Source organism: Podarcis bocagei, assembly GCF_964188305.1.
Source record: "Podarcis bocagei genome assembly, chromosome: 9".
Taxonomy (NCBI): Eukaryota; Metazoa; Chordata; class Lepidosauria; order Squamata; family Lacertidae; genus Podarcis; species Podarcis bocagei.
Window position 1 is genome coordinate 4,545,128 of NC_138134.1, and position 72,089 is coordinate 4,617,216.

At 44.2% G+C, this 72,089-nt stretch overlaps 1 protein-coding gene across 1 annotated transcript; it reads right to left on the reverse strand.

The window, feature by feature from the left end:
* Positions 1 to 12,104: 12,104 nt before the first annotated feature.
* Positions 12,105 to 51,909, reverse strand: BOD1L1 (biorientation of chromosomes in cell division 1 like 1). Its single transcript, XM_081207545.1, has 25 exons — positions 51,569 to 51,909; positions 48,027 to 48,151; positions 46,498 to 46,688; positions 44,454 to 45,080; positions 43,983 to 44,132; positions 40,972 to 41,141; positions 40,016 to 40,130; positions 39,693 to 39,837; positions 39,197 to 39,272; positions 33,273 to 38,850; positions 31,803 to 31,870; positions 30,471 to 30,540; positions 26,401 to 26,474; positions 25,976 to 26,060; positions 25,719 to 25,798; positions 24,822 to 24,906; positions 22,503 to 22,570; positions 21,673 to 21,748; positions 21,560 to 21,594; positions 19,609 to 19,657; positions 17,216 to 17,244; positions 16,286 to 16,370; positions 15,666 to 15,864; positions 13,508 to 13,648; positions 12,105 to 13,412 (listed from the first exon to the last, which is right to left on the reverse strand). Exons 1-25 carry the CDS (start codon positions 51,827 to 51,829, stop codon positions 13,304 to 13,306), a joined length of 8,691 nt encoding a protein of 2,896 aa, XP_081063671.1. The 5' UTR covers positions 51,830 to 51,909; the 3' UTR covers positions 12,105 to 13,303.
* Positions 51,910 to 72,089: the final 20,180 nt, after the last annotated feature.

Sequence of the window (72,089 nt, forward strand, 5' to 3'; positions counted from 1 at the left end):
GATCGGGTCACCTTTGTTAGCCAAGTCGGGCGGGGGAAGGAAGATCAAGGCCCTCCCCAAGGTGGCACCCACGACAGTCCAGAATTTAGGCAACCCAGACTCGCCTAAAAAGACACGCGAGCCAAACACGTTTGGATCCCCATTGATTTCAGTGGGGGAAGACGCTCATCTGCACTCGAAAGAAAGCCATATAAGAAATGCAACAGGATGGAGTTCCTTCCTTTTTGTAAACCGCTTTAAGAGGTTTGTTTTTTTAAAAGCAATCAAGCGGGATATATATATAAACAAATTTCTAGCCCGCCCTTCCTTACACACGTGATCCCAGGGCTGGGTCCATCAAATAGAACATCTAGAACAGTCACCCCCAAACGCGGCCCTCCAGATGCTTTGGGACTACAACTCCCATCATCCCTGGCTAACAGGACCAGTGGTCAGGGATGATGGGAATTGTAGTCCCAAAGCATCTGGCGGGCCGAGTTTGGGGATGCCTGATCTAGAACAAATAGAACAAGGGCTATTCCTGATTCCCAATGTTTGGTGACCCAGACGCATCCTTCCTCCTTAGCAAGCGTTCATCGTTGCAACCTTAAATGCCTCCTCAGCTCTATCCTTGCAACCAACACCATCCGCAAGGCTTTAGTTTGGGCGTGTCAAAAATTTTGATGTCAAAATCACACTCGCTAAATGCAAGGAGAAATCACTTCCCGGGAACACGAGCAGGCGGTTCCAGCGATGCCTTTCTGCCACAGCTCAGCGATAGAGCAGGTCCTACCAAATCCAACCTCCAGCACCTTCAGGGTTGGGGAAGACTCCTCTGGAGCCGCTGCTAGTTCGTGTAGACTTGTGCGGGGAACCTTTGGCCGGTTATCTGTTGCCGGACTCCAACTCCCATCAGCCTCAGCAAGCATGGCCAATGGTCACAGATGATAGGAGTTGTAGTCCAGCAACGTCGGGCGGCCCAAAAGGTTCCCCACATCTGGTGCGTGTAGACAATACATGGACCAGTGGTCTGACTTCCCTTGAGACGCACAGAGGTGTATCCGTTTTTGACCCTGTGGATTTGGCTGCTCCAGCATGACTTCGGATTGGGCTATTATCAGGATGCTAATCCATAGCTAGAGGACGGAAGAGGAAGCTAGAGGCGACCTGCGTGTCCGCCTCCAACCCGCCCCCTCTCTTTCTTTGAGCCAGGGATGCTCACCTGGCAAGGGAGAAGGAGAGACTGTGGCCGTGAGCATCTAAGGCTGCACTCGTAGGCGCGCTTTTTTCATTGGAGACTCCCATTGACATCAGAGAGATTTACTCCTGCGTAAAGGTGCATAGGAAGGATCCAGCTGCACAGGGTAGACTTGAAGGGAGAGGGGAAATCTCCCATCAGATTCCCCCCTCTCCTTTTTTGTGAAGATCTAAAGCGGGAGGCTTCATCTGGCACAGTGACCTGGTGGTTTAGGTACGGTGCCGGCATGGATGAGGGCCGGGCTGAAAGGGATGAGACCGTGGGTTAAATAGTCCTTGCTATCTGAGTCGGCAGGTAGAGTGAAAAGGTAGCTCTGTCTCCCCACCTCCCGGTCACTGGTCGCTAACTGCAGGGCTGGCTGGCGGAAGCGCGCTTAAGCTAAGGGGAGACAGGGAGGGGAAGCTGCAACCCCCCCCCCCAGTCAATAAAAAACACATAGCTAACTGAAGTTCTGCCCACCCCCAACAAAAATGCTGGCTATGCTCATGCTGAGGTGGGATGTGAAGCGCATGAATTGCTTCCCACGCAAGTAAGGAAGCACTTGATCTATGTCCGTCCTCATATATTTCCATACCCTCCAACGTTTCCCCGATGAAAATAGGGACGTCCCATTCCAGAATGATAATTTTAGTATTTATACCCTATGCATCTTACTAGGTTGCACCAGCCACTCTGGGCAGCTTCCAACATATGAAAACACAACAAAACATTACACATTTTTTTAAAAACTTCGCTTTACAGGATTGCCTTCAGACGGCTCCAGGGTCGGATAACTCCATACCCTCCAACATTTCTCAAATGAAAATAGGGATGTCCTAAGGAAAAGCGGGACATTCCAGAACCAGATCAGAAACCGGGAAATCAGGGACGCCCCTGGAAAATAGGGACACTTGCAGGGTCTGTATTTCTCGGCCTCACGGGGGAATATCAACCGCGCATATAACTCAACTTGTTTCGGAAGATCAACCTTTTTAATCCGAGCAGACAGCCAAAACACTCAGTACCCAATGAGTTTGTATTTGGGGGAAAACAGCCCGACTCCAATACATAGACACAAATAGATATTGTGCGCCACCTAGAGGCATATGGCTATCACTGCCTTCTGAAGCGGAGTGGGGCGAAGGATAATAGAATCAGAGAACTGTAGAGTTTGAAAGGACCCCAAGGGTCATCTAGTCCAACCTTCTGCAATGCGGAAATCTCAACACACGCCCCCCCACACGCAATTTGACCCTACTTAGCTTTTACAAAACATGCTAGCAGTTCTATTGCTGCACCACTAAGATGGGATATTACCTTGCAGCTGATAATTTATATTTCAACAGAGTTTTAGCTATTAAATAAAGGACTGGGAAACTTAAATGTTCTTTTTCGTTCAACTGGCTGCTTAGTAGCAGAATCCTATCAGTGTCTGTCCCAGTGATGCTTACTCTCAATTAAGAGTCACAACTTCAGTCTCCTGAGGAAATAAATGTGATTTAGAAGTTCTTAAATTTAGCTGGATTGTGCGCTTATTAGTTGGATTTTTAAATAACTTATTGGACTGATTGGACAATGTCAGTTGCTTAATCATCTGCCCCGAAACAGGTTAATTTATCAATTAGATTTAAATACAGCTGCATATTCGTCAACACAACCTTCTTACACATTCTCTATTGCTGACCAGAGTAAGCTCAGTTCTTTGGTATTCCAGGGAGCTGGCAGCAATGAAGAAGTTGTGGGGACAATTGAATATCCAGCTTAGTGTAGATTGTGGTTGGTTGTGGGGAAGACCTCAATACAAGTCTGGCTGAACGTGGGCAAAAGCCCCTTGAAGGCAAGGCCAATCTGGCCATGATGACGACGATGGCAAAAAAGAATGCCAGTAAAGGCTTATGGTACCTCAAAGACTGCCAGATTTATTTATTTTTTTAAAATAACACATTTTGTTATGGCAGTTTATGTGGACAAGCATATACTTTATAAGATGCAAATAATGAAATTGGTATTTGAAGCGCCATGACATCTTTTGTTGTTTTTGCTGCAACAGACTAACGCAGCTACTGCTCTGGGAACTGTTAGCCAAAAAGAAGTACATTACCGCCACTCCTGTGTCTGCTCTGTGCTGCCAAGTGGAGCTTTCCTGGAGTGTAGTCTAGAACCCTTGGGAGCCTGCTGTGACTTGTTTGCTGAGCATTTTTCTAGAAATCACATCTGCTCTGACCTGGACTCTAGGTTAAATAGTAGCAATCCTTGTGGGTTGCCTGAAGGGAATGGGAGATGCTGTATAGCTCAGCGGTTCCACTCTAAACTGGCAGATTGCTTCCATGGTGCTGGAGATTTTCAACACTGTGCTATGATGTTCTGCAAGCTTCAGTTGTATCCATTATCCTTCATGCTTTTTAACATCTGTGTCAGAGGTCAGGAACCTTTGCTCTGCAGGCTCATCAATGGGTCCAATTTCATCCCAGTTCAAACCATGTTCACCTGCCCATCAGCTGATGTGAGGTTCAAATTTGTGTGGTGCACAAAATTGTGTGGCACTTCTTGCTTCCTAAAATGCTGAGCACAGGGCTGGTAATGCCCCCTGCACGGCAGCCCCCTTGCCATTGAAATGCTTTATAAATCCATCAAGGCTGCGTTCTGAGCAGGTACCTGGAGTCATTAACTGGATGGACAGGGACCAACAAATTTAAACTGGCTCCAGTGGAAGATGGAGGTACTGTTTGGTCCTCCATAAAGATTTGTTTTATTTTTAAGTATCAGGATGTTGACCTCTGGGCCTTACAATATGGAAGCTGAAGGGTAACTAATGTTTCCAAGTAGTGGCATATTTCAATGGAGGCATTTGAACATTGTTGTCCTCATTTATATAAAGAACACATCATTGGTACATATATGAAAATGAATATTTATTCATTATCATTGTTTCTCCCCAAAATGAATACCATCACCTATATTTTACAAGTAACAATAATAAATTACAAAAGGAAAAAAACCTGACATTCAAAGATGGAAAGTCAATTTTGAGGAATCCATATTGTTCATTCATATTCAGATAGTTGAGATGGCTTGTAGCTCAGGACGTCTAAATGTCCTTTGCTGGTGTGGGTAAGGGACGTGAAACATAAAAGTCCCGAAAGATTGCATAAAAATGTTCCACAGGTTCTTTTCCTTTATGACTCAGAGGTTGTGAGTTATTTTGTTGGCAATTGCTATGTACCAAACAAACATTTTTATACCACAATTCAATAAATATTTGTTTGTTCATCTTCTACTATACCTTAATTTTTCAGCAATCACTATGGATCCGATTTGACTGCACCATAAATCCTTATTTAACTCCTCTAAATATTTCATTTTTCTTAATAGAACCATCCTGGCAGCTAACAACAGAGATAGAATCAATTCTCTATCCAATCTGCTTCCATTTGGCCCATCTAATATCCCCAGTAACGCTAGTGAAGGGAACCGTATCAATGCTTGTTTTGTTGTTAAATTAATTTCTAGGAACACCATCTCCCAGAAAGCTGTAATTTAAATGATTTTTACCCTACTCTACAGGTGAAAAAGCAAGCAGAGTGGCTCAATTTAAAAAGTCTCTACTTTCAGGTTTACAGTCTGAAATATGCAAGACAAAAGGCAGAAGAGATGGAGGGAGAGAAAAAGCACCCATTTCATAGTTACAGCTACATTTCTTATAACAGTCCAGATGGAAGGGACTGAAATATTCAATAAAGGGTGGGTGGGTAGCCAGCCTACTAGAGTAGAATGACTGCTGGTGTGTAATATGACAGTCCAAAGAAGAACTGATGGAATATCTGCGTAAAACAGGACGAGGGTGGTTCCACTGTGGCTCAACTGATCTAAATACTGACCACCCATAAATCCCTTATTTTAAGAAAGACAGAGATGACTGAATCAGCCATGGATCTCAGCTGTCCAGAGTCAGAGCTCTTACCGTGCAGAAGCCGTAGAGAGAATCCTTCATTTTCTCCCACTGACACCAATGACACTTGAAAGTACTGGATTGTTCCCTGTCTTTGAATGGTTAGAATATCAGGATTTCAATCTTTCTCTTCTTATTTTCCTTATTTTTTTAGGGAAAAGATCCATGTTCATTTAAGAGCTGGGGACTCAAATACAAACATTCTTTATAGAGGTTTACAACCTCAGGGAAATAAATGTCTGAATTTTGCTGACGGTGCTGGATAAAACTGTTTTGTCATCTTTAAAAGCTTAAAGCCACAGCTGCTGGGAAGCAAAATAAAAGACATTTTTGTAACCTCATATCTGGAGCTAAAGATTGGGTTCTGGCACTTAGGATACTGAAATATATCCCAGCCAGCCAGCCAGCCCTGTAATTCCGCTTTAACACTCTTCTTTTTCTGCTCCCTCTCCCCTTCCATTCTCTTCAACCGTTCCTACTGAAATCTGATTAAAGGAAGTTGCCTATAGATGGCCATTTGGATAATAATAATAATAATAATAATAATAATAATAATAATAATAATATTTATTTATATCTCGCCCTCCCCAGCCGAAGCCGGGCTCAGGGCGGCTAACAACAATCAAATAATCAAACAATCAAATAATCCAACATTCTAAAGACATTTCATTATAAACATTAATTAAAATCAAATTAATGGCAACCGTTAAGCAAAATTCTGTGCAGGTTGCCAGAGGAGGGAGTCAGGCTGCGCCCTGACCAAAGGCCTGGCGGAACAACTCTGTCTTGCAGGCCCTGCGGAAAGATGTCAGATCCCGCAGGGCCCTAGTCTCTTGTGACAGAGCGTTCCACCAGATTGGAGCTGCAGCCGAGAAAGTCCTGGCTCTAGTTGAGGCCAGCCTAACCTCTCTGTGGCCTGGGACCTTCAGGATGTTTTTATTTGCAGACCATAGGTTCCTCCGTGGGGCATACCTGGAGAGTGGAGAGTAGGTTCCTCCGTGGGGCATACCAGGAGAGTGGAGAGTGGAGAGTAGGTTCCTCCGTGGGGCATACCAGGAGAGTGGAGAGTGGAGAGTAGGTTCCTCCGTGGGGCATACCAGGAGAGTGGAGAGTGGAGAGTAGGTTCCTCCGTGGGGCATACCAGGAGAGTGGAGCACACATCAGCATTGTCAGAAAGATGCATTTCCCAGAGGCAGTGGCGTAGCGTGGGGGGTGCAGGGGGGGCCGGCCGCACCGGGCACAACATCTGGGGGTTAGGGTTAGGGGGCGCAAATCCACGGGTTAGGGGGCGCAAATCCACGGGTTAGGGGGTGCAAATTACTTGCCTTGCCCCGGGTGCTGACAACCCACGCTACGCCACTGCCCAGAGGTGAATCATCAGCATCGTGGTGGTTTTCAACACCTTCATATTCTGAGTGTGTTTTCTATGTTTCATATGAAGCTACTATGCTTTGTGTCAGACAAGTCCATACAGTTTTGTCTCTTCTAGTTGGCAGTAGCCATTGGCCATGCTGCCAGGGCAGGGAATGCAGAAAGGCCTAGGTGAGGAGGGAGGAGAGAGCGAGCAGGTAAGGAATGGGGAGGAGAACTTAGCAGCAAGCTAAGAGAGGTTGTAGCCGGGCAGTGGAGGCTGCCAGGGAATGAAATATGGGACTCAGCAGAAGGGAGCTTTCCAGAGGGAAATGACAGACGGAGGGAAGAGTCCAAGAAGGGGAAAGGGGGGCAGGGAGGAGGAGGAGGGGGAGAGAGACTGGTCAGAGAGAAAAGCGACACGCTGCAGAGGAGAGGCATCACATTCTGATTTCAGAAAAGCAGCCCAAACTCGGTCTGTAGGGTTTCTTCGTAAAACATACTCCACTCAGTTTCCACACCCCGGCAGGGTGATAAAAGCAGGAAAACCTACTTTCCTTGCCTAGACTCATATTATATCACCCATGGGTGAGTGTGTGGGGCTCATGTCTCAGAATAATTTTTGTCACCAGCAAACAAGCCTTTCCCTTTTTCTTTTTTTAAAGATTCAGATAACCAATTTAGTCTCATTACTGGGAGAACTGAATTAAATAAGGATTCTGTCACTCAAGCATTCTGCACTTGTGTTTATATTTAAAGACATCATTGTCTCAAAAGAAAATCTTCCAGCTTTCTGCTTTCTTGGGGCATTGAGCCAGAATTATTTTTTTTAGACTTGAAAATGGTGACAGACTATTACGCATGTGATTGTTAACCATTACCCCTTTCCTGTATTTCTTCTTCCTCACTCACATTAACGAGCTTTGACATTTAGAGAGAAATTACTGCATCACATGTGTGACAAGTCACAATAAAACTCAAAACCTAATTGATCTGGCATTCCCCTGTAGTGTTCAATTGCTTCCTGGCACCTGGGACTGAAAAAAAGAAAGAAGGAAATGTAGATTGCCTGCACTGTTTAAGTGATGCGATACATATGTCTGAGCTTGGATAACCAGTCCTGTCAACTAATTTTCTCAACGGTGTTGAAAGGCAGGTTCTGGCTAAACTGCTTCCTCTCCAGGATAGGTGCATGGGGTATAGAGGACCCAAGTCAAGATACTTCAAAGTAAGTCTGGTGATCTCTTTTTAAGTTGATCCACCTTTTAACTGATTAGCTAATTAATTGGACTTCATGCAAAATGGTGGGCCATTAAAGTGATTTCCTAGTAGGCCTTGGTTGCTGCTTCTGTGGAATGTTCAAAACTGGAGGCGGAAGCTCATCCCTGTCAGTAACTGTCTGAAGGCCTGCTCAGTTGCGGCTGACCTGGGAGTCAGTTACTTCCCTGAGTGCTGAGTTTCACCTGGCTCCACTCCTGCTATCCATGGCTCCTGCCAGGAAGGCCCTCCTACCTCTTCTCCCAATTATTTGTCAGCGGTGGATTCCCCAAAATGAACTTTGCCTGTTTACATGTTACCAAAAATTCAACTCAAGTGCCTTTTTGAGATAAGTAAGCAACACAATAACAGCAGAAAACTACCCCCTCATTGTTGGGGGGGGGGAGTTGGGTATTGTTAATGCTTTATTTTTCATTCTCCTTCACTGTAACACACCAGAGCCACAAAGGTCTGTGTGCCTTTAAGTCACAGGTAAACCAGCATAATCCCTAATCAGTTCATATTCCCCAGCACCAGTTACAGACACGCTAGATGCCCACTCAAGTGGACAGAAAGCCCGGAGAGAGATGAATTTCCTACAGACTACAGCAACTCCCAACCCCTCCAACCCTCAAGGCTGCTCTGATGAAGGACTGAGTAACCTGAGGAGGCACAGCTGAGCAAGGCCAACCTTGTGGGAGATTGCAGTCAAACATAACTATGCAGGACTGCTAATTAGTGCATGAAGGGGTTAAGGACCACAGAGTTTATTGCTAGAAAGACTCAACTAAGTCATGTTCCCTCTCCTCCAGAGAGGGAGGAAGTGAAGCCTTTCTCATTCCTCTCTCACTTTCTGCATCATGTAATCCAAGCTTAGAGCATGTGTCTGGAGCTACCGTATTTTTCGCTCTATAACACGCACCAGACCATAACACGCACGTAGTTTTTAGGGGAGGAAAAAAAAATATTCTAAACAAAACAGTGGATGTATGATTTTTGTGGTTCATGCTGTGGCCACAGACATGTGATCTGACGGTGAGTTTGGCGTAGCCCAATGCAAAAATCCTGAGGATCCATGTGGATCCATGCTAAAGTCGCCCTAAAGTCGCAGGGGCGCTGGGGGAGTGAACAGGAAGCAGGAGGAGGAGAACAATCCCTCTCACACAGACACACAGAGTATCAATCCTAAAGTCGCAGGAGAGGCAGGGGCACTGGGAGTGGGAAGCAAGAGAAGGAGAACGATCCCCCCCCCTCTCTCTCACACACAGTATCAATCCTAAAGTTGCAGGAGAGCGCAGGGGCACTGGGAGAGTGAACAGGAAGGAGGAAAAGGAGAACGATAGCTCAAGCACACACACACACACAGCCCCTACAGTGGCTGATCCAAAATCGGACAGCAAAAAACTGCAGGCAGGGACATAGAGCACGGGGTTGTTTTAAAGCAACCAACCCCGATCTGCTTCTCTCCCTCCTCCCGGCTAGGCTGGCTGAAAAGCTTTGCTGCTACTTAGCAGCTCACTGGAGAAGAGAAAGGGACATAGAGCACGGGGTTGTTTTAAAGCAACCAACCCCGATCTGCTTCTCTCCCTCCTCCCCGGCTCGGCTCGCTGACAGGAGCCGCTTACACCCGCTTTGCAGTTTCAAAGAGAGCCACGGACTGCTCACAACTGCAGCGGATTCCCCTGCCATCTGCAGGCATTCGCTCCATAACACGCACAGACATTTCCCCTTACTTTCCAGGAGGAAAAAACTGTGTGTTATAGAGCGAAAAATACGGTATATACTGTATTTTTCTACCCAATAGAACTTTGCCTGTGTTTCTCCTTGCTACTGCATGACTGAGACTTTGAATCTGTAAGTAAAGCATTTTAAATTTACTTAACAGTGTGTGGGCTGCTCATTGCAAGAAGGGTGGAAAGAGGTTGGCTGCTGTGTGCAGCTGAATGGGATAGAAAGGTTTAACAACCTGCATTCTTAACACTTCACTGTACTGCTTATTTTTGTGTGTTTAATACTCTGCTACTGGGGCTCCCTGTGTGCAGGGACCCAGACATTTTTTTGTTCTCCCACACATGTGGGTCCACAGGGATTCGTGTATTTAATTCCCCACAAACCCCACCCTGCTTACCCACCCAGGTCTCAGTAACACATACCAGGTCAGTCTCCTTAACCGCAATCAAATCATGAATGTCAGAGCTCTTATTTAAAACCAACCTGGCATTCAAAAGAAGTATCGTCAGGCCTGAGGGCTGGCTAATACATCAATCACAACTCCTCTGGCTAGCGGCCACATATGGCACAACCCCCAACTGTGCAGTGTGCTCCTTGTCCGGTTTGCCCCTCTCATACCATACAGCCTTTTACCCAGGACCACTGCATTTGCCCACCCCCAGCCCCCGCTTTCTCTGGCTAATCCCATCCCAGAGGCAGAAAGCACTGCAGATGTAGGATAGGCAGCTGAGAAGGTGGAGGCTGAGGCTGCAACAGATTCACAGGAGCCTGCGGGTCATACTGTATTCAGATTCCCTCCTCCCTTGTCTCCAAGAAAACACAGGTCAGTGCATGTAGCAGAGCAAAGACCACAGGGCCTTCCTTCCCAATGGAGCTCAAGACTGCTGGGGAAACAGCCGGCCGGGGAGGAGACTTAGGGGGAAGTGAGAGGCACAGGTCGTCAGTTCTGGCAACTGCTTTACTGGGCTCAGTCTTGCCCGTAGGTTTCTCTGTTTGTATTTCCTTGAATAAAGAATCAACTTTACTGCTCGAGTCTCAGTGCTGACTTGCATCAGAACCAGCCCAAATGCTGCCATACAAAGCAGCATTTGAGTGCCCTGTCCCAAGAGACAGGAGCATGCAGCAGCTCTAGGTCATCTCTAAGAGGCCAAACAACTTAGGCACCTGGAGTTTCAGCAGAAGAACAAGAAACAGCAGGCCAGTAGGCAAGAGATGGTAAAGCTCACTTTGTGAAGCTCACCTGGGTAGCTGGTGTGCTCATTTCCCCGTCTTACTGGGGGCAGGGTTACTTTGTGGCTTTGTACTTGCTTTGCATGTGCATGTATATGTCAGCACCAGGAAACAGTGCTCAGAAATATGCTGGGTCAGATGTTACTTCCCCCAAACTGGTGTGTGGAGGATCTCCTAGCATCTGAACCAATCAAAGGATTAGCAGGGGGAGTGATAGATAAGGCCAAGCTGAAAATTGCAGGACTGTCTTAGTCTGAGACGGAGGATGAAACTTGTGGCTGCTCCCCATAATGTCACTAATCATCTTTATCTGCCATTTTTTTTATTAACAGTGCCGAAGAATCTATGACCATGATGCTCCCTGTTCTCGTCTGTTTGTGCATTTTTACATTAATCTACACATTAAGGGCACAATCCATCCAACACTAAGTGCCACTGAGTCCCTGTGATTTCAACTGAGGAGGGAACACCTTGTGCTTCTCAATTTCCCAATTTTAAAGAGAGTTAAATGTCATTTGGATAGTGTCCTTTGAACATACCATACTTTTCTCTCTATAACACACAGATTTTTTCTCCTAAAAAGTAAGGGGAAATGTCTGTGCGTGTTATTGAGTGAATGTGTGGTCCCTGGAGCCGACTGGCCAGAGTGCAGGGGCAAAAATCCAATCACACGTCAGGGAGGAGGAACGCCTGAAGAGAGGAAGCTGTTGCTTTCCTGCATTCTGCCTCAGGGTCTTACTGCCCACCCACTTCTGTTTCGGTTGCTGTTTGCTCAAACAGAACAAAGAGCAGGGAAATCCCCTCTCCTCCAGGCAAGCAGAGGGGAAAGGAAAGGATCGCGTCCTTCCTTCTAATTCCACTCCGTGCTCCGGTGCTGCTGCGTCCAGGGAAGCATTTTAGGGACTCGCAGGCAGCCGGAAAACATGCAGGTGGGAGAGAGAGAGGACTGGCTTGGGTGAGTGGGGGGAAACTTTTGCCTTCCTTTTCTCCCTCCCGTTAAACCCCTCTCCTGCATTCTTAGCCAGCTGCTTCTCTGCACACCCCTCTCGTGCTCCTTGTCCCTTCTGTGTTTTTCCTTCCCTCCCCACTTAAAACGTGGTTACAAAGCATGGATCCACATGGATCCTCAGGCTCGTTGCATTGGGTCACCCCAAATTCACCATCAGATCACATGTCTGTGGCCACAGCACGAGGCACAAAAATGATACATCCACTGTTTCATTCAGAATCCCCCCCCCCGTTTTCCTCCTCTAAAAACGATGTGCGTGTTATGGTCAGGTGCGTGTTATAGAGTGAAAAATACTGGTAACAAAATTTTCTTACCCATTGAAAAAGTTAATCTAGCGACTTAAAAAAAATACAGGACTCTAGTTTTGGGAAATGTTTTATAATTTATATATAAAAATTCAGTAAGAAACAAAGTAGAATATTTGACAGAAAAAATCACATTACAACAATAAAAGTCCCCAAAACAAAAAGAAAACAAATTAAAAAACATAGAATGCTGAATTTGGTTATAAAACATGAATATGAACATTTTAAAATAATCTCAGGTTATTTGGCAACTTACCACATCCTTGCAAGAGACAAATTCTGATAATTAAAAAAAACCCCAAAACTTTACATGAAACCGAACTTGAAGATTTGTTCTTGTGAGAGTAAAATGTAAGTATACTAATGATTCTGGCAGCAGGGCCAGGCGCTACATTCTCTTTTAATACTAGTATATAAAGTGTGAGATAAATGGTGAAGATCTTTAAATCCTGAAGGTGATACTTTAATTTCAGTGTTTCAATTGAAAAAGAGAAATACTGAGAGAAAAACATTTAGAAGCTTCAAAATGAGACAGTTTCCACTGTTTCAGCTGAAGGGGTCTAGTTCTATCTGAATGAACTCTAACTACTTTGACGCTGGGATAAAATTTACAGATGATAATATATTTCCAAGTGAATAGGGTGCATTTACTAAGCACTGTAAATGCAGTTTTTAAACTTTTACCATACAGAAAGCCACGAGTGTGAGGAAAGAAAGTAAAGTCTCCTCCTTATACTAATTCTACTTGACTTGAATACATGCAGGAAAGTACTTTGCCAGTTAATCAGAGATTTGTTGAGTTCACTGAAAAGGAGTCCCTTCCCGCGCCCTAGACAATGCTAATGATGGCTGCACAACATTTAAGAATCCAGTTAAAATGACCAACGTAAGATAACATCAGAACAGCCCGCAGAACAGTCCTTGCTGTTTGATTAAGTTCATACGCAGTAAAATACATTCTTCTTTAAAAGATGTGGCTTATGTACAAAGGGTGTCATTAAGAGGCCACTGGTGATGAGCAGATTGGAAGCATCAGCGAGTCACTCTCGACCATCTCTACTTGAGGTTCAAAGTAAACTTTTGCAATGCTTATAGACTTCTGCATAAACAAATAGTGTATAAAGCTGTTTAAATATGTTACATAGGTAACATGTTATACCTTGGAAACAAGCGCATGCAAAGCCTCTTTGTTTTACAAAGAAGCAGAGGAGAGTTTGTTTGTTTTCCCTTCCCCATTTGTCTGGCGTGGGGCAAAACTATCGCTTGGACTTCTTCGCCTCAGGTTCATCGCCCCTCTGGTGACTTTTCTTAGGCGACACCATGGGACTGGCTTCTCTTTTGCGCTTGGTGGGCTGTAACCTTGAACTGAAAAACAAACCAAAAAGCACGGTGAAATTACTCTGGAGAAGACGGCGTAGAGATATTCACAAACTAGAAGTGGCTTTCATTTCCATACTTACTGTGACCCAGGAGATTTATTGGATTTTGCAACGGCAGGTGACTGCTTTCTCCCTGCTAACTTTCGATGGTTTGGAGGAGGAACTGCACCAGGGCTTTGATTTTTAGATGTGGCTCGTGTTGTGGGCTTGCTGGGCTGCTTTCTGAAAAAATGAGCAGATAAGCGTATGTAAACAGGATGGGTTACCTAGCAAATATAATAAAGTAGCACAAAAATTAAAAATGAATCTGTGCTTTCAGAGACACTCTTACACTGGCCATTCAAAAGCAAGTAGCAATACTCGGCAGTCTCATGTTGGAATTGAGGTATTCTGCTTTCTGAAGTTAAATGTGCCAGTCGCACTGCTAAGTCTCTGTTTCGATCACAAGCAAGGACCTGAATCCTAGCAGAGGGAGAAACAGCAGGGGTGGTGGTGGTGGTTTGGAGTGGGGAAGTGGCAGGCAGGCAGAGTTGAGCTTGCACAGCCCACTGCTTCTAAATTGGTCCCTTATGCTAACATAGGAAGCTGCCTTAAACAGATTCCGTCCACTAGTTCATTTAACTCAGTACAGGCACTGACTCTCTCAGGTCTGAGCTGAGCTGACCATCTTGGCTATAAGTCCTGGAAGACTGGATTCCTGCCTTGCTGGCCCTTTTCCCACCTGGCCTGGGAAGGCAGGGCCCGGACTGACTCCAGCTGCAAAAGCTGAGTCTGCTGAACAGACTGTTGGGCTGGGGTATTGTTTAGGGGGCTTCTGTTGCTGTCATTGATATTATTTTTAGTATCTTTATTTTTAGACCTGATGATTTATGTGGAAATGGCTCGGTTTTATTGTGTACTTTTTGATGTTTTTTGTTTATTGTTTATGACTCCTTTTGTAACTGTAAATATTTTCCTGTTTTAAGCTGCCTTGAGCATGGTTTTAACTATGGAAATATGGCATACAAATAAAATGATGATCGTGACTTTGTAAGCGTTGTTGCTAGAGATCCTTTTAATTGAAGCTGCTGGGGACTGAGCCTGAGACCTTCAGGTGCAAAGGATGTGATCTCCAGGCCTTTTCTTTTGACCTAACAGAACTGCCATCAGAGTTCTGTTATATACATTTCCTATTATACAACATGGTCCATTCCTATTGTGGAGTAGGAATGATTTTAATGTGGAACTGCTGATAAAGCCTTATGAGGAATGGTTGATGGAGCTGAGTATGTTTAGCTTTGATATATTTGAAGATGGCGATCATATCTCCTCTCAGTCTCCTCTAATCAAGAGCTGTCACATAAAGGATGGAACAAAGCTTGTTTTCTCCTGCTCTGGAGGGCAGGTCCCCAAACAAATGGCTTCAAGTTATAAGAAAAGGAGATTCTAACTAAACATCAGGAAGAACTTTCTGACGGTAAGCACTGTTTGAAAGTGGAACGAACTCTCTTGGGAGGTGGTGGGCTCTCATTCACTGGAGGTTTTTAAGCAGAGATTGGATGGCCATCTGTTAAGCATGCTTTGGTAGAGATTCCCACATTGCAGGGGGTTGGACTAGATGACCCTTGGGTCCCTAAGCTACTGTATCCTCCAGTGTGTGCATCCACACATGTGAGTGAAACAGAGAGGTGGGGAAAGAGACACATTATTAGTCAAAAACTAATAATGTGGCAAAACCTCTTTGACTCCTACCCAGGGAGTCAGTTTCTGCAATAAAGTTTGGATTGCTAGACGTGAAGCCTTCATGGGTCTAGAATACATTTATTTATTTCAAAAAAATTATACACCACTTAACTGTAAAAATATATGCACCCAAGATGCTAAGAGATCACCAAGGGAGGGAAGGTTGTAAGACAAATTTGCTTCCTGAAGAAGCAGGTTGGCTAGAGTAATTTAGCAATAAAATGAAAGTATGAATATGGAATATATAGAAAGTCTCATCATTTTTTCCATAAGCAACAGCTGAGCAAAAGTTTTGGTAGGTAGGGATCACAAATGAAATGCCTTTATTATATTTTTATACAGAAAGATGAGGCAGAACTGGATTTGGGATGGATTCATTAATGACTGGAGTCAGAGGCCAGGATTCAAAGAAGTACAAGGTTGTGTCTGCTCTGGACTTCTTCCATTCCCACCACAACCCTCCATGCTTGGTGACGCATCTAGCCCACTGCCCAAGTCTCTGCAGAGCCAACGTTACCTTTGTGCTTCCAATCTTGAGGCTGACCGTGTTGTGGCCCCTGAATGTATTTCGTCAGCATCATCACTGTTGTCACTGTCCTCCCCTCCGTTATCGCCACTCTCCTTGTTTTCATCCTTTTCATCTTTGTCTTTTGTCTCCTCTTCAACAGCAAGTGTTAGTTTCTGACGTTTTTTGTCTGGCTCAAGTGTGTCCTTCCCTACAAAATTTTATAAACACACTCAAATTTCCACCCAAGCCTCCAGAAGGGATATGGATACTTACTTTAGAAGGTGAATTCTAAATGGACCCCGTGAGTGGAGTAAGTAATTTTCCATTTCCGTAGCATTTTAATGCATACTTGTTTAAAATCTCTCCAAAAACATTTACAATAGTTTACTTCTTTAGTTCACAGCCAGAATTCATAGAAAACCCAAGGGGTTGTAGGCAAGCAGCTGGGATGTACCATTCCTGACATGAGATTACAGCAATTTGCACATTTCCCCATAATATTTACTTTAGCCATAACCCAATGATTTTCCCCTCGATGAATAAAGGATAATAAAACTGATATTTGTATAAGCTAACATGCACCTTAAACAATAGAAAAAGTTAAGAGAAGCAGAACCTCCATGTTTTACCTGTTTCTTCTGGTGGAATTAGAGGTCGTTTCGGCTTCCTTCCCCTTCGACGCACAGCCACCTCTGCCTCCCCTTCTTTAGCTTCCTAATAGTTGGAAGTAAAGGGGGAAACAGTAAAGAAATTGAAAGCATACAGGGCTTCTGGCTGAGAAAAAAAAGACAAGGGGAACTCATAAGAGGGCTTATAAATTTATTGACAGTACGGAGAGGAGAGGAACATATTGCAGCACACTCTACTTATGTACTTGTTCACAAAATACACACGTCACTTAGGGGAAACATGCAACAAGATGCGGATTTTTAATTTGTTTTTTTTAAGAATTAGAAAAGCTCAAAGATGACAAACTGCTGAATGACTGCTACCCATGATCAGGTGTATAGTAAGGCATACAGTGGTACCTTGGTACTCAAAACGCCTTGGTTCCCAAATGCCAAAAACCCGGAAGTAAGCGTTCTGATTTGCAAACGTTTTTCGGAAGCCAAACATCTAATGCGGCTGTCGGCTATTGTTCCTGGGGTGCAAGCACCAATCAGAAGCTGCACCTTGGTTTTTGAACATTTAACAAGTCAAACACACTTCCGGAATGGATTAAATTTGGCGCTTTTGTTTTTGCTATTTATTTTGAGTTTTGGTTTTTGAGGCTTTTTTGGTTAATTTGTTTTTGTGACTGTGTGGAACCCAGTTCAACTACTGATTGACTGTGTGACTGCGGAAATGAATAAAAGCCCCCCATCCAAACAATGACTATCATCAGTGCAGGTAAGAAAAAAAATGTAATTTAAATTTTTTTCATCTACAATACTGTCTTATTTATTTTATAGTACAGTACATTGATTATTGCTTTCATTTTATGGATCAATGGTCCACAAAATCAAACATTTTTAGGATCAAAGTGGAAAACAATTTGCACTAAAAGATCTTGAACTTACTTTGTGTCTCTCATTCAATGAACCTTTGACTAAAAAAGGAAGAAAAAAATGTGTTAAGAACTCTACATAAACTGCAACTCTGAACACACAAACTGTTATAACCGTCATTTTTCGTATGAAGTTTAAATTAAACTTAAATGACCAAGGAACTTTTAAAAAAGGATTTCTTTCTAAAATTCGCCACAGCATAATAAAGCAAAAATTAAGTTATTTCTGGCAGAGATGTCCACCAATGGCAAACGGAAGGCAGCTCAGGATTTTGAAATGCTTGATGTAAATGCTACAGTCTGGTAAAAAGGTGGATGCAATTGGTTACTTCCCATGCCAGCAGCCTGAGTAAATCATGCAGTTGCTTTGCTTCAAAATCTTACTGGAACAGTGTATGAAGCAGTGAGTCACAGTGGTTACTTTGCCATTTGACCCAAGCACCCTAAACCAGTGTTTCCCAACCTTTTTTGGGCAAAGGCACACTTGTTTCATGAAAAAAATCTCGAGGCACACCACCATTACAGCCCCGTGACGTCAGCGCGCAGCGTCACGCCGGGAAGGACATGAATTGCTAGCAAATTACATAATCACCTCCTTGAGGGCTGGCTCATCTTCTCCGAAGGCAGAACCCCATTAATTAACAGCACAGACTCACACCATAGCCAAGACGAGGGGGGAAAACCTCAGTCATGCACAGTCATGCACATGTGGGGGCTAAATGAGGACGAAGACCGGGCAGAGAGCAGGGTTCAAATCACCCCACCTGGCCAGGGCAATCCCTGGGTGCTCCCTTGGGCCACTCGCCTGACCCACCTCGCAGGGCTGTTGCGAGGATAACACGGGGAGAACCACGTGCGCCCCCGGGAGCTCCTTGGAGGAGAAAGCGGGCGATGAATGCAATGCACGAAATATATGAGAGGCGACCAGGTTTTGCAGGTGAGGGGCCCCCGCCAGCCTCCGCTTCCAACACCCGGTGCAACGACGCCGAAGTTTCCCCCCGGGCTCGGCTCGGGGAGCAGCGCTGCTCCCCCCTGGCTCCCCTTCGCCCTCCCGGCTCTCTCTGCCGCCCACTGGGGACCCCCCTCACCTGCCAAGTCCGGAGCGCCGGTGGAAGTTGCATGCATGCATGCAGGGCGCTGCGTTGCCATTGCATTGCACTGCACTCCATGAAACGCCTGCACGCATGCATTGCCTTGCACGCCCGCCAAGGGGTCTCCCCGCGGTCCGATGCGTCCCCTCCGGCGCGGATGCAGCATTGCAAAAATAACACCCCCCCCGACGCAGCCCTACCTGGGGGGCAGCCTCCGCCTCCGCCGCTCCGCCTCCGCGGGGATCCCCGGGCTCCATCCTGCCGCCCGATCTCCGCGGGGGCGCAGGCAGGCTGCGCGGGGTCTGCGCGGCAGAGCCCCTGCCCGCCCAGCCGCCGCCGCTGCGCTCATTCCATGGCCGGGAGAAGAGCGCTTCAAACAAAACGCCCGGCCCGCCAGGCCACGCTGGGAAACGTAGTTCGCGCACCCCGCGCGGGCGCGGAGCCCAAGGGCGAGGGGACTACGGATCCCGGCAGCCCCCGCGCCGGGGACGGAGGGGGAGAGGCCGGGTGCAGGGATGGAGGGATGGGTGGGCGAGCGAGTGAGTGAGTGGCAGCCGCCAAGCCTTGGCCGAGAGCCAGGAAGGGCCTCCCCGGAGGAGGAGGAGGAGGAGGGAGGCGCAGAGCGGGAGGGAGGGAGGGAACCCCAGGGGTCATCTAGTGACGGCGCCCCAATCGAAAATTTGACTTTAAAAAAAAAAATCTTTCGAATTTTTTAATTTTCCCCGCGGCACACCAGGCAACATCTCACAGCACACTAGTGTGCCGCGGAACAGTGGTTGGGAAACACTGCCCTAAACTGCCCTACTCACAGAAGTGGGAAATCTCTGGCATCCATGTCAATGCCACTGAAATCAGTCCACTTGGAAGCTGGACAAAGTGTTTTACTCATCTTTGAAATAGATGGGGGAAGGTCTTTGCATGCATCTCAGAACTACCATTGTTTTGTAGACCCACAAGAGTTTATACAGTGGTACCTCTGGTTATGAACACTTCAGGTTATGCGGTCTGCTAACCCGGAAGTAGTTGCTCCTGGTTGCGAACTTTGCCCCAGGATACGAACGGAAATTGCGTGCCAGACGTACGCGAGCAGGGGAAGGCCCCATTAGAGAAAGCACGCCTCAGGAGAAGAACGGTTTCAGCTTAAGAATGGACCTCTGGAACGAATTAAGTTCGTAACCAGAGGTACCACTGTATAAGGCTATATCTGAATTTTTGGAGTAGTAACTCTTTAAGGAAAAATGGCTGAGTTACAGATGCACCTCATCCTTTCCACTCTTTCTTCCTTTCCAAAGAGATTTTTTTTTTGAATAATTACCTTTTGGAGTAATCATCTGTCTACTGCTAGAACCTGAAGACTGCTGCATCTAATTAAAAACAAAAATAGCAGTATATTTCTATAGTGCAGGATTAGAAAAATTAAAACACGTTCAGGCCCTGTTTAGGTCTTATCACCCAAAGAGAAAACACCCACTGAATGGAGTTGTGAGGACAGATGTTTTCCCCACCCCACTCCAAATGAAGCCACATGTCTCCCGACTCCTTTAGACACTGACAGTGCATTTCTGCAGCACAGAGCTTTGCAGATCTGTGGAGGCTCCTTGCAAGAGTGGGAACCCTGGAAGATCAGGATTCCTAGTCCCATGAGTGGCTTCCGTAGATATGCAAGGCTCTCTACTGTGTGAAAGTGCCAAAAAACTCAGGTGCCTGTGGGTGGGCGCAGGGTGAATGGTGCATATTTGAATTTAATCTCTACAGTGGTGCCTCGCAAGACGAAAAGAATCCGTTCTGTGATTCTCTTCGTCTAGCGGTTTTTTCGTCTTGCGAAGCAAGCCCATTGAAGGATTAGCGGATTAGCGTTATTAGCGGCTTTTAGAGGCTTATCTGCTCATCGGATCAGCTGATAAGCGGCTTAGCGGCTTAGAAAAAGGGGGGGGGGAGGAAAAAAACCAGAGGAACTCGCAAGACATTGTCGTCTTGCGAAGCAAGCCCATAGGAGATTCGTTTTGCGAAGCACCTCCAAAATGGAAAACTCTTTCGTCTAGCGAGTTTTCCGTCTTGCGAGGCATTCGTCTTTCAGGGCACCACTGTACATGCGTTCTCTCTTAAGATGATAAGTCCTGAAGAGGGCTATACTGTTTCTTCAGTTAATGCAAATAAAAATAAAATAATCTAATATGCACACGCACATTCTTTGTTACGGTCCAAAGACTCGCAAAAATCTAATATGCAGTACATTTTACAACTCAAGACCATTTCTCAGATCACACAACAACAAACCTGGCTTTGCCATGAAATCTACAGCTGACTTTTCTGTGAGCTGGCAATAATAATAATAATAATAATAATAATAATAATAATAATAATAATAATAATAATAATAATTTATTATTTATACCCCGCCCATCTGGCTGGGCCTCCCCAGCCACTCTGGGCGGCTTCCATAAAAACCAAAAATACAGTAAACATTTTAAAACCACTGCTTTCAATGAAGCTCACACGTTCAGCTGCCAATCACTAAGTGCTGCAGTGATCCAGTAGTTGACATGTTTTGGGTCAATTCATACCCCCAGTTTAATAGTTCTTTTATGCAGTAGCAGTTATGCCTTCCTCCCACAGAGATGGTATGCCTTATGGCAAACAGGCAAACACGGCGTTGGTGCCTCCACTGGGGGTGACCATGTCAGTGCCCATTTGTGGACTGCCCTGCCTCGTGAGGTTTCTTCTTCTCCCTCATTACTGGCTTTCAGGAGGAATTTAAAAACATTCCTGTTTACCCAGCCATTTGGTGGATGAAAGATACTGGCAACCCTGAAATAATGGAGTGAGAGAACCTCATTGCTTTTCAACTGTTTTTAATGATATTGTTACAGATGTGTTGGGTGCTTTTGGAAGAAAGTGAGGGATATAAAAATAATAGCATGAAGAAAATACAGGTTGTCAATTTATATGCTGCCTTCCTGGCTGGACAACAGACCTCCAAGGCAGGTGACAAAAAAAGAAAATCTGCACCAACCCACTGGAAATCTTGAGTTACCTGAATATCACAACTATTTTCGAAGGTCCCTTCCATTTAAAAAATAATCCGCTATAGTGTGGGAGAAAACAAGGGTAATGCCTTGAGCTCAGGGAACCAGCTTAATAGCCCACGGGATCCTGGCCAATGTTGTGTTATTGCAATTGAAAAAAGTATAAAACAGTGTTCCACAGAGAGCCAGCAATCCCACAATATGTGAGCATCCAAACAGAATATCCATCCAAATGCTTACATTTCCAGTTCTTGAGTCAGCTTGTGAAACTTGACCTGAAAGGAAAAATAAACCTTCTGAGTTTAATGAAATGCTGAAGTACATTTTCCATGGTGACGCAGCTCTGTACTTACCAAGCAGTGCCATTATTTCAATAGGATATTTACGGGGTCTTCCTCTTTTCCGCTTAACTGGTACTTGCTTTTTTTCCTAAACAAAAGGACAAACAAATGTTGTTTAAGTCAACTCAAGGTGTCCACTAAGGCAACTGGATTATGAACAAAGAGTTTTGTGTTACATTAAAGGACGAACCAATTTATTGCTGTGTAAGCTTTCACTGACTAGTGCCCACAAAACTAATACAACATGTCCAGAAATAGTGATTCTTCACATTATAGTCACATTATGATAGCGTCATTCCCAACCTCTCTCACACACCATAGATTAAGTCAAACATTTTCTTTTAAGTTTCGCTATTTCAGTGGAGAGTTAAAAATCCGCTAAAGTCTCCTCTCCCATTGAAATCAAAACCATGGCTGGGATGGATTCTTAATAGCCAAGGAAAGTTAAACCATTTATAAGCTCTGGTGTGCACCAACGTTATTCACAATCATAATAATTACTTAGTATTTGTGTGAAGGTCAACCAGTGGAGCTATTTTGAGTGGTTTGCGGTTTATTACAGCCCCCAGTAGCCTGCTTGGACCAATTAGTGAGGCACTTTCCAGATAAAAGTGCTCACGACCATTCCAACGTGCACTTCAGAATATATACAGAATACAGAATCAGTTCTGGTTTAAGCAACTAGACTTACTGGGTACTTCTCTCAAAATTCAGCAAATTCTCTCCTCCTTTTATTCTCCCAGCCTCCCATCCTGGGAGATCTTCCCTTCTCTTCCCTTCACCAGCCATCCATCAGGAAAGTATACTTTCAAATAACTATCAGAATAGGCCATGTTACTTGCCTCAACAGGATTTACACTGGATTTCTCATCTGACTTTTCACAAATATCCGCTTTGCCAACAATCTCATCTGCAGGAAAAAACGTTTTTTAATTTAAAAAAAAACCCACAAATTAAATCCCCACCATCATTTTTGAGCAATTGCTTAAACCAGTGACTTCCTCTGAATTGTACATCGCCTGGTTTTCACTTGCAGCACACCCCATCATTTCGACTTCTTTGACAATCTAGATAAACATCAACGAATATGCAGCTGCTATAACCTATCCTACAGTTTGCTGCATCATGTATCACTGCATACACCTGTGCTTCTATGGCAGGGATCAGCAACCTTTTTCAGCCGTGGGCCGGTCCACCATCCCTCAGACCATGTGGTGGGCTGGACTATATATATATATATATATATATATATATATATATATATGGGGGAATGAACAAATTCCTATGCCCCACAAAGAACCCAGAGATGCATTTTAAATAAAAGGACACTGTCAGGGGTTCAGAGACAGAGGCACAGGTGAGGGGGGAGACGGAGAGCGATGGGGAAGAATCACAGGACAGTGAGGAAGAGGATGACAATGACTTGAGGTCTTCCATGAGTCTCTGAAGTGAATCGGAGGATTCCCAGAAGGGGGCGCCCCTAGTCAGGCCAAGGGGGGTCACAGGGGGGACCTGCCAGGAGCAGGGAAGCAGCAGGGAAACCCCGAGTGGGAGTGGGAGATCGGGGCCGGCTTCCCAGCAGGAACGAAGTGAAGAGAGTGGAGTTCCCAGTGTGACACACGGAGCGGAGCAGGAAGGAGACAGGGGAAGGAGATCGGGGCAGGACGTCCTGCCGGAAGAGGCGGAGAGTAGTACAGGGAGTAGTGTAAGTGTCAAGAGGAAGGTCAGGGGTAGCGAACGCGCGCCAAGTTCAAATGTGGAGGCGCGCGGAAATGGAGAGAGCCCGGAGGAGGAGCCTGGCCCCAAAGCACGAAGGAAGGGGGAACAGGCATCTGAGGAATCTGCTTCAGGAGAGAGCAGGAGGGAAGGAACCCAGGGGGGCAGAAAGACCCTGCGGAAAAGGAAAGACAGGAGGAGGTGGACTAGCACAAGCCTCTTAAGCTGGTGTAGGGGCGGGACCGATTCAGAGGGGACTTAAAACGTCTAGGCTAAGAGACGCGGGGCTGCGCGCCTCGGTTGTGGAACCAATAATGAACTGCAATAAATATCCTTGTATATAAGAAGAACCTGGCGTTGGTCTTTTGTGAGCTGAGACCTGAGGCAGCCCTGACAGACACATTCTACTCATGTAAAAAACACGCTGATTCCCGAACTGTCCGGGGGCTGGATTGAGAAGGCAAATGGGCTGCATCCAGCCCCCGGGCCTTAGGTTGCCTACCCCTGTTCTATGGGGTAGGTATGCAAAGGAACAGGATATTTGCTTAATACAGTGGAACCTCAGTTTTCCAACGTAATCCGTTCCAGAAGTCCATTCGACTTCCAAAACATTTGAAAACCGAGGCTCAAAGGGACGCCAGCAAGTTCAATGGGGAAAATTGAGAAACATGCCTTAGAAGCTGTTTGGCTCTTGAGGGGCATTAGAAATTGGAAGCATTCACTTCCGGGTTTTTGGTGTTTGGCTTCCAAAATGTTTGGCAGCTGAGATGTCCGAAAACCGAGGTTTGACTGTACACAGGAGCATCAGTTCTACTTATTCACTAGACTGTGGTCCAGACATGGGTGGACTATTCTCCATCCAGGAGGAAGGAGGCTCTTTGGCGCTGGGGTTGCCTGTTTTCTGAAAAGGGAGCTGCATAACAAGGTGGACCAGGAGATGTTTCTGGAGTCTGTAAAACTTGAGTACTGTTAATTAGAATGTTGCAAATGTGTAAAGACATATTGTGTAAAGTTATATTGGAAGAAATATGATTTAAAATTATGATTAATGATTTATATGGATTGATAAAGGAAGATTAACTCTATTTGATTAATCAGGAAAATAGTCAGAGAAAAGTTTAAGCAGGAATTGAACAGGCACAGTCGATGGAAATAGGAATGGATGGAAAAGTATTAGAAATTAAGAAAAAGTATTTTACTGTGAGTAGCAAAGGAGAGAGGGAAAAGATGCCTTGAAAGGGGGGATAGAGGTCAACTTTTACATTTGTGTCAAATTTGAATTAATTTGTTAAAAATTTGGAAAACTTATAAAAATTAATTGGGGAAAAAAGAGAAAAGAACTGGGGTTGCCAACCCAACACCAACAAAAGCTTTCATTGGTCCCTCCCCAAAAATGAAAGGTGTCTTCTAACCCTTTCAGGAAAGTTCTGTAACTCTGATGTTACCTTTTCCTTCTACAGTTTCTGATGAAGGTTGCAGAGACTTGGCATCACCTTCAAGGGTATCTTCTGAGTCCCTGGAAGTTGTTTCCTATGAAATTATAAAACATGTTAAAATACTGTGTGCTGTAGCACTAACAGAACGGCATTGTGAACTACTACATTTAAAGGTTGCCACCACAACTAGTTACGTAAATTATTCTGACAGAAATAACTGATAAGCCGCTTCTGAGGAGGAGCCACACCTCCTTCCAAAAAGCTTCCAAAAGGTGTAATTAAGTGGTGACTTGACAGCAAAGTTTAGCTGTCATTCTTATCTCTGCGTAACACATGCAACATGGGATTAATTCCTCCTACATGCTCTGGATTGTTCGCTGATGTGGAATCGAGAAAGCCTATCAGATGGGTGAGTGACTGGAGTGGGAGAAACTATAGCTTGCCCAAGCACCGTGAAAATTAATCTCCAGAGAAAATACCAGCAGCACTGTCTTTAATTATCTCTGAAACTACTATAAATCACGAAAGAATTTAAAGAAAATGCTCATCTGTCAGTAAATATGTCAATCCGAACTACGACCCTAAAGCTGGCTTGAAAAGAGACGTCACTGAAAAGGCTGAAGGTAAAACTGTCTTCTAGGAAGCTCATTTGCAGTTTACTTTGAGGAAAGCTACAACAAGCAGCTGTCTATAAGGGACGAGAGATTCTCTGAGAAGTGCTTATGTTGTTGTTTTGTTACATTTTCGATCCTACGTTCCACGACTGATTGCATTGACAGTAATGAGAATTAATGGATGCTGTTGCCCCTGTTATGGGGAATGTGGCTAGGGCTGTGTTGACTTTGAGCAAGCATTTCAAGCAGTATGTTGAGAAGTAATATATCTGAAAACAGATTTAAAGTATACCGTATTAGATTCTGCTCTGGCTTCAAAATACTGGCTCTCTTCAGCTTCTTCTTCCAAAATCTGACACACTGGACCATGATCTGCAAAATAAATTTAACCCTTTTTTAAAAAAACATTTTCTGAAGACTTAGGATAATGAGTGCTGAAACCTTGTACGTATTTTTTTTCTAAATCAGATTGGCCTGCAAACCATCCCATGCAAACTAGTCAAATGTTTGCCAGAGACAACAAGGTAGGAGAGTTTATTTGTAAACTACCTGATTCACCCTCTTCGATACCAGGATGTCTGTCTGTTTCTGGCATGAAGCTCTCTTCCTTCTGATCAGGTATTTCTACCTGCAACTAAGAGGAGGAGAGGAAATAGATGAGAAAGTAAATATTTCTATGTTGGATCAAGACTGAAAGTGGAACTAGTCCAGCATTCTGTTCTGAACAGCAGCCAGCCAAGATGCATCAGGGAAGATGCCAAGCAGAGCGTCAAAGTTACAGCTGTCCCTGGTGCTTGCCTCCATTGTCTGCTATTAAGAGCGATACTGCCCCGGAACAAGGCGGTTTCATTTAGCTATCCCAATATAGAAATCATGCCTTTGATAGGCAGGCTCCTAAAAGCTGTAATCTTTTTTTTTTTTAAAAGGGAAAAAATATTCAATAAAGAAAAGTAAAACAAGAAAGAAATGCAAACCTCTAATGATTTCTCTCTAGAAACTTGGACTTCTACTGCTTCTGTTACGACTGAAGTATCTGTTGTTTCAAGTGCTAAAAAACAAAAGCAGAAAGGCAGAAAAAAGGACTATTAATTCATTCAAAATGCTTTACAAAGCAGTGTCTCAATGTGATGGCTTGTATATGCTCTTCTCAATAAGCACCCTCTGCTCACTCAGAGAGATATTTACAGTTCTTTATTTTACATATGTACAAGCAGCACATTACAATCATGCGTCTGAATTGTCCGGTTCAGATTCGGGGAGTGGTCTTCTCCGGCTTCTCCTCCAACAGAAAAGGTGGGGACGTCTCTGATCCCTGCGTTTTACCCCTCTCCTTTCCTGTGCAGACGGCACAGGCACAGGCTTCCTGTGCGGTGCTGGGGCTCTGCTTCAGCATTGGAGAGCCTTCCTGCCTCCGGGCTCTCTCCCTCTTTCCCATCCGCCACTTCCTCTCTATCTCCCTCTGACTGTTCCCGCTCCTCAAAGGCGTTCCCTGGCAGCCCCGTGACAATCATTTCATGAATCTGTAAGGTCAACCAATTATCTCTATATTGTAGATGCAGACAGCTTCCTAGTGACTTCTGGCAGATATGAGATTTAAAGTGGTGACTTCCTGATTTATACCTACATTTCCTTAACAGTATGTTAACCAAAAGTTCAAGATGGATTTTAAGAACTACTATGAAGTGTTCTCAGAACTATGCAAACAAGTTTCAGCTAGAACAGGGCAGGCAACCTAAGGCCCGTGGGCTGGATCCAGCCCAATCGCCTTCTCAATCCGGCCCACAGACGGTCCGGGTATCAGCGTGTTTTTACATGAGCAGAATGTGTGCTTTTATTTAAAATGCATCTCTGGGTTCTTTGTGGGGCATAGGAATTCGTTCATATTTTTTCTTCAAAATATAGTCTGGCCCACCACATGGTCTGAGGGACGGTGGACTGGCCCACAGCTGAAAAAGGTTGCTGACCCCTGAGCTAGAAACTTGTACAGAAAAATAATATTTCTATGCAAGGGCACAGGAAGCAGTCCTCAGGCAGACCGTAGTACTCACCTCCCCACCCCAATCCATGGGCTTCAGTTCAGAGGTGCTGGGCCTACTGCAGGCATGGCCAAACTTGGCCCTCCAGATGTTTTGGGACTACAATTCTCATCATCCCTGACGACTGGTCCTGTTAGCTAGGGATGATGGGAATTGTAGTCCCAAAACAGCTGGAGGGCCAAATTTGGCCATGCCTGGCCTACTGCATCCCAATGCATATGCATTTTATCCCCATTAGATATAAATTTGCTCGTGTGAATTTCAGCAGCAGTACTGAAATGCTCCCACTAAAAAATCAACCCCCCCATTATGCTATTATTTATGTTGTTGTTGTTTAGTCGTTAGTCATGTCCGACTCTTTGTGACCCCATGGACCAGAGCACGCCAGGCACTCCTGTCTTCCACTGCCTCCCGCAGTTTGGTCAGTGTTATTATTTATAGGTTAGCCTTATTTCAGAGGAAACCTTTCTGGGACTATAGCAGCTATGTTCTGTGCTCAGGAATCTGCTTTTTCTCCTGCTTCGTAACAGTTGGCACCCCCACCCCCACCCAATATCCAAATTGGCCACTTCACGGGCAGCATCCCGTAGTACCAATTCTAATTCTTTCACATTGCAATACAGTAATGCGGGGGCTACCAACCAGGTCACTTGTCAGGAAAGAGATTCAAGTGTCAGATGTGCATAAGCCTCTAGCCTGTTCCCTGTGTTGACTCACTTTCCAGCAGTCAGGAGACAGTAAAAGGGCTCCTCAACCCCTCCGTTCCATCATGAGCAGCAGCAAAGGCTTTCAAAGAGCCCTCTCTTTCTTATGCATGTCGGCTGCTCGCGCCCAGGCACTGCAGAGAGAGAGGCCTCTTGGGGTTGAAGGATTATGCTGAGCAATAGGCAGGAAGCCTGTGCCTCCCAGTTGCTTATTCCAACTTTAAAATGTTTAAAATTCTGATTTACTGGAACTTCCTATTGTAAACGTAGACTATAGCTAGCTACTGGTATTAGTCCAAGAACCCCTTCCAAAAACAATGCTCTTTCTCTAAACCACTGAAAACACGTACACGGTTCCTTTCATTGATACTACATTAAACTACAAGAGAACATTTCAGTTGTTAAATATACTGTCAAAGACAGAGTTGGATCTTAGTTTCTCAAACAGCAATGGGGTGTTTACATTCCTTGCAGTTTCAAACTATGAAATTCACTGTCTGCTGTGCACACTCAGCCCTGACAGAAGACATGATTATTTTATAAACAACTTCCTTTTACCTAGGTAGAATAATCTCAAACAAAGCAGAGGGAGTGCTCTAAAAATGTCTCTAATAAAAGTTTTGCAAATTTAACATTTGCCTTATATAACAAGAATTACATATCAAAGCAAAAGGACTCCTTTGTAAATATCTTAGAAATTGTGAAATACTTTACCAAGGCAGTAGTTCCATATGCACAACAACACCCTGTACCCATGGCCTCTCTGCACCCACCCCAAATTTGCACTTGAGGGTTGGGGGAAACACCCAGAACAGATTTAGGGGGCACACAGGGAGAGGGAGGGGACATTCCATTGCACAGCCGGAAGTCCTTGTACTGATGGAACTACTTCGCTGTATACAACCCTCACAAGGGTTAAATTTGAGTTACACTAAATTTACTTAAACTGAAAGGATGGGGGGGGGGGCTCAACTGAAAAGAGGATTTAAGATCTCTCTCTCCAATGCTGAAACAGCTAGTGCTGCGGAATAGTTTTTCAGACATTTACTTTTAGTTCAGTTTAGTATACTTAACACTATGGCAAGCGTGGGGAACCACTTTTGTTCAGCCTTCTGGGGGCTGCTTCTGACACCCACCTGTCAACTGCCTGACCTTGTATAACATCTGATAGATCTGGACGGCAAACGGTGCAAGATGGCGGTGGGGCTGTTGCGGGTGGGGCTGGGCAGACCCCACAGCGGGGAGTCGCTGGTTCCAAGGCTGCCTCTCTGCACTGGACTGGTGAGTGAGCAGTCAGTGGCCTCCTGCTTGGGCTCCTGCCTGCAGCTTACCTGTATCCTGGACCAACCATGGACTACTCATTGGCTGCCACTCTCACACTCCATGGTCACTGGGGCCTTGGGCAAACAGTAACTGACTACGTCCATGGAGAGACATCTATTAAACTGGCCAACACTGGCCTCTACCTGCTCTCAGCGCTCACCTTTGCTGGCCTCCGCTACTTCTATTACCACGATGTGGGCATCTATAGGGCCGTGGCCATGCTGTGGAGCCTCTGAGGCACAACACGGCACCTACCAGCAACATTCAACGATTGTTCACTGCTGCCTCTGCTTCATTGTATTATTGCCGAGTCATTGAATGAGGGAGAAATAGCAACAGGGGCCCCCACGCTGCATACAGCAGAATGACTTGGGGAAAGAGGCATCCAAATATGGGTCAGCAGCCACAGCCATTCAACAAAATGTGGGGATCTCTCGTTGAGAAAAGAGCTAGGCTTGAGACAGGCTAGAGAGCTCACAAAGTTCTGATGTGAATGCAGGGGGCAAACTAGTAGTGATTGTAGTGGCAGCCTTTATTTGCATGGGTGACCCCTTCCTCTGTCAAATGGCAGCTTGGTTTCAACAGGTGCAGCAGAACTGGTCTTGAATTCCAGTCACTTGTGTTTTTTTGGTCCTGATATTGCAATTAGTGGATTGTGTACACGGCATCTTGCATGGTGTTCTGGCTGGGCCCTAAGCAATTGCTCGGCAAAAGGGAATTTTTCTTTTCTTTTTGCTTCACTGATGTACAATAACGAATTTACAGAACCCTAAAAAATAATAATAATCGGATCGATCTGCACCCACTTAAATTAAGCTGCACTAAATGCAAGTCTCACTCCCCAGGAACAACTGGGGCTGCATGACTAACCTCCTGATGTGGATCAGATGTTTTATGAAATGTAATACTTAATTCTATTGATTCATCCCGAAGATTATAACCTGCAACAGTTTATCACTGCCATTAGAAACAGGAATTTACCTTTGGAAATCAATTCTGGTTGAATCTCTTCAGAGAGGTTTTCTTCTTCCATGCTTCTACATTGTGGGTCCTATGAAGTGAAGGGAAGGAAAATCTTTCAGGACTCCAAAAATTAGTAGTTAGGGCATGCTCAGTTTGTTAAATTATCCAGTACTTACACTAAAAGTGGATAATCATTATTTCACAGGCATGGAAATGTCTGTATGGAAAATCTGAATATTCTGGTAATAAAATCCAGAAAAGTTCCTTTGAGAGTCTGAAATTTGACATGCAGTATCAACATAAACAGCTAAGGGATGTTCTAAAAGTTAGAAAGCTATTTTCAACCTTCCATCCCTTTGATGAAAGTGCTGGCTGCAAAGTGAAACTGTGGGAAAAGAATAAGGTCTGGAGAGAAGAAGACAGGAGACTCAAGCTTTTAAGGTAGAGACTATAAACCTTAAAGTGGAGAGTGAGTTGTCAATAAGACCAAGAACACTCAACATGGCAAAAACACTGTTGGACACCCCATTGACTGTTGGCATCATACAGCAATTACTGGATGAGCAACTAAAATAGATCTGAACTGAGATGGATAAGGTGGTGAATGAAAATGGTCAAGAGAAAGATGAGGTTAAAGACACAGAAATTTTGGAGAAAAATATTGATTGCCAGAACAAGGCCTGCCAGAAGAAGAGAGTGGAATGATAAAGCTGGAGGCAGTAGATGATGGAATGGAGAGGACCTTTACACAGGTGCCTGGAGAAGTAAAATAGTCTTGCAGTAGAATTATGATGTTGGAGAAGTGGAATGGAACCATGGATGGAGAGATTACGGAATATTCTGAGCTGGCAGAGACAGAGCTGGGAGAGAAAGGATTCTGTGTACAATTTGGAGTGAATTTAGAGTGAAAAACTTTTTTAAAAAATCCTGCTTCTTTTTCTTGTTTCTTTTTTTGAGTGGTTTCTACTCTGGATCACTGAGGAGACTGTACGCACATGATGGAGATGGCTGGCTGGTGAATGACCCTGCGTGAAAGGCTGGAAAGGGAAGATCTCCCAGAGTGGGAGAAGAAAGGGAAGCTCCTGGGTGAGAGCTGGGAGAGTCCAGCCCTTTCTGTGCAACATTTGATTAAGATCTACCTCTGAAAGATGGCTTTGTATTTACTTTGCTTTCCCTTTCCTTTTTTATTTTTAGTTAGCTTGTTTTATATTGTACTGTAGGATGAAAAAGTTTCAATATAAATTTATTGGGATGGGGGAAAGAATTCAAATAAATTAACTTTTCTCCCTAGTTAAGTCCAGAAACTAAATCAAAGGTATAAGGAAAAAATCTTTTAAAACACCATAATACCTCAATAGCTGTCATCCTGGTCCTTTGTTCCAGCTCTTCAGCCACAACTGGGTGAATTTCTTTGCTGTCTAACAAAAGCAATTTAAATGTTTATATTCATTTGATTATACTCCTTGCAATGTTATTGCTGTCTTGCAATATTTGATGTCATCTATTAACTGCATTCCTTCATAGAGTCCTTTGTCTAGAACCCCAAGCACCACTCTATTAATATATTATTTTAACAGCAAGCTCAGTATTCAGCATGTTCTTACAAGGCCCTAGCATATGAATCAACAGTGTCTCTATGCTTTGGGCTCTTTGACAGAAGCAGGCGCCCTCAAACTACATTCCTCTTGGGGGATGAAATGGGCATACAGTGTCCCTGTTGTGCCTTTGGCTCTCTTCAGTAAAGATTTTACAATTAAACTTACTTGCATGATTCCTTATTCTCTGTGGCATTTTATATCTAGGCAAAAGCAAGCTAATCTCTCTCTCCATTCAAGGCTATGCTACAAGATTATTAAAGATAGAAGCTTCTGGTGCAGGTAACTGTTCCTTTCTCTGTGTTTCATTAGGAACTGGTGGGTTTGAAATAACTAAGCCTTCCATGGCTTGGCTTCAGAGGATATCCCAGTTAGAAAGTTAAACGTGAACTTTATTGTCTGTTCCACAAAACAGAACAGTTCTAGAAATTCCTAACTCTTCCAGATATTGCCAAATCCAGCACAACCCTAGGGACGAAAGAATGTAACATTTACACACCATGATTTCAAAGGTATAGGATTGTAAGACAATTTTCAGTTTTATAAAGGCTTTGATTCTTTGCACTACTTCATACTTTATACTGCAAATTACTGCTTCAAAGTGCCCCCACTATCTGAAGTCAGATGTGGCAGCTAAAGAGTGTGGGTGGTATTCAAGTACATTTTACTCGGTTTAAATTACCCATTGAAGTTATTATACCTGACTTAGTTATGTTCATTCATTTCAATGGGTAATGCCACATAGAACCTACCTGCCGGATACCTAAACCAGTATATTTCAGGCAGCAGGCAGAGAGACCTTTCGTTCCCCAAGAATTTTAACCTCAGGTGCATATTCTCTCTGCTGTGGTTTTAGCAACATGATTTACTGAATTTTATTCATCATTGCCACCTTTCTTGGAAATTTGATTTCAGGGGTTTCATAGAAATGTTGTAAATAAAACTGCTTAGAGTGGTATATAAATTTTGCTGAATAACAAAAAAAATGAAGGTTTTGTGCTAGCCAATAGTCTAGCTGCTATCCTTAAAAGTCTAAAGTTGACCCTAATCCTGTTCTTAACTATATTAAATAGGAAAATCTCAACTTTGTTTACTATATTATTTCTTTGTATACTTGATCAACTGCGGGCTTATTTATGCTAGCTGGCTCCTAAGTCTAACTTCCTACGCACCCCAATCATTAAATTCCGAAGTCTCAAAATATTGCAGTACATAAGGATCTTACCAGACTGATGTGCTACACTCCCTTGAGAAAACGCTTCCTCTTCATTCTGGCCATCCGCTTTAGCATCTATGTCAGCCAAGTGACTACCCTGAACTGTTCCTCCTCCAAGTGGTCTGTCCTTGGAATTTCCCCCCAATTCGACAAGTAATGAAGTCGAGCATTTCCTGTTGGGGAGATCCATTGTTCCACCAAGGTCAGTTTCTAATACTGGCTTGTGACTAATATCGTCTATTGCTAAATTTACATCCCCACTTTTCTGTTCCAGTGGCATACCAGATGGAACTTCGGTATGTTGCCCACTCTCTTGGGTTCTGCATTCATGCACGCGGTCTTCGGTGGATGTTCCATCACTGACAGAAGGGTTCAAAATTTCTGTGCCAAGGCTTTCTCCTATGCTATCAGATTGCACTGTATTTCCAGGCATTTCTGTGCTTGTGGTGTCATCTGTGGTTAATTCTTCCACAGCACCCTCAGGTTCCCCCTGATGGAATCTTTGGCTTTCTTTTTGAAGCACATGTTCATCTTCAACTTCTTTGCTTGAAAATTCAAGTAGAGTTTTCTCTGAGACAGCAACAGTAGAGACACTGTCACATTCTTCCACTATTCCGGCTGCTATACTATTCTCCGGCATGTCTGCACTCAAGGCAACCAACTCTTTGTCAGGTTTAGCAGTGGCAACACTAAGTCCAAGAGCATCATACTCTCCTCCCTTCTGAACCAAAATTACAGCACTCTGGTTGTTGTTTTCAGTGTTTTGAACCACAAATTCAATCTCTTGGCTTGTGGCTTCCTGAACATGTTCTGCTCCATCTGTGGAAACTTCAGCACCCGTAGTTCTTTCTTTAGCTTTTACTGGCACAAATGCACCATGGGTGGTTTTGTCACATCCTTCTGTAGTAGAGATAGGGGAAGTCTCAAACCTTCCTTGGGTTCTACAGACCTGATCAATCTCTTGTGTCTCAACAGGAGACACAGAAGTCTCAAACTGTTCCACTGAGCTTGTCGAGATCATAGCTGTGTCTGCCGTTTGTTCCAATCTTAAGGGGAAATGTTCATCTGCATCTTCAGTTCTTTCCTGGGAAATGGAAGTCTCTAACTCTTCAACTATGCTTGTGGAAATCACAGTGCATTCATCCCTTTCCTCTTTGCTTTCAACTGTATTACCTTCATCAACACTTCTAGTTGACATACTGGGCATGGGAATAGCGTCCATTTCCACAGTAGTGGTCTTTTCTGCAGCTTGTATAGTAAGAAATGCACTTTTGCCATCTTCTATTGTTGCACTTGGCATAGGGGCTTCAAATTCTTCCAAGATACTTGTAGAAACGTTATTTTGTTTCCCAGCAGTTCCATCCTGATTCATATACTCAACAGCTGTGCTAGGCATAGGGGTGTTGAAATCTTCTGTACTGATGAGGCTTGCGGTTTTCTCAAGGTTTTCAACTGTTTTTGCAACAAGTGGTGTTTGATCAACATGCTTAGCAGAAGACTGAGCAGAGGTAGGGCACACTTTGACCACACTTGTAGAGATGGTCTCACCTTCACTTCTCTCATCTTCATTAGCAGATGCTGAGAGAACAGCTACTTTCTTTGAGCCTACCCTAAACGGGCCTTCAGATTTCCTGATATCTATGAAAAATGTGGCATCCTCATTCTTCTCTTCCACAGCAGACTCTTGATCCACACCTTGCTTTGAGGTTGCACTAATCACGTCACATTCATAATTCTCAGTAAATTGAGGCTCTTTCTTTGCACCAAATGCCATAACATTTTCACTGGCCACACCAAGACTAGTGGTGCTACTTTCAACCACTCCCTTTGTACTGTTGTGGATATCATCAATTTTCAAGTCTTTCTCTAAGCCTGTCATGCTGTCAACAGCACCTTTATCGACATCTGAGGTCAGCTCACCCAAGTCAGTTCTAAGCTGGCCTGCAGCAAGGCAGATGGAGGAACTTCCACCTTCTTTGGCTCCAACACAAATCAGCACCCTTTCACTTTCTTCTGTTCCTGTACAGGTCAAAGTCTGTTCCGCTTCTTCGTTCCCTCTCCCTGTACTAGTAACAAAATTTTCACCTTCTTCATCGTCTTCTTTTGCACCAGTGCTAGTCACACAACCTTCATCATCATAGGAACCTTGACTGACATCAATGATGTTCGTTTCAGCTCTAGCTGCTGTACTGTCTGTGGCAAACTCGTATTTTTCTTGTGTATCTGAAGCTGCTGCAAAACCTTCATTGCTGTCCTCCAAACCAGTGCACGCAGCTGCAGCTTCAGGACCATCTTCTGCTGTTATGCCTGTGCTGGTGACGGCACTCTCACCATTCACAATGTCTTCACTCTTGTCAGCATGCGGCCCAGTTGCCACATTGTTTGCCGTCTGAGCACACACGCCAGTCACAGCACGCTCATCTTGCGAGTCAGTACCAGTCACTGAACAGATGGCAGAGCCAGGACTTCCTCTTTCGGCAGCCGTACAAGTCACAGCACCCTCAGCAGCTTTAGCATGCTCACTTCCAGCTGCGTTACTCCGAAATTCATCTGGATTTTCACTTGTCACAGGTCTATCCTTGGCTTCAGTACCCGCACTGGTAACAGCACCATCACTTTCTACTTCACTGAGGCAAGTAGTAGCACTGTCAAAGTTGCTTGTACCGCTACAGACGGAAGCCACACACCTTTCTTCAGAACCTGCACTGGTTACTGCATCATCTTTCTCTTCTGCTTCAACACTATTCACAGTCTGTTCAAGTTCTACCCTAGTTTCATTGATTAATGGTTTAGAATGCTCTTCTGCATAATTCACAATGCATTCTCCACTTTCTTCCTCCTTGGTTGAGGAACTTTCACACATGCTAAGTCCTTCAGTGCCAACACCACTTTCTTCAGTCGCTGTGACAGGACATTCTGACATGGAATGAGCACCTTCCTTATTTGGGGTCCAAGATCCCACAGTGAAACCTTCATCTGCTTCTATACTTGTACAGCTCAAAGCAGTCTCACTTTTTTCTTCTGAGCAAGTAATAGTGGCATCGCCTTCTCTTTGCAAATGGATTGATGTACCTTCTTCACTTTGGCTTCCTCCAGTGCTAGTAGCTGTTACAGCACTCCCAGCAGTTCTCTCTGTGCTGGTCCCGATAACAGTCTCCATGCTGTTGCTGATGCTAACACAACTGCTGCTGCCTACTACATTGTTTTCATTTTTATCTTCAGTGACTCTTCTTAAATCACCTCCTCGTTTACTAGCCATCATGGACATTTCACCAATTTCTTCTGGAGTGTTCTTGGGCACTGGCCCTGAAGACAATTCTATTACACCACTGACAGTATGGTTTTCGTTTGTTTTGCCTTTGTTTGCACATACCTCTGTAAATACTATAGTTGGGCTGGTCATTTGTTCACTCTTTATACTGCCAGTTAAAGCAATTCCAGTAATCTTTTGCACAGTACCTTCTTGAATGCATATAAAACCACTCGTTTTCTCTTCAGTCACTTCTTTACAACTTAGGTGCCCTTTGCCACCTGCGTTAGAAATTTCCATGTCAGTGATATCACTCTCTTTTATGTTACCATCGAATGCAATGCTACCATGCGGTTCTGTTTTAGCAGTATGTGCTTCATTGTCTGAAATGGTATCTTTATTAGCTGGCCTATCCAAATTAAAAGATTCCTCCATAGATACATCACTCAAAGGGTTTTTGACTTCTGCAACAGTCATATCCATGGATTTTTGATGGACAACACCTTCATTTGATAGCTGCTTGGTTGGAGAACTGCTTTCTTCACTTTTAAAGGCATCACTTGGCACATCCATTTCCTTCGTAGGAGTCTTTTCAACCTTTTGTTTGGGGTTACTGAAACCGGAAGGGGAAGATTTTGAGATTTCATTTGTAGGCAAAGTTTTATTCAACTCATGCAATGAATTATGATGCATTTGGTCTTTGGCATTGTTTTTAAATTTAGTTTCTTGTTGTGAATTATTACTGATTTCTTCTTTAGGTTGAGTTATTTGATGCTGTGCATTACTGTCCCTTTGTTCTGACTGTATGTTCATTGGCTCTTGGCATTCTTCAGAATGTAACATGTGCCCACTAGTCCAGACTGACATTTCTGCTGATGATTTTTCTTCTCCTTTATCTATTTCTTGGAATGAAAAACTTCCCTTTCTGCTTTCACTAGCTGATTTTTTAGTTGTTCTTTTATCTGTGAGCAGATTTTCTTGCAACTTTGAATGAGTCTCTACTTGTTTAACAGCTTTGTCATCTGGTTTGTTGTCATCTTCTCTCTTTTTCATGTCCTTACTATTATGCTTCAAACTTCTGCTCTTGTGACCTTCAGCTGACATTTTCCTTTCCAGTCTTGAACTACTCAAATCTTTATCACTTTTATTTTTCTCTTTTGCAGATGATTTTTCTATTGACTGTGACTTAACTCGATGACTGAAGTCTTTTTGAGAACTACTAACTGAATGTGCTCCACTGTCAGGATCCAATTCTACAGAATTTTCTTCAAAACCTTTAATTTCAGTTTTGGATTTACACTGCTTATCTGGATCACTCTCTTCTGAATTAGGCCCGGATTTCTGTCCCGATTCCTGCTTGGAGGAACTTTCTTGTAGTTCAGGTTCAGGTATTTTGCCTTGCTTGCTGTGACTCTTGGACCGGGACTTTAGCAGTAACTTCTCTTCCAAAGCATTTTTTGATTTTCGCCTGTCTTTGTGTATACTATCACCTTGCTTTAAAGTGTTATCAGAGTTTGTCGATTCTGCATCATGTTTGTCTTCTGAATAACCTTCCCCTTTCCTTGATGTTACAAAACTATGTTGCTTTGATGTACCCTGAGACTCTTTCTGTGGCCTTAAATCACTTGACAGTCTTTTAGACTTGTGGTCTGCTCTGGATTTATCTATAGAACCCTGTCTGTCTTTTCTGTTTTCTTTACGTGAACTTTCTTCATTTTTTAAAGCATGTTCAGAAACACTTTTCAGATCTTTGCTGTTTGCTGATGTTTTCCTTTCACTTCTGTGCTTATTCTTCCGTTCAGCTTTGTCATCTGAAAAAGATTTTGTTAGCTGGCTATGCTTCTGAAGATTCTCCTCGCTTTTCAGCCCTTTCTCAGATGGCAAATTTTCAGCCTCATCACCTGTTTTATGAAACACCTCTCCTTTACATTTATGCTTAATTAATAATTTATCTTCAGAAATACTTTTCTCTTTTTCATTTTTATCTTTCGATGATCTAGCCTCTTTCCTGGGTGCACCTCTAAAACTTTGGATTTCTGAATCATCCTTTTTAACATGCTTTTCATTTTTAAGTATGCTTTTCTGCTTCTGAGGTTCTTCTGAGCTGGTCTCTGCTCTATCAGTCTGAGATTTGGGATCTCGGGGCTCAGTATCTTGCTGCATTCCTTCCACCTGGAGAGAAGTAGATGGTCTTCTTTTGTGTTCTTTTTCTACCTTGGAATCATTTCTGTTTTCATCAGCTGAATGCACCGTCTCTGAAAGTCTTCTCACAAGTTTACTTGCTTCATTTTTGCCTTGACTGGCCTTCACTTCTTTTGGGGAGGGCTTTTCAACACCCTACAATATAAAAATGTAAGTATGATTTCTTCGTGCGAAAGGGTATTTTCACCTGAATTATGTCAAAGCCCATGCTCATTGTCTGAACTGAAATCCTTGAATTTAATTGGAAGAATTAACTGCATTGTGCAACATGTAATTTTGTGTATTAAATCATTTTTAAAAGGTTAATAGTAATCTAACTTAAATCTTAGTAGTTAAGATTTTCTTCATTATTCTAATGGCTTAAAACCTATAAAACAGTACTGAAGTGCAAACAATACTAGTTATATCTTTGAATTTTAAAGGTACAGCTCAAACTTACAGTCTTACAGAACAAGAACCAAAGTTTAAATGAGGGACTTACTTCAGGAATCTTCTGAGGTTCTCCAGGATCCTTCTCAAGCTGTTCAGATTTTTTCTTCTTACCTTCTTCTTCATGCCTGAAAGCATAATAAAAAAAGAGATGTCTTGGGCTACAACTCCCATCATCACCCATAGTGCAGCCAATGGTCATGGTTTATGGGCCTCAAACCATGGTTCCCAATGTGGGGTGCCCCACAGGGGGGCAATTTGATTTTTAAGGGAAGCAATTTGGAAGCTTGTGTAGACCAAGTTAATGGCCTTTTAGGCTTCCTCCATGTGAACAGGAGTTCACTTTTTGACTAATAAGAATTATATGTCACGGTAGACTGCCGCCTGCTACTAACCTTATCTTGGATGGGTGAACTGTGAACAGCAGCCCAGAGGTTTGTGAACCTTAGAGGGGGTTCAAACTATTTCAAACTGTATCTATGCTACTTTCAAAGGATTTGCACTTTGTAGTATGCAAAACGTACTAATTTTATGTCCTCTGCAAGTACCTTGACTCTCTCTTTCTTTTCCTGCTGAGGGCTACCTTCTTTTCTAAAAATCTTTGTTCTTTCAGCACATCCTTGATGCTGCTACCGCTGGCTTTCATTTCAAGTCCTCTGGCAGGAGTTTCTTCCAGGCTTTGAGTGCTTTTACCTAGAACGACACAGTAAAGTCTCTAGCTGCAATTTCTGATATTGTTATTTTGGCTGCAAAATGAAATAAATTGTTTGGCGAGTACTAAATTAAGTATACACTCTCTTGTGCAAAAAAGCAACTAACTCGCAAGTAGAAAACAGCACAAGAAGCGTTCATCTGAAGTACAACTCAGCACCTTGATTTGCACTTTTCAGTGTTTTCGTTTTTTCTGCAGCTTTCTGTTTCCGCTTTTCTTCAAGTTTTTCTCTGTTAAGCCTTCTCCTTAACAGTCTCTCTTCTTTTTCTCTAGCCTGAAGATAAGAAAATGGGAGTTCATATGATGGGATCCAAAGCATGTTTTCACTACCCTGCTTCCAGCAGCAGCCTCTATGTCTCCCCAGAAAGCTTCCCTGAAGGCTAGCAGAGTAGCTTCAGTGGCACTCAATGAGGTATGAAGGACTGCTGCAAGAAAGCAAAACCTGAAAACCCTATTCCTGTCATGCAAAGGCTTCTCTAGATGCTGGCCATAACTGTTTTTGTTTTATTGAAATAAACCCACAATATGTTTTTAAAAACCTAATAAACCTTTCGATTGTACTTTCTTGTCTGCAAAGTAAACCCCCTCCCCCCAGAAATTGTAGTCAAGCAGATTAACACAGTCTGGACACAGAACCAATCTATTCTGAAATGCAAAACAAAACCCTCTCCAATGGATCAATATGCTGGCAGTAATTTTGTGTATCAAACAGAAGTTCATCTGATAAAGAAATTAAGAGTTCCTCAAGACATGAAACCTTTATTAATATTCTTCAGTTTTCCCTCCATTAAGACTACTGGACATAAGCACACCAAGGCCAAGTCTCCAGAAATACTTCTTGAAAAGACTGGAGGTCAGAAGAGGTATCATTAGGAATAGCTGACTGCCACATTAATTCATAATAAGCAAGAGGCTTGAGAATGGCACAACACTGGTCCAAACTGTACCAGTTTGTGTTCCAAGCATTCCACAATAGGTCAGAACAAAGGAGAGAAGCAGTTTCTTATCCCTGAAATGTCTACACATGTATTGTTTGTAGTTTTGATTGTTTTCTTGTTCTCATTTCTTTGCTAAATAATTTTTTTAAAAAAATAAATAAAATAAACCAAACTTACAACAGACTGGCGGCGTTGCTCCACAGTCCCTTCATCATCAGAATCACTATAATACTTGGAGTAGAGGTAAGGCTTATGGACGTAAGCGTGTCGCCCAGATTTTGTTTTTTTATTGCTGGCCCAATCAGCCTCTGGCTTTGTTTTAACCTGATTATGTTCTTCTTCGTCATCTAGAGAAACATAGAGACAATGAAGGTTACTAAACAGAATGGATAAGGAATCTGGTGCCATGCAAGATGTCAATGAACTCCAATTCCCATCAGCAAAGGCAAAGTTCTGGGATAATAGGAACTGGAGCCCAACAAACATCTGGAAGGACACAAGTACCCCTCCCCAACCTTAACTGAAAGATGTTTTTAAAAGCCAGATCTAGGCTGGGATGAAAGGGACCGGCAGAAAGTTCCATGTGAACAAAAGAACCATTCTGCCTTCTTCCTACTGTAGCTCCTTGTGTTCCACCTCAAAATCTGATGCTGGCAGTCGGGGGACCTACTGCTCAATGCAGAAGCTGAAAGTGAAAAATCAGCCACTCAAGGCAAGCTCCCCCCCCCCCGCCCCCTGGCCAGGTGACAAACATTCTGTGCTTGCACATATCTCTTCAAATTCTTGCCTTGTTTTCCCACACATCTAAAACTAAGGGAGAGCTTAAATCCCCAAAATCTGTTGGGGTTAAAGTTAGTTAGTTAGTTAGTTAGTTAGTTAGTTAGTTAGTTTATTAATAAACAGCAACATAGAGCACTTAGTACCCAGGTGCTACAAGGCAAGTTGGCAAGGATTCTGGAAATTGAAATATTGCAGCAGGATTGTAGAATACCTAGCTGTCTCAGCAACAATTTCTTGAAGGTATGCATTGGTTTCAATTTGTGACGTAGCACAGGCATATCCACTAAAATCAGAAAATGTATTAGCATTTGAATAGACGGCCTGATGAACCCTAGGCTGAGCACTGGATTTAGATGAGGCCCAAGCCAAATGGGGCTTCTTTGGAGCACTCAGACAACTCGACTACACAGCCATGAATTGCTCTGGGTCAGGTTGTCTTGGTCCAGACAAATTTGTTGCTGTCAGAGGATGGGACAGCAGGCAGAAGCAGAGGCAGATAAACTGGGCCAGACTGGGCCGGGCCAGAAAACTGTGCAATACCTCCAAGATTTACTTGGCTGGCAGCTGTCTTCTGGGAGAAGGTAGGCCCAGTGCCATGAGTCTCCTTCCTGCCTTGATGCCCCACAGAATTGATGCCACAGCTGTTGAGCAGAGGTATTGATTCCATGGGCAGTGGGTGCTGCACTGCAAGATTTCCTGCAGGAAAGTCACTTGCAAAGCAGCACCAGACAGGATCCTATTCTGCACAGTTATGGTGCACTCTCATCCCTGGTCATTTTAAAGCCCCAGTTTAACTGAATATTAAAATATGGTTTTAAAACCCATTAAAAATGGTACTCCAATCCCCCACTTATTTGGGGGACAGCTCCAAGGTGGTCCCCAGGTGGCACAGGGCATATCAACCTGATCCACGGGCCACAGATGTCAGTCACAGGGTGGATCAGGGGCCTGTGTTCAGCCCTAACTGAACACCCCATTTAGATTATACTGTACTCTCAACTAACAGATTACATGGGATTAATGAGATGATAAAGACAAGCCTAGCATTTGGCTGCAGAGTAATTTAAGAGTTTTGTGCCCACAGCTATGCAATTTTCAAACTGCACAGAACACAGCAAATTTAACCCTGTGATGAAAATAGGTTGTCTATGTGAGGGCATGTAACATCTCTGCTACTGAACTGTATGCTCAATTCATTTTTGACCAATTTCCAAAAAATGGGTGATTTCATGTCAATACAGATGAAAAATATTTTTCCTGTGTTGTACCTAGATATCAGTGTGTACGTTTGTGCGAGCTTCCGTGAAGGCTCTCATGTGTGCATTTAGGGCAGATAGTAGCAGGTGGCAAAGTGGTGTGGTTTCCTAATCAACTCACTATTGGTAGCTAAGAGGGGCAAAGCAGCAGGGAGGTTCCTGCACTGCAGACCCAGCAAAGGAAGCATTTGATTGGCTCCACTGCAGCACCTGCATGAACCTCCCTCCTGCCTCGCCCCTGAACCTCATGATTACTGGTAGCGACACCCGTATTGAGAGGCCAGGGAAGTAACAGCACCCCCACCGCCAGCCACTACTGCAATAAGATGTTACAGTGGTACCTCGCAAGACGAAAAACGTGCAAGACGAAAGAGTTTTCCGTTTTTTGAGTCGTTCCGCAAGACGAATTTCCCTATGGGCTTGCTTCGCAAGACGAAACGTCTTGCGAGTTCTTGCGAGTTTGTTTCCTTTTTCTTAAAGCTGCTAAGCCGCTAATAGCCGCTAAGCCACTAACAGCCGCTAAGCCGCTAATAGCCATGCTTCGCAAGACAAAAAAACCGCAAGACGAAGAGACTCGCGGAACGGATTAATTTCGTCTTGCGAGGCACCACTGTATCAACTTAAACTCTGTACAGTGGTGCCCCGCATGACAAATGCCTCGCAAGACGGAAAACCCGCTAGACGAAAGGGTTTTCCGTTTTGGAGGTGCTTCGCAAAACGAATTTCCTATGGGCTTGATTCGCAAGACGAAAATGTCTTGCGAGTTCCTGCGGGTTTTTTTTCCTTTCCCCCTTTTCCCCAAGCCACTAAGCCGCTTATCAGCTGATCCGCTAAGCCGCTTATCAGGTGATCGCTAAGCCACTTATCAGCAGATCCGCTAAGCCGCTAATAGCGCTAATCCGCTAATGGGCTTGCTGCAAGACGAAGAGACTCGCGGAATGGATTCTTTTCGTCTTGCGAGGCACCACTGTATCAACATCAGTATAACACATTATTTCTCAAACTTCGGTCCCCAGCTGTTGGGACAACTCCCAGCCTCCCTAGCTACTAGCACTAGTGGTCAAAGATGCATATTTGAAGATAAATGTTCACATTTTGCTTTCTCCTGGCTAGGGAATTAAATCCAGTGCAGCTTCAGGACTGTTACCTTACCATCAGAAACGATCTCTCCTTCTTCTGTGCTGTCTGAAAGCGCAACTTCCTCTTCACTTTGTTCTTCAAAGGAAGAAAGATCACTGGTGTGCACAGAGCTAACAGTGATATCACTGAGTATGTCAACATCAGAATCCTCCAAAACTAGTTCTGAAAGAAAGGAAGATCTTTTAAAACATGGGCCCAGAGTCCCACATGCAAGTGGAAATGGCTTACATGAATGCCTGGGGGAGGCTTGCCAATTTACATCCTTCAAACATCACATGGAAAGCTGCTTCTGGTCTCTTAAATTTTGCCATCAAATTGCAGATGAAAAAAAATGGCACTCTAAGTACACATAAGCAACAAAATGCTGTTGCAAATATTTGCTTTCTAACACTACAGAGCATCCTACAGAAATTAGAACTTTCTTATCAACCCCAATAGCCCTGCCCCACCCTCATATTGCATGGCAACCTGTGGTTTTTATACCTTCTTTTGTACTTTCAATTGCTTTGTGCTTACTACTGTTCTTCTCCAGAGCTGAATATTTGGCTGATTCTGCCTCTCTATCTTTCAGGGACTTCTCTTCTTTAGCCTTTAGATCATCACCACTCTTTTTCAAGCGGTCCAACTTTTTCTCAGATTTTTCTTTCTTCTCCTTTTTCCTCTCTCCTTTCTCCATGCTCTCTATTTTCCTATCACTTTGGGCCATCAGTTTACTTTTCTGCTCATCACTTTCCTGTGCAGCTTCCTTGCTTGGGTTAACCAAACTGTTAATTTCTTTTGACAGACTTTTCCCTTCTTCACTTGAAGAAAATAAGTTATTTACATCTTCTGAGTTGGATACTGGTTCAGAGCTTTCTTCTGCAGAGTCACAAAGCAATTTCTCTCCATCTAGCAGATCTTCTGAATTCTCTACACCACCGTCTTTCTCTATACCACCATCTGTGCTCTGCTGAGACAGGAGTTTTTTCGGGACTCTGTCATTAGTCTTTGAATTTGTTGCTTCTGTGGATGCCCTGGCTGCACTTGCTTCTTGGTTTAGAGAAGTGATTGTTTCCAAAATGGACATAGCATCATTAGCTACATTTGTGCTTGGAGTGGAAGCAGGAACACCTTCAAAGGAGTTAAGTAAAGAACAAAGGTCATCCATAGTCGGAAAAATCTGCTATTACATTCATGTCTCATATATTAAAGCAAAAAAGAAACCTGAGTAATTGGGGGGAGGGGATATTGCAGGCTTCACGCATACAGTCATACCTCATGTTAAATTTGCTTCAGGTTGTGTGTTTTCAGGTTGTGTCCTGCGGCGACCCGGAAGAACTGGAAAGGGTTACTTCCAGGTTTCGCCACTCAAGCATGCACAGACACGCAAAATGACGTCAAGCGCATGCACAGAAGCGGCGAATTGCAACTTGCGCGTGTGCAGACGCGGGTTGCGTTCTTTTCAGGTTGCAAACGGCCTCCGGAATGGATCCCGTTCGCAACCAGTGGTACCACTGTATATGGTGAACGTCCAATGTGATCAAAGATTTTTCTGGGGCGGGGGGATCCTCCAGTTTGCATTTCTTAGCACAGAAAGTACTGATCTGATGTGTAGAGATCTTTCCCATTCTAATTAATTCAAGAGAAAATTAAAAAATTCCTTCCAGTAGCACCTTAGAGACCAGCTGAAGATCTGAAGAAGTGTGCATGCACACTAAAGCTCATACAATAACTAACTTAGTTCGTCTCTAAGATGCTATTGGAAGGAATTTTTTTTATTTTGTTTCGACTATGGCAGACCAACACAGTTACCTCCCTGCACCTAATTCAAGAGAGTTGTAGAAGCTTCTCTGTGTGAAAGAAACACATGATGTTTGGGTTATTCCTTCAGAGCAGCTGAGTACAGCTGACTTAAACTGATTCTGTTATCTTTTTCTGTCAAGGTCATGCTGACTCTAATAGCAAAGCCAAAAGGAACCTGGGTTTCACTCTCTTCTTCATCTCTCTTTCCAACTGTGTGGTGTTTTGTATACAGTATGTTTAGTGTTAAGGTTTAGTCTTATTATAAGTTACTGCAAGTTTGAATTAAGTCTGCTGCAACTGGACTTCTTATGGACAGTGCCAATCCTGAATGTATTGGATTTGTGACCATTATGCTCATTTTTCTTAAGTAGCAGTAAAGCTCTGCTGGATGAAATACAATTGCCTCTGGTCTATTTTGGGGGGATCCTGCAACGTGTTTAAGTTTTTACTCTGCTAACTATACACTGGAGTTCTGTTCTGGATCAATATGAGTAGAATAAATGACAGAATCATCCTATATATAATTGATCTTTGGAGGAAATCATGATAATTAATTAGGACTCAACTCAATTTCAGACCAACTCCTATACTGGTAAGATTGCACCATGAACACTTACTTAGTAGATGGGAGGCTAAACCTCAGCTTCCCTTCCTTGATACCTTCCCATCTGCTTACAGAGTCACCAAGCTCCAAATTAAAACTTCATAGCACATCAGTTCTGCCGGGAGCAATGGGCATAAATACCTTGGATCAGAACAGAAGTGTCTGGCTTTTCCTCAGGTGTTGCTGCGATGGGACTGGCCTCCTCTTTGTGGCTTAATGTGGCTAAAAATTCATGGACAGCTTTCTCTACTTGCGGCCTGAATATGTGATTGATCTTTGGATCGACAACTTGAGAAATTATTCTGTCAATTCCAGATTCTAGCATTCCAGATCTGAAACAAAACAACAACATAAAATAGCATATTTTTGTCTAGGAAGTTCGCCTCATATTGGTCCTGCAATAACTCTGTACAGGAGGATGTTGATGATGATGATGATAACAATAGTAAGAGCTTATTTCAGTTGTGCAAAGACTTCATCATATATGTTCTTGGGGTTCCCTAATAAGTTACTCCAGATTCACCTGCATATTAAAAAGCATGCATGTATATGATAGTAACAGAGAGTCACTAGCCTAACAACACATATGTTTGAAATTGGATCTTCCTGGTTCATAGGTCACGCTTAGCCACTACCCTACCCCAGCTCTCTTATAATAATGCACTATAACAATAAAGCTTCAAACTTGTTTACTTCTTGGGGAGGAGCAGGGGGAAATACTTGGCTGCCCATTATGGGGATAACAGTGCTGAAGCACACACAGTGAATACACTTGCTAAAAAGTAATACTTTATTTTTGCTTCAAGCCAATAGAAAAACTCTTTTTTATCTTGTAATTCAGTCAATCAAATTTTCATTGTTTGTAGACTATGGTAATTACAATACAGGCGCGCGCGCGCACACACACACACACACAAAGTTAAAAAGTTAAAGTATTACCAATTTTCAAAATGGTTTTATGTAAAAATGTAGCCCCAGTCCCCATTAAGGCTCCCCCACTAAAGATTTCTGATCTTTAGTGTGTTCTGCAAGTATGTTCTTTAGTATGTTCTGCAAGTCTGGGGAGACACCACAAGCCTGCCGGTAACTCCCACTTGTGACTGGATGGTGCCATTTTGGCTACATAAGGCTCCACGCTCGGAGAATGAGTTTGGCATTAACTCATGGGACAAAATAATATAATAACCTGATATGGAAATAATATAATATACAAAATAATATAATAACCTGATATGGAAATATGAATTTGTATTTAAGCATAGCAAAGCCTACACCTGTAATATCCTTAAGTTGAAACATGGTAATCTATTAAACACTACTCCCTAAATTGCTCTTGAAACTAGTAAGTGCTTTTTCTATGTTAAAAAAATGGAGCGGAGATCCAATTTCTTAGGTTAAGCAGTATAAGTGATAAATACAATACATATGATTTCTTATATTTCTGTGAACTTCCTACTAATTTCAGAGACTAGTGAGTTGTCACAATGACTCAAACAGCAGTCTTCCCACTCCCACCCCATCAAACTGGTCATGAAATGAAGGATGTTTTAATTTATGATGTGTCAGCAGCTATCTGAACACCACTAAAAAAACAATTGGTTGGACCCCTGTACTGTTTTCTCCAATGCAACTACATTAGGCATTGCTGCATTTTAAGGAGTGAAACTTACTTGAGAACCTGTTGTCTAATATTGTTTCTCAGTTGGTTCTTGTTCAGGTGAGGACTCCATGTATGAGTTGCTAGATGGTTGGAAACAAAGTTGTCCACTCGCTGCCTCAAGTTCTGATAAGCAGGCTAAAAGGAAAAATGATAAATGCTATGTGAAACTTCTTATTAGCATATCCTTGGAATTCATGAGATTGGACACAATGGAAGGTACTCAACTAAGTTTAACTCAGTGTAGACCCATTGAAATTAATGGGTTTAACTTATATTATATAATCTCAATGGGTCTACTCTGGATAAAACGTAGCTGAATACCACCCAATCACTTATTCATACACAGGAGAAGTCTCACTGAAATCCATGGATTTAAGCTAGTCACTAACTAAGCCCATTGATTTGAATGTGTCTAGTCTATTAGTTTGATAACACACCATAGCTTAAAGTGACTCAATTAAAAAGGGGGAGGAAATACATAATACACACCAGCCTTCTCTAACTGGGGCAGAGGAACAAATGTTTTAATTTAAAGAAAATTTCCCTGCCAACAGGTCTTAAGCCAGGAGTAGGTATCTCACTTGCTTAAGCCTTGCATATTGGCTGAAATTGGCCGCATTTACATATAACACTAATCATGGTTTTGACATTGAAATTCTACTCAGTATTGATCCAGAGCAGATTCCAATGTATAATAATAATAATAATAATAATAATATTTATTTATACCCCGCCCCCCCAGCCAAGGCCGGGCTCAGAGCGGCTTACAAGCAATAATAAAAACAAGTTGAATGATTACAACTTAAAAACAAAATTAAAATACAACATTAAAATATTGAAACATTAAAATATAGCCTCCTTGCAGCAGGAGAAGGAAAAGAAAAAAGAGAGGGAGGGAATCAAATTGGCTCCAAGCCAAAGGCCAGGCGGAACAACTGTCTTACAGGCCCTGCGAAAAGAAATCAGATCCCACAGGGCCCTGGTCTCATGAGACAGAGCGTTCCACCAGGCCGGGGCCAGTGTTGAAAAGGCCCTGGCTCTGGTTGAAGCCAATCTAACTATAGTTAGAATAGTAAAAACTTAAACATGCTGCAGAATTCCCCAAAAAATAGACCAGAGGCAATTGTATTTCATTCAGCAGAGCTTTACTGCTACTTAAGAAAAATGAGCGTAATGATTACAAATCCAATACATTCAGGATTGGCACTGGCCATAGGAAATCCAGTTGCAGCAGACTTAACTTAAACTTACAATAACTTATAATAAGACTAAACCTTAACACTAAGCATGCTATGTACAGAACACCACACTAGAAGCAAAAGAGATAGAAAGAGAAAGTGAAACCCAGGCCCCTTCCGGCCTCTTATTATAGTGTAGGCTGCGTAACCTTGAAGAAGAGAAGAGAATCAGTTTAAGCCAGCTGTACTCAGCTTCTCTGAAGGAATAACACAAACAAACCTTCTGTTTGTGTCTTTCACACAGAGAAGCTTCCTGAACCCTCTTGAATTAAGTAGAACAGCAAAGATCTCTACACATCAGATTAATACTTTCTGCACTATGAAATCCAAACTGACAGGTTTAGCACTCTGTTGAAAAGCCTGAATGAGTCCAATCTAACTGTCAGGCTTGCATACAACACAGAAAAAGTTTTGTTTCAATCAAATCCCTGCTTGGTTTTATATTCAACCTGAGGATTCTGGTTTACACAAGGGTAATTTTAAGAAGCCAGACATGGCTTGAAGTTGGCTTGTTATGAAATTTAGCATAATTTGTTTTAAATAAACAATGGCTTTTTTTCAGGTGGGCGCCATTGTGAGAGAACAAGGGTGAGTTCCTACACCTCTGTCTGGAAAAACAGCACGGAGTACTCTCTTGCACTTGTAGTATAGGCTAGTTCTCATCAACATCTAATTCTCTACGCACAAAGCATGTTTTTGAATTGCAAATCATTCTATCATACGAGTCTGCACCTTCAGTCTGAAGGGATACAGCCCCCCCCCACAAATTTCCTACCACAGTGAGATCTATGTCACTAAGATACTAGTCTAGGGAAGAGGAAAACAGATGAAGGAGTATTCACAATAGTGGTCGGGTGAGGGCAAAGCTTTGGTATCTTTCTCAATTGCCTGGCAACTAGGATTGCAAGGTCTTCTGTTTGACCTGACACCTCATGCTTTCGACTTTCGCCTTAAAAATTCTGGTTAAGGAGCAAATTCACAGCACAAAGGTGGAGAATTAAAGGAAAAGAGCTGTTTTATACTTGCCTCTGTTTTCACTTTTAGGTAAAAACACACATCCATGAAGCCACACATCCCAAACTGCCAGGCACAGCCACGCTCTGCCCAGTAGTCTGCCAGCAGCCCACCCCAACCCAAAGCTTCTACTCCACACCTCGAGCCACAGCAGCACAGGAAGCTGCCTCAAACAAGTCTAGCTCCATATTGCTTGCACTGGCTGGCAGCAGGTTTGGGGCTTCACACAGAGGAGCCTTCTCAGGGGTGGCTGCTCCCAGGCAACTTTGGAATTTCTTACCTAGAGATGCTAGCCAGGCTCGCTGTCCTTTCCAACAGGCCTTTAGGAACTGACTGCTTTTAATGGGAGGGGCTGGTGCCCTGCTGTTTTCCTCACTGTAATTATTTGCATGGTTTTAACAGATCTCTGTTTCTCAAACTCAGGTCTCCAAACTACAACGCCCATCACCCCTGCTAGTTAGGGATGATGAGTGTTGTAGTCCGACAACAGCTGGTGACCCAAATTTGAGAAACACACATCAACTTTAGGGGGCAGAGGTGTCTTCAGCCCCTCAAAGACTCTTGGATGAGACTGAGCTCCCAGAGTCCTCAGCCTCTGGTCATACCCTGCCCTATGACCAACAGGTCACTGCCTCTGCCGCACCCCCCAGTCCTGCCTCTGGGGCAGGCCCAGTGGGGACTACAAGTCCCATCACGGCTGCCCCCTCTGCGTAGCTCACTTTGCCAACTTTGCCATGGAGAGGCCAGCGGCCAAGCACAACGCCATGCTGCACGGCTGGGCTCTGCGCTGGGCTTCCTCCTGATTCAAGAGTTGCGCGTGCAACTGCACAGCGTCACATGGCCCTCGCCCCAATGTCAGGCGAAACGTGGCGACTCTGATAGACAGATGGACGGTTTTAAGTCTATTAAAGCTTCCTTCTTCTTCTACGTTTTCAGCAGTTCTTATCCTCCTCCTTAAAACGCCTGGAGTCCCTCTTGTGGGGGGAGGCAGTGCGTATGTGTGTGTAAATAAACCTAAAAGCAACAACGTTAATACCAAGGACAGGGCTCTGGTTCCTCCTGTGCGTGCAAGAAGCACAGGCTCCACCCCCGAGCTGCAGCCCTCGACGCCTCTGGCAGGCAGGCAGGCAGGCAGGCACTCAACAGGAAGAGCTTCTGCTATCCGACGGGGGGGGGGGGGCGTTTCCAGAAGCGCCTCCTGCCGCCGCCGCCAGGGGCTGGTCCAGGTGTGGGCGAGTCTCTGGGCAAACGGGGCTCCGAAGGCCCCCCCCCCCGCAGGACCCGAGCCGCGTCCCCTCACCTTGGTGTCCACGTCGGCCAGGCAGTCGCGGCGGAACTGGTCGAAGAGGCCTTGGCTCTTGAGGCGGTTGAGGATGAGGGAGACCAGCTCGGGCTCGGCGGCGGCCGAGGAGGTCCCGGGGAGCGGCGGCGGGGGCTGCGGCTGAGGCGGCGGCGGGGGAGGCGGCGGCGGCTGGGCGGGAGGCGAGGCTGCTGTCGCCGCCGAGGCCGCCGCTGCTGCTGGTGCTGCTGTTGCGGCGACGGCGCTGCCGCTGCTGGACATGGCGCTTCCTCACACGGCGGCTGGTTACCGAGGAAGCGGCAGCGGCAGCAGCAGCGGCGGCGCCCGCGACGCTCCACCCTCTCCGCCCCAACCCGGAAGCAGAAAAGGACGGCGCCGGAAGTGCAAGACAACGAAACGCAAGGGGGGAAAGAGGGTCACCGTCGGCCCATAAGGCGAGCGGGGTGGCGGAGCTATTTCGCCCGCCCAAGTACGCGTGCGCGCAGAAGCAGCGGGGCAAAACAAAACAGACGCGCGACGACGGTCTGCAGGCCACGCCCCCTTGCTCTTGGCTCCGCCCCCGGGAATGTGGCGCGGTCTGTGATTGGCTGCTCTTGTTTCTTTGCTGGAAGCCTTCTGGTTTCTGTTTGGGGAAAAGGCGGGGAATGGAATGGAATACAGTGGAATGGAATAGAACAGAACACCATGCAATAGAATGGAATGGAATAAAACAGAAAAGAACAGAACAGAACAGAATAGAATAGAATGGAATACTATGGAATATAGACGACGCACCATCTTGAGGCTTCTATTATCTACGCTGACCTGGAGCCGGTGTCCCGGGTTTCAGGCATGATTCTTCCTCCATCCTACCTGGAGATGCCAAGAACTGAAGCTGCGAACCTAATGAATGATAGGTTTGAACATGCAAAATGCGTTCTACTCAGTACTTTTTTCTAAAAAAGAATGTTTAGGGGTACTCTCATTTCGACTCAAGAAAATCACCATTTTATAGTTCAAATTGGGAAAAATAAATACAGTAAATGGACCAAAGTGCAAAGATTCACAAAATGTTTAGGGGTATGCATACCCCTGGGACACGGCTGGAGCTTTGGGTTAAACTACAGAGCCTAGGGCTTGTCGATCAGAAGGTTGGCGGTTCAAATCCCCATGACAGGGTGAGCTCCCGTTGCTTGGTCCCTGCTGCCAACCTGGCAGTTTGAAAGCACGTCAAAGTGCAAGTAGACAAATACTCCCGCTCTGGCGGTAAGGTAAACGGCGTTTCCATGCGCTGCTCTGTTTTGCCTGAAGCGGCTTTTGCTGGCCACATGACCCAGAAACTGCACGCCGGCCCCCTTGTCCAATAAATCAAGATGAGCACCGCAACCCCAGAGTCGGCCATGACTGGACCTAACGGTCAGGGGTCCCTTTACCTTTATGCGTACCCCTGCGTTCTCTCAGGAAAAAAGCACTGGTTCCACTATGTTTAGTACAGCCCTACTCATACTGAACCTGCGTTTTCCTCCTTTGGGGGATAATAGAAGGGCCAGCCTGTTCGCGAGGTAGACACAGGCAGCCTCCTTGGGCGGCAGAATCCCAAGGGATGGCACCCCACCTGTCCCTGCAGAAGTGAGGAGAAATGGCTGCAGCTTCTGCAGAGCTTCCCCAGAGCTGCTGTTGCTGCAGCCCAGCCCCCTGCCACTGGAGAAGACGTGGCTGCAGTGGCAGCCTCTGAGTCACGGCAAGATCTTGTGGGGCTCTCATGAGATTTTGCGTGCTTTCTCTCTTGGCATTCCCTCACTTACTGGCACACAACTGCATCTACGTGTGGCATCGAGAAATAATTACGGTAAGTAATTCAATTCAAACCTGGAAATGGCAGGAGAGAGACCCTTCCTGAAGCCCGAAGAGGACCAGGGTGGAGAAAGCCACGAAGAGACCAGAGGCTTTTCAAAATGCTGCTCAGTCTCCCCACCTAACAGCTCATGTGGAGGGTAGTGCTTATCCTAAGAACCCTCCAGTCTCTTGCCAGCCCCAGAGCTGCAATTCTACTTGCGGATATTTTTGGATGCAGTATTTTTTGCATCTATAGAAGAGAAAGTGGCAGAGAGTGTGTTTAAAGGGTGTTTAGATTGCTCTTCCTCACTTTATGTGCGCTGGGGTCCAGAATGTAATCCCTGCAGAAGTGAGGAGTCGCCTGCACATGAGTCAGAACACCCAGCCATGAATCTTGTACATTACATGAACAAATACTGTGGGAGGCAGCAGGCCAGCTGGCTAAAAGCCCAGAGACAAGTGCCCTCACTGACAATTTACCCAGACCAAGGAAAGTCAGCAGATTTCTTGTGTTTTTAGCTCTTCAACGGCACATCGCTTCCTCCTTGATTACAGGCGATTATGTTAAAAGTCTCATCTGGAATTGTCTGCATCTTCTTCCACCATCTCATCTCAGTGATTCTAGGGGACAGATGAAATTTAGCCCAAGCTTTGGGATTAGTTATCAGTTGCAGTGGGAGTAGAACTCTTAATTGGGAGTGGACCAAAAGCAAATCTCACTCAGCCTGAACTCTGGCCACTTTCAACAATAAATCTGCACTCAATGCATACTACAATAGCCTAGTTCTCCTCAACATCTAATTCTCTACGCACAAAGCATGTTTTTGAATTGCAAATCATTCTATCATATGACTCTGCACCTTCAGTCTGAAGTGGTACAGCCCCCCCTGCCCACTTAAAATTGTTTGCGATTAGAGGTGTGCATGCGTCACTTAGGGTAGAAAATTGGGTGAACCCCACACCATTCTATTAATGTTCTGAAACTCAGAAACATATCAGTGAATGTGGACCACTATCCAAATGCCTGAAGGGGGGGGGGAGATGAGTGTTAACCATGAATATCTTCAACACCAGGAATAACTTTCTGACAGTAACAGCTGTTCGACTGTGGAACAGTCTTCCTAGGGAGGTTGTGAACTCTGCTTCCTTGGGGGTTTTTAAGCAGAGGTTGGAAGGTATCTGTCATGGATGCTTTAGTTGAGATTCCTGCATTGCAGGGGGCTGGACTAGATAACCCTCGGGGTCCCTGTTATGTACTGAAGTTCTCACCCTGGGCCAGCAGGGGGATACTGTAGATACTTATGCAAATAAGGAATCGAAAGTGATGTTCAGTGATTGGATAGTTTTAGAAAGTTGATACAGTTACGTTGTACTGGAGCTCTATATAAGCAGGCTGACTGAACCCTTCAGTTCAGTTCTGTTCTGGCCTGTGAATAAACGAGCTGTTTGAAGAATCGCTGTGTTGTCTGATATGTTCACCCACAACTTAACAGTCCCTTCCAGCTCTACAATTCTACGATTCACTGGGCAATGTTTGGTGGGTGTTTTCAATATTCCCCAATGTACCTTTTTGGACAGTCACACAATTTATCTCAGTTTCTCAGTATTCCCCACTGAATGTCAATATTCCCCAAATTTAGGATAGTCAAATATCATAGCATGACGGTGCATTGTGCGTACATGAGAACGGGTGCACAGTTCAGATGACCACAGGATCCAGATATTCCTTTCTTATGTTGCTTTATGCACCCTCTTTACATGCTGTCTGCCATATGGACCATGCATTCAGTGTTTGCCTGCAGAATGCCACATGTGAGGTGACAATTGGCTTCAGCCTGCCACCCAAAGTGTCAAGAACCCCTGTCAGCTGCTGTATGTTGCTCACATCAGCTGCTTTGTATAAAAGAGAGTGATCTCTCCCCCCTCCCCCAAATCACTGAATGGCGCTCTTAGTTTAGATGGGTTAGGCAAGACAAATAAAGCCATTGTTCTATGTTTGCTTATGTAAATCTGTGCTTGTTTACACATGCAGTTAAAGCATTGTGCCAGCAGGTGGCAATGTCTTACCTTTGAAAAACTCTGCTCCTTGATGGTGCCTTGGAGTCTTTGAGGCCAACCAGCAATGCCCACCACCTGCCTGTGCCTTTTGAACTGCATACAGTACTGGGGGTGGAGGGGGTGGCCACAAGGGCCTTTTGCATCGGAGTTCCAGCCCTTCGCAACCAGACAACATGAACTCTCGACTCATCGCAGCTGTCTGCTGTGGGGACACCGCGTCGTGATTCCCCAAAGACTCCGTCAACGTGTCCTGGAGGCTCTGCACGTTGGCCACCCGGGAATTGTTAAAATGAAGGCGTTGGCTCGGTGTTACGTCTGGTGGCCTAACATGGACGATGCCCTCATTGCCTGTGTGTCCGCCTGTCAAGCGTGCCAAGAATCGAGGCCTGCACCACCGGCAGCTAAGGGACACACCTGGGAGACGCCAAAGACACCCTGGTCGAGGGTGCACATCGATCTAGCTGGCCCCTTTCACGGCCGGACCTTTATGGTAGTGGTGGACGCCTATTCCAAATGGCTGGAGGTGGCCTGATGCCCTCCACCACTACCGAGGCCGTCATCCGGGTGCTGCGAGTCCTGATGTCCTTGTCTCCGACAACAGACCGCAGATCACATCAGGCACTTTTGAGCGGTATCTTTTGGGACTGGGCATCCACCATGCCCTAACGGCACCCTTTCATCCATCCAGCAACGGGCAAGCGGAGAGAATGGTGTGCTCGGCAAAAGGGCCACTGGCGCGCCTGGACCGGGGAGACTGGCACGAGCGGGTCGCCGAATACTTGTTCATGCAACACATCACCCCTCATGTGGCCACAGGGCGGAGTCCTGCTGAACTGCTTATGGGCCGCCACCTCAGGGCACCGCTCGACCGGCTGCACCCGGACTTTGCCGTGGCCGAATCCCCAGGCTGTGCCAACGCGCCACGGTCATTTGTTCCAGGAAACCAGGTCTTGGCCAAGGAACTATGTGGGGGACATTCCTTGGGTGCCAGCCACAGTAGTGGGAGTCAATGGACCTCGCTCGTACCAGGTGGCACTCGAAGACGGACGCTTGTGGCGCCGGCACATAGACCAGCTTAGGCGCAGGGTTGGGGACTTGGACACTATCGTGGTGCCCCCAACTGCGCTTGTGGCTCCAGAAGAGACACTTACACATGGCGAGGCTCCACCTACACCTCCCTCGCAAACTGCCAGCGTGGAGCCGAACCAAGCCGCTTCAGAGGGTCTGCCAGACTTACCACAGACTCAGACCACTGCCGTGCCTGACATTCTGCCAACTCCACTTGCGGAGGTTCCACCCACAGCAGTGGATCCAGGGGATTTGGTTTCAACGCCACCTAGGGTCGCACCACAGCCTCAGCAAGAATTGTGTGGCCCTCCGGACTTGGCTACCAGTCCCCGGCGGTCTGGCAGAGTTTCCAAGCGCCCAACTTATTTAAAGGACTATGTTGTTGGACATGTATCACTGTTAGTCTAAGTATGGGAAATGTAACCGATATGCTTTTGTGCCTAATTGAACCATTACGTGTAGTGCTGTATTTACAGAAACCATTACAATTGTAACTAACGCCTTATCTCAGTGGGGAGGAGTGTTATGTACTGAAGTTCTCACCCTGGGTCAGCAGGGGGATACTATAGATAGTTTTCACTCAGGTCCACGTCAGTTATTTTAGGCGGGAAACCCTGGGTTGTTGTTGCTACAGTGTTGACAGCCGGCTGCCTATAAAAGCAGGCCGGCTGAGCTGTTTGCTGTTCAGTTCTGTCCAGCTTACAAATAAAGAGCTGCTCTGGAGAAATCGCTGTGTCGTCTGCTATGTTCGCCCACAACTTAACAGATTGAATGGTGGCGGCACAGCACCAGGCTGTGCCAACGCGCCACGGTCATTTGTTCCAGGAAACCAGGTCTTGGCCAAGGAACTATGTGGGGGACATTCCTTGGGTGCCAGCTTTTCAAGTGGTTCATGGCGAAAGGAAGTTTGGGAACCACTGCTCTGCAGGAGCCAACTAAAGCATGCCTGATTTCTTTTGGCTACAGCCCATTAGGCACGTCACGGTGTCCCGTTGCATCGGAAGCGGTTTAGTCATTCTGGCCACATGACCCGGAAAGCTGTCTGTGGACAAATGCTGGCTCCCTTGGCCTGAAGCAAGATGAGTGCCACACCCCATGGTCACCTTTGACTGGACTCAACCGCCCACAGGTCCTTTACATTTCTCCTTTACCATTCAGAAGCAAGTCCTATAGAATTCCATGGGTCTCCCTCCCAAGGAAGTGGGCTTAGGATTGCAGCAGCCGGCAGCTCCATGTTTTTCCACTTTGTTTCCTTTTACCTGTACCTGAATGCCCATATATTCCATTCTTATGAAACATTTGTGTGATCGGATTTGCTTTTTGTTTTTCTGAATTAAACTGTCTAAACTTTTGTCAGATAAATAAACACATTTCCCAAGAGTGTGATACTTTTAGATACAGATATGGCTCCCCATTTGTGCATTGATCTCCCTGGTGAGGTCTGCCTGGTGCCTTCTCTGACATCTTTTTGGTGCCAGGTAAACACGTATCTCTCTCCCTGCTCCCACAAACCCAGCTTTTATGGACTGAGCAGATTTTCTTCTGCTGTTAGTGTGCTGCCAAAGTTTCCTATGGTTGCTGTTGGGTGGGATGAGGGGAGTTGCTTTTGTATATGCGTGATTATATGAACTGCAGGCCTTTGTATAAGAATGTTAGATTTTTATATGAATTTTTAGTGGTATGATGTATATATGTTTACAGACCCTCCAAGTGTCCCTATTTTTCAGGGACAGTCCTGGATTTACAGAAGGTGTCCTGGTTTCTGATTTGTCCCGCTTTTTATTGGGATGTCCCTATTTTCATTGGAGAAATGTTGGAGGGTATGAAGTTATGCGACTCCTGAACCAAGGAGATAAATGACTATACAATGTTTAGAAGACATCTGAAGACAGTCCTCTATAGGGAAGTATATGATTTGCTGTATGTTGGAAGCCTCCCAGAGAAGCTGGGGCAATCCCTATCGTGTTTTATGACTTCCCTATAATGTTTTATGATTGTATGCGAACTGGAACAGGTCTGTGACTGAAATAATAAAGTCATTCATTCAAATTATTATTAATATTATGGAATAGGACCTCCCTATTTTCATCAGAGAAAAGTTGGAGGGTATGTGTTTATGTTTTAAACACAAATTGCTTGGGGACTTTGATAACAAGTCAGTAATAAATATAATAAAATGACAACAGCAATACCTTTCCTGGAAGATTTTTTTCTTTTAAGACCTAACCATCAATAGCCTCAACCTGCAATGACTTCATTTTGTAAAAAGAAAACCCAAACAGCAAACAGGGATAGCATATATACTTTATTTCACCTTAAAGCTCAAGAAGAAGTTTGAATTGCACAACGGTAATAACGAAGTGTGCTGAAGTATACTGTTGACCTGAGATTGCCATAAACCCTGCAATATCTCTGCAGTTATGGCATCAGGAATTGCGAGGAGCAGGGTTGTAATGTAGTACAGCTCCTGGGAACTATTGTCAGAATTTAATGAGTCTGCATTTATGGCTCAAGGACAGGCATGCATGGAATAATGTCTTATGTTATTGCAGTCCTCTCAAGCTATATACAGTGTCCCAACACAGTTCCTGGTTGCAGCAACCAGCTAGGAAGTGTTACCTTTTAATTTTTAGACCTTCTCCACAAGCAGAGTGGGCAAGAGTGTAAGCAACCTTGCAGACATGCTAATGGATGCATATAGCATTCTTCATGAGATGTCCTATTGTGGCCATGAGCAGGAGCCCGTGGACTAAAAGGGGGTCCAGAGAGGTAGACAGTGGCAGGTAGTCAAAAGGATGGTCAATATATCTGTGCTATTGACCTAGATAAGACCACCCAATCTCACTGGGACCCCAAGGCATAATATGAGAAAGCATAACCACCACAAGGTAGTTCAAACAACCCATCCTCCTATTGTACTATCAAATCTCTATCAAATCATAACCACAATATTATAATCAAATCATTTCTGTTGCTCATAGATAAAATCCTACTAGCAAGTTCATCATACTATAATATTTCTTTAAATAGCCCAAAAAAGGCACCCATTCTTCCCTAAAGCACTTGTCATTAGATTCTCTTAATTTTGCTGTTAATTTTGCCAGTTCTGCATAGTCCATTATCTTACTGATAATTATCTTACTGATCCAATCTTCTTGGGCTGGAACTTCTTCCTTCCATTTCTGCACATATAAAAGCCTAGTTGCTCTTGCTTGGGGGGATTTCTGCCCCTATAATCCCTAACAGAAATGTTTTGGGCTTTTTGATATACTCATTCTAAACATCTTTTTTATCTCATCATGTATCATTTCCCAAAATGCCCTCGCTTTCTTGCAAGTCCCATCACATATATATATATATATAAAATCTAACTGTTTACACTTTCCTGTTTCATAAATTCATGGCACAGTGTTTTTTTTAAATGTGTGACACTGAACTTGCAATAAAAAAAAAAATACTTTTATCATCTCTGAGAGCTAGGAACTTCCCTTCTAGAAAAGCCCCATAAAACGCCTTAAGCAGACCAGGATTGCTGTGCCCAGATTTCCAGATGGCAGCATGCTATCTTGACCTCAGAGTGTGTGCTGCATCTACTTTCTGCTGAATGGCAAGTGGGGACTGAGTGATTGGTGGGAAGGTCTGCCTTGGTGGGGTGGGCTGTGGCCTTTTTTGCTCATGTTTTATTTGTTTTGGAATGTGTGTAGGTGTTTTGTCTGGTTTGGGGAGGTGGTTGTGAGCACTGGCAGTCCCTGCCTGCTGCAAGATGTGTATTTTGTGGGGCCGAGGATGGTTCTTTGGAACTCTAAATGTGCCCCAAAGTAGTATATAATTGTTATGTACTGAGCTTGGATCCTAGAACAATAGGCAAGTAGGATCCTAGAAGGCAGCATCCTGATTGGTCTGCAGGAGCCGCCCAATCAGGCTCCAGGAGGAAGTGAATCAGCAGCCTGATTGGCCTGTAGCAGCAGCCCAATCAGGCTTCAGGAGGGGAGTTGAATCAGCCAATCATGTGGGACCCAATGTGTAAATAATGTCTATATAGCCAGAGGTTTTTGGGAAGACTCAGTGGCGTAGCGTGGGGGGTGCAGGGGGGGCCGGCCACACTGGGCGCAACATCTGGGGGTTAGGGTTAGGGGGTGCAAATCCATGGGTTAGGGGGCGCAAATTACTTGCCTTGCCCCGGGTGCTGACAACCCACGCTACGCCACTGGGAAGACTGACTTCCTGTTTGCCATGAGCTGAAATAAAGAGCGTGAAATCCACACTTGACTCTTGAGTATATTTCAATAATCATGACTGTTCTTGAATGAACCTGCGTTCCTAAATATTTTGAGCTGTGACCAGTTGTTATGGTCCTGTGCTGCCAGTCACAGCAGAGCTCAATGGAGGGAGAAGCCAGCCAACCAGCCAAGTCTCAGGGGGGTACTTGCCTGGAGGCAGAGTCCGTATACAAGGCCCAGTCCAGTCCTAAGGTCAGGAGTATCTCAGTTCACGTAGTCAGATGATCCGGGGGTCAAGAAAGCTGAGGGTCCAAGGTCACAAGAAGCAGCAAGGTCTGATCAGGAACGACAAATGTTCCCAGCTGGAAGCCCTGTTTAAGAAAGCTGGAGCCAGCCAGTTCTCACCAGGGGCAAGAAGGCTGATCAGCAGCAGGTGGAATCACTTCGCCTTCTGCTCCTTCAGGCTGCTGCTCAACAGGTGAAGCTGACTACTGGCCCATGACACATAGTTGGCACTATGAGGAACAAGTTTCTCCTTTTTGTATTCTTTCTCATTTTGGTGCTTCCATCCTGGCTTATTTCTGATTTACCTTATGTGCCACTGACAGGGCCGGTGCTGCCATGAGGTGGAGGAACGAGGTTGCTGCCTTAGGCGACAGGAAGAAACGGCAAGGTGTTAAAGAACAGAGCTACGTTTGCCACACAACCTGCTCTCTACCCCTAAGCTAGTATGCTCCACTCAGGGAGGGTGGAAGTCTGTTCTGTCATTAGTGTTGTAGATGAAATTCCCAGTCTACTTACCTTCTGTACATGGAACAAGGGGTACCATTCTGTCCATGGGAAAATGTCCTCAGCCAGACCTTGTACAGTGATAGATACTGAAGCAAGTGACATGGCAAGACGTGGCTTTTACAACACTTTCCCAGGCCAGCTGGTACCCAGCCCCAGTGCCAACAATGCCTTGCTTTGTTTCCACTCCGTGTTGCTTTTACCTCATGTCAACAGCCCCTCAGTGCTCCCACCCCTCCCTTGCTTCCAGGACCTTGCATAAGCTGGTCCTCATATCAAATCTCTGGAAGATCTTTATGGTTATTTTCTTCCATGGCTCATGCTTCCCATTTGGATCTCTGGGGATACAGCATCATATGGTGTTTTGGGTGTCATCCAGTTCTCTGTAAAAATGGTGGACTAACCATCTTGTGGATGAGTAGATGGGGAGGAGCAAAGGTTTCGCTTCTCCACTGCCGTGCATGCAAAGGAAAGGAAAAGCAAGATTGGGCCCAAACGACAGAAGATGTTCACTGTGCCTCCCGCTGACTCTTCACCAAGCCTCATTTACTTGCTTCCTGGAGAATTGCACCCAGATCTTTTGTGCTCTCTGAAGGTGTTATGTATTACAGTTCTCACCCTGGCCACCAGGAGTATCGTGTAGATAGTTTTCACTCAGGTCCACGTCAGTTATTTTAGGCGGGAAACCCTGGGTTGTTGTTGCTACAATGTTGACAGCCGGCTGCCTATAAAAGCAGGCCGGCTGAGCTGTTTGCTGTTCAGTTCTGTTCCAGCTTACAAATAAAGAGCTGCTTTGGAGAAATCGCTGCGTCGTCTGCTATGTCTACTCACTATTCAACAGAAATAGCCAGATGAGCACTTTCACAGAGCTGGATAACTTCACAGCCAAGGTGAAAACTTACTTTCAAGGACAGCAGTAAAACTCCAAAAAGCCTCTTGGACTCATCAGAGTGTGGCTGGATTCCAAATTCCCTTTTCTTTCTTCCCTACCTAGTGAGCTTTATCTCCTGGACGACTTCCAACCTTCTAAAAGTTTTATACATAATACGTTTCTTTACATCCTGGTTTCTCAACTAATCTTATTTATTGGTGTATCATTTTTCAAGAGAGGACTCTGCTCTTTTATAGAGCTATCTTGCAGTTCTATATAATATATTAGCTACCTGGTGGAAGAGCTGTTAACTCCAAAATGCTGTTGTTTGCTTGGTTAGTTGGAACAATGTTTTCTCCTCCTCTGCCATCTTTCAGTCTATAATATGATTGAAACTAGCAGTGTGTATGTACCTAAATCCCCAGTGCTTGGTGCAGATACAGCTGTCTCTAAAAACATACAGTGGTACCTCGGGTTACAGACGCTTCAGGTTACAGACATTTCAGGTTACAGACTCCGCTAACCCAGAAATAGTACCTTGGGTTAAGAACTTTGCTTCAGGATGAGAACAGAAATCGTGCTCTGGCGGCGCGGAGGCAGCAGGAGGCCCCATTAGCTAAAGTGGTGCTTCAGGTTAAGAACAGTTTCAGGTTAAGAACAGACGTCCGGAAAAAGTTCTTAACCCGAGGTACCACTGTACTATTTTCTGTGTTCTAGAAAATAAGACCAATTCCCACCCACCATTTGGACGGGGATGGAAGTCTGACTGCAGTAACAGCCTTAGGAATAATAGCTAATGCTATTCCAGGCTGCACCAAAAGCAGTCTAGTGTCCATATCAAGGAACGCATAGGCGCCAACTCCTAGGGGCCCAGATCCCTTTGCACCACATAAAATATTTGGGCCCCCTCCCCCAAGCTGATGGGCATCATTGTCTTCCTTTTCCTTGTTTGGACTTCATTTTCCAACGAGCCCTGTAAAGGAACTTGTAGAAGGGTTCCTGGATGGCAAGGGAGATGGGCAAACACCTCTGACTTCATTTCTTATGGTCCTTGTGGTTGGAGCTGGAAGGGCTGCGGGGGGGGGGGGGAGCGAGCAGAGGAAATCCTCAACTTCAAAACAAGAAGAAACTGAGATTTGCATTCCCTGGCTCCTTCTGCAAAGTGTGTGTGTGTGTGTGTGTGTGTGTGTGTGTGTGTGTGTGTGTGTTGCACAGTCTGTCTGCCACATGCACTTCTAACAGCAAGTGAAGCAGTCCCAGTCCTCTCAGTTAACTCCCTCACAGAATCACTATTTCAACCACATAAGACACGCTGTAAGAGCCAGGGGTGGAGGGAGAGGGGGAGGAGGGACACTGCTCATAGCTTCACCATTTACTTTCAAGTTTCTTTTCTGCATTCCCTTCTTTCTCCTGCCCCCATCCCATATCGCTGTCCTTGTCTAGTACCCCCCCCCATTTCCCTTAAGTTGGTGCCTCTGAAGGGAAGTAAGTACCATTAAATTTTGCCTTGGTCAGACCACACCTGGAATCCTGTGTCCAGTTCTGGGTGCCACTGTTTAAGAAGGATGTTGACAAGCTGGAATGTGTGCAGATGATAAAAGTGATATTATAAAGTGATATTATTTACAGATATTACATTACATTACATTACATTACATTACATTACATTACATTATTATATTATATTATATTATATTATATTATATTATATTATATTATATTATATTATATTATATTATATTATATTATATTATATTATATTATATTATATTATATTATATTATATTATATTATATTATATTATTACCGTAATTAGCTTGCTATGGATGGGCTGGTGGCAGGGATGCCAACAAGATTTTCTGGGCCTCGTACACTGTATGTGGATTGGGCCCCTGCATCCTGCTTCTCCCCCACCTCAACCTATTGACAAGAATGGCTACTTATGTACACATATTAACTTAGGCTAGCCTACCTCACATCATTGCCAAAACAAGATGACACCTGATTGGCTCTCTAAACACTCCTTTTTCTGGTTATTTGGCTATAACCTTTGATAGAATACAGATAACTGAACAAACATTGTTGCATTACATTCTTCATTAGATTATCTTTCCATCGATATATACTTTTATGGTATTACTCCAAAACAAAGTGGTGTTATGAGCTATTAAACCTTGGAAATACACTTTCTCCAAAAGGTTTCCACAGGGGGCCACTAGTGTACCCCTGTAAACAAAAGGGCTAGAATTATCACCATTTAAAAATAGGAAGCTGGAACATTCAGCAAAGTGGCCTAGAATGTACCTGAGGGACGCAGCCTTCCACAATGGTGCCTCCCTGCCCGCTTCATGCCTATGGTCTTGGGGCATGGGCGTAGCCAGGATTTTTTTTTGGGGGGGGGGAAGGCTTTCGTCATGCAGGCCTGATTCGGAAAGAGGCAACAGCGAGTGCTGCAAAAGAAAACTCTTGATTTTTTTCTTTATGAAGCCCGAAAGTGGATGAGAACGCCAGTCTCCATAAGATTCCCTCACCCCACACAGCTATTCTTCTGAAGGCTAATTTACAACCATTGCTGCCTGATGAAAACCAATTCTTCACAAAGAGGCATTCTTTGAACGGCCTGCCTTGAGCCCTCAGGGGCTGGATACTTCCCAGTCGGTTGCCGGACTCACAAGTAGCAGCAGCCTCACATTCTGCAGCTGCAAGCACAGTATACATTGTGCTCCTGTCGGAACAATGCTCAAAGGGGCACACATCTGGCAGGCTGGTTAGCCAACACAGTATATAAATGATCTGGTCGGAAACATGGACCCATATGCTCAAACATTTCTCCGATGAAAACAGGAATGTCCTATTCCATCATCATCATAACAATAATTTTTTTATTTATACCTTTCCCCTCTGGATGGGTTGCTCCAGCCAACATATATGAAAACATAATAAAACTTCCCTATTCAGGGCTTTCTTCAGAGGTCTTCCAAAGGTTGTATAGTTATTAATCTCCTTGATTTGGGGGTCACATAGCTCCACATCCTCCAACATTTCTCCGATGAAAATAGGGATGTCGTAAGAGAAAGTGAGACATTTCAGGATGAAATCAGAAACTGGGACAGCTTCTGTAAATCTGGGACTGTCCCTGGAAAAGAGGGACACTCGGAGGGTCTGTGAACATTCCCAACACCAAAACTACTTATTTCATAAATAATTAGCTTAATTTGCCTCTGTGTGTGCAAAAGTGGGGGCAGGGATATCCTATTCTTTTTCTAATTGTTTGTGCAAAAGATGGAGCTGGCAAACCTTTAAGAATTTTCATTTGGTTAACCACCTACGTTTTTCACCAGCTACGTAATCAAATATAAACACAAAGAGGTCTGCCCCTCACCTACAACCTCACTATTAACATTTTTTTCTCACTGGGCAGTGCTTTTGCAGGGTATGATACAAATGTTATGATGAATTAAAATAAAATTTCCTCCCACCAATTAACCAGCTAAGCTATTATAAAGTAAGACCATCAATAAGATTTTAATGTCAATATTGCTTAGGACAAATTTCAATGGAATGTCATTTGTTTGTTTTAACATATTTCCATATCAAATGCACAGAATTATACATTGAAATCCATTGGACAATGCAGAGCTGCAGAAATAAATGATGTAGGGAGAACGATGGCTTTCTGGCCTAGAATGAATCAGTGGGAGGATGACCCTGTTAACTGATGTATTGGTGCAATGTTAAGTTTCCATGTTGATATTGTTAGGAGTTTGGGTGCGGGGGGTGGGGTGGAAAGTCAACTGTGTGTCGACTGTGTGCTGAATGCAAGTCTTAGGCATTTTTAGCAGCCTCACAGAATAAGAAGCAAAGTCAAAGCACATCAATAAATATTGAATTAGATTTCCAGTCTCTCCATTTTTTTATCTAATTAAGGAGTGTTTGGAGACATATGGTAATTAAGCAGTTAAGAGGACTATATTGAACACTGGGTAGTTATCCTCATAATCACCTCACAAACTTCAAAGTGAGCTGCTCCTCTCAATAAAAGCAGAAATAGATACATCCCTACTGGATGGATGAATTTATTTCCATTTTCTAAAGCTTGAAGGCAAATCTGGGCAAGTCCACTGACTTCACTGAATGTATTACCATGGATAGAAATTTGTTGGCATTTTAAATGTGGGTGGATGTTCCTCCAGGAGTCTGTTATCTATTACTCCCAGAATGGCAGCCTATGAGTTTCTGATTAGTGTAATTGACACAGAGCAGACAACAACAAAACCCCAGAGTGGCTGTGCAGCTGCTGTGAAAGGTAAACTCAATGATGGCATTAAACAGATTAATTCATTTAGGATGTATAATTTACAATGGTAATGAGGATTGTCTGGGGACTGCTATCGTATCATCCATCAACACTTTCAATCTTAAGGCTAGTAATCTGTTAGCAATTTCAATATTGTTTATCCAACTGATATATATATATATTCTCCTTCTTCCTTGCAGGTTGGCCCACACTCTCAAGATGTCTAGCCAGTGGTTTACTTGGTTCAGCTAGTAGAACCGTGCTCTGCCAGGTAACCAGAATCAATACCTGAAGGTCTGGCAAACCCCCCATTCATCATCCCTAATTTGTTCCATCCCGGGCCCCTCAGATTCTACCCAGACTCCTGTCCTGTTTTCTAGGTTCTTCTGGGCTCTGCTTATGACCAGCCAGATTTCTGTCTTCCATTAATGGCATTTATGCTAGGATACAGAACCCTTGATTCTCTGACCCAACCCAACAGTGAGATTATACTCCTTCCATCTTCTGTGCAAGGCAACTGACCATGACAACAGAGGTTTCTGCAGCTACTGGTTGGGGCCAGGATGGCATCCCCTTTAATGACACGCTCTTCCTGGGAGGAAGACGGTATGGCCTCCCCAAATCCCTTGGCTCAGATACGCTTTCCTCTTTCCTTTTCTCCTTCACAACCACTGGCTACTAAGCAGCTCCAATAGGATTCCCCCCCCCCCAAGTAGTCAGCTTTCACATCCTATTTTGCTTCTTTTATTCTGACCTAGTCCCAGCTTTGTCAAGTAATAGTTTTGCAGCCTTCCAAAATCAGTCAGATTTTGGCATTCTTGTCTGTTTGTTCTACAGCTGAATGCCGTCCGCTGAGAATGCTCAGCTCCTGGTTTTGGCAAGCTTTGCTACTTCTTTTCTGCACTCGTTTGCATTCTTTGTGCAGATGTGTAGCTCAAGCTGGAAAGCAAAGGTAGCAAGATAGTAACGTGAAAGTGGATGATAGGATGGAAAGACACCTCTCCAGCCTCTGCACCAAGTAGCAGTTTCCTGAAGCATATAGTGGGATTATCTTTATTTGTACTTACTGCTGTGAATGCTGTTCTTTCTGAAAGCTATGTAGCCTGGCTGCCAAGGAACTTTTAACTCACCCCTTGTAGCAGTGAACTTCATATTACATGCTGCTTCAAGATGCCATTTCCTCAGTCAGCTGATCAGCAGTGCCTGCAACCCCTGAGTTGCATCTCATACACCGTATCACTTGCAGGGAACATGGGGATGGCTTTGCTGAAAAAACTTTGTGGGCCAAGTGGGAGATTCTCCATGCCTGCAATAATTTAAATAAACAGTGGTTTAAAGTGTACAAGCAGTATACTAGTGCACATTACTGAAATCACAGGTGCTATCTATTACTTTTTGTAATAAATTAAGCAGTGCTTTTTTCCTGGGGGGGACGCAGGGGTACGCATACCCCTAAACATTTTGCGAATCTAATTTGGCCTCATTGAGGGACAGTATTTCAATCTGAGTAGGAAAATGAGAGTACCCCTAAGTATTTTTTTAAGAAAAAAAGCACTGAGATTAAGACATGCAGTGGAAAAGGTTTGATTAAAAACACTGTGGAGGTGAGGATGGGAAGTCAATTTATGAAACAATGTAATTATTTGATAGGAAGAATATTGGGGAAATGCTTGAAAATTTTAATGAAAAAAATTGCAAAATTATATAAATCAGCTTTCAGGTTACTGGCACACGATTAGGAAAACACACGTAGATTTTCTCTGCTGCAGTTGATCTGCACCCAAAGAGGAAGGTATCTGCAGGCTTGGGGGAATCCCAGGTTGTGCAGAAGTGCAAATTTAAGGTGAGTGGAGTGGAATTGATTGACAGGCAGGCTGGAAACCTGAACCAAAGCAACACCGGCTAGACTGAGTAAGAGTATCGAGCTGGGCTCTGGATCTGTGAAGTCCAGTGTGACATATTTGTGCATCTGTGCTTTCCGAAGGATGACTCAGGGACCCAGACCCAATGCTCTTCTCCTACACATGTATTTCAGAGCACTATCTTTATCTTAGAATGCAGACTAAGTGGGAGAGGGTGACATGCACTTTTATCTCCTTGGAAAGCAAAAGCTGAGTATGAGAAGAACCAGCAGCCGCATGACTGGCTGCATACCTAGTTAAAAGTCACGAGCTATGAAAAGTGGGCCATCTGGACCGTGGAACGTGGATGTCTGCAGCACTTCACAAACCAGTTTAGGTGGAAACTGTTAGTTATTAAAAAATAATAATCTAAAAATCCAGCCATTGCATTAGCAATGCAAATTGGCCTTAAACTTTCTAAATAGAATATTAAACGGTAACTCCACAGTCAAAAGAGTATTTATTAGTAGTGACAGTGTTATAAATCACGATCCACACAGAAGGCAAGCTACAAAATCCTGCCATGCTTAATAAGAGGTTGAATTAAGAGGAAGTGAAGTTACCTTGCCTTATCGAAGTGGGAGGCTGCATGCCCTTTTGATGTTCTCCTTTTGGTCCACACAGAAAAGGTTTTCACCTTAGCCTAATTAACTTTTTTATCATTAGAAGTTAGAAATATTGAATTGTGTCAGACATAGGTCAGTGTAATGATAATTTAATGGATATGTATTACTCTGCAAGTAAAGCTTTGAATATGTGCTATATGCATCACATTAGCATTGACCTATGCAAATTTCCATCCTGGCGTCTTTCATTCTTTGCCGCTGCTGCATTCATGCCTCTTCTCTTCCCTCTCATCTCTTTAAACAATGATTTCCTCATTTTCATATTAATTGCATCAGTTAACCGAGATAATGCTCTGACTGAAAATGAGCAGCAGGATAAATTGGGGAAATGGCACACTCATTCTTTTTGCTTAATCAATTTCACAAGACCCACAAAACAACGCCTTAATTTGACTTCCTATAATTGCTGATCATTAGGCACAGGATCCCTGTGAAACACCTTTGTTTATTCCCGTCTCAGCGCTGATTGATGGAGTCACAGTCACTCACCTATCAGAGGGACACAGATTTTTCTGCCACTAGGCAGCCGGCTTTGCAGATACCCTGGAGAACTTCAAAACAAGCAAATGCTAATGCATTTGGAAAATGAATTGCATGGGTAAATAAAACCACTTTGGCTAATGGCACCCAGGAGTTCCTGTACGGCAAGCATGATGTCACAAAATGCTCTGCACCTCCTAAATTTCACATCTGAAAGGCACAGGCAGCCATGTTTCTCCCCCCGCCCCCAAAGATTTTTAACTAGTGTAACTATTATTGTGTATCTACATATTTTGTAATTTGCATGTACACATAGATATATTGAGGTCCCATACTGAGAAACCATCTATGAGACTCAGAATGGAGATAGATATCAATTTCAATTTTTAAAATGTTCATGCTTGATATTTAGTCAGAATAATACAATTTTTATGTTTTTAAGGCAAAAGCAGGGAGTTATTTACAGAATAAATTCCTTTTGGATTGTGGTGTGTGTAAAAACCTGGGAGAAAGGGTTACTGTACAATGGTGAAGCAGTGTGCATAAATTAGAGAGAGAGAGAAGAATTTGCATATGTGAGGCCCTAAATTCAGCCTAAAGCAACTCCAGCACTAAACACTTTAGCTGTACCTTGTTGCAGGAAAATTCCATCACTAGATAAGGCTGCCAACTTTAACCATAGGAGAGAACCTTTCCAACTAGTCATCTGCATAATTACGTGATCTGAGGCAAACAAACAGGCAGAATGTATTACTTTAAATGTATTTGCTAATTTCTCCCTCTGAACTTTCCTCTGTAAGCTTTAGTATTACATGCAAATTACATGCTTTTATTTCTCTCTTTCTCTCTGCTTTGCTCAAGCCACAGCAAAACTTTGAGGAGGAAGGGCATGCAAGGAAGGTTTTAATAAGGGAAAGCTTTTCATACCTCACACTCTCTTCTCAAGTATTGATAAAACATCAAAGATGAACATTTTTTAAAAATATGAAATGAGTTGAGAAGTTATCTCTGGCCTCCTAATACACTTTAAAAAGCATTTTGTGTGTGTGTGTGTTCGAATATGGAAAATTGCAAAGGGGCCCCACAAGGAAACCAGGAGTGTGTGTTGTTTTGTGCAGTGAAATGACTGTGGGCTAGGGCCAGCCCATCCATGAGGCAAGGTGAGAAGGCCACTTCAGGTGGCAGGATCCACAGGGACAGCAGATCCGGCCTCCAGGGAAGGCTTTGCCTGCTGCCGCAATGGCAACAAGAAGAGCAGTGCACTCCTTGGAGGCCCCCTTGACGGTCTCTCTTATAGTGCTGGTCTCCTCTCACCCTTGTTCTCGATGGAGATGTTTGCTCCCCTCTTGTTCCTGATGTGGATCTTCACTCACATTTGTTCCCTGGCCAGAGGGCTGGGTGCCAGTTTGTGATTTCCCTGCTGTGGGCTCAGTCTTAAACACAGCGGCCCAATTAAGCTAAAGTTAATCATGACTAAAACCAGGGGCAGACTTGGGACTTTCAAATTTCAGCGGCACTCTGTGCGAACTCAAAATTTGGCACCCCTCTGCCTTTTGCCTTCTGCTGCCTCAATATTTGCACCAGCCTATGGCACCCACTAGGCTCAGTGCCCAGTATGGGGGAACTGGTCGCACTGCCCTAAATCCACCTCTGCTAAAAACAGATTGTTTTCAATGAATGGGTAAGTTATCTGAGACTTAACTTGCTTCATGGGTTTCTATGACTTACTTCAACTGGAAGTAAAAAAAATAAATTAGTTGGATTTAGACCAAATTAGTTGAACTTAGGTCCTAGTGAAATCAATGGGGCAGGTTTGTAATGTCTCATTGGAAGGTATTCAACAAATTTTTACTCAGAGCAGACCCATTGAAATGAATGGACCTAACTTTCCTGTTGATTAATTTAAATGGGTCTACTCTGTGTAAAAGGGATGCGGGTGGCGCTGTGGGTTAAACCACAGAGCCTTGGGCTTGCCGATCAGAAGGACAGCGGTTCGAATCCCCGCAATGGGGTGAGCTCCCGTTGCTCAGTCCCTGCTCCTGCCAACCTAGCAGTTCGAAAGCACATCAAAGTGCAAGTAGATAAATAGGTACCGCTCCGGCAGGAAGGTAAACGGCGTTTCCATGCGCTGCTCTGGTTCGCCAGAAGCGGCTTAGTCATGCTGGCCACATGACCCAGAAGCTGTACGCCGGCTCCCTCGGCCAATAAAGCAAGATGAGCGCTGCAACCCCAGAGTTGGTCACAACTGGACCTAATGGTCAGGGGTCCCTTTACCTTTACCTTTACTCTGTGTAAAAATTAGTTGAATACCACCAATTGATTCCAAAGGCAATTAAATTCAACAAGGATTCGGGATACAACACATTGATTGATCTAATGCCACAAATTGCATTGCA

Bases quoted from the DNA above. Each gene is read 5' to 3' on its own strand.
- BOD1L1 (XM_081207545.1), bottom strand. From the start codon at position 51,829: ATGTCCAGCAGCGGCAGCGCCGTCGCCGCAACAGCAGCACCAGCAGCA. The intron at 39,273-39,692 runs GTACTTGCAGAG...TTATGCTTTCAG, and splicing joins AAAAGAAAGAGAGAGTCAAG to GCATGAAGAAGAAGGTAAGA. The intron at 22,571-24,821 runs GTAACATCAGAG...TTTTTCCTGCAG, and splicing joins AGAAACTGTAGAAGGAAAAG to ATGAGATTGTTGGCAAAGCG.